The sequence below is a fragment of the Pyrgilauda ruficollis genome, unplaced genomic scaffold (assembly GCF_017590135.1).
Source record: "Pyrgilauda ruficollis isolate IOZ18807 unplaced genomic scaffold, ASM1759013v1 scaffold204, whole genome shotgun sequence".
NCBI classification, from domain to species: domain Eukaryota; kingdom Metazoa; phylum Chordata; class Aves; order Passeriformes; family Passeridae; genus Pyrgilauda; species Pyrgilauda ruficollis.
In genome coordinates this window covers 1,040,561-1,112,649 of record NW_024519652.1, presented here as the reverse complement: position 1 = coordinate 1,112,649, position 72,089 = coordinate 1,040,561, and the positions used below count along the sequence as shown (strand labels likewise).

Genomic DNA, 72,089 nt, shown 5'->3' with positions numbered 1-72,089 from the left:
AAGGATTGCAGTGCCCTGGGTGTGGTGGTAAGAGACTGGGGACTGCAGATAGCTTTTTCCTGGATGCTCCTGGTCAAAGGGAAGTATCGAAGGATGGGCGACCCCTGACAAAGGGGAGAGAGAATGATGCATCTGACTCCATCTTATCAGAAGGCTAATTAATTACTTTATTATGCTATACTATATACATTGCATCAAAACTGAATCTGCCATGCACACACCCTTGCTCACAACTGCACAGAACTGCACTCGTGACAGTCCGACAGGCCCTGATAGGCCAAGGGAACAAAACATCCTCACGCTGGGTAAACAATCTCCATATTGCATTCTACTTTGGCACAACACAGGCACAGCAAGAGAGATAAGAATTGTGTTCTTCTTCTTCTCTGCTTGTCTCACAGCTTTTCTCTGTTCAGAGGGCACATGAATACCACAGGGAAGGGGTTTGAAAAGTCCGGTTGAAACTGGGCAGTCCACAAATCCTTACAGGACTAGTGCCACAGGCTGGGATTCAGATATTTAGAATACAGGACTTGCTTTGAAAAATCTGCTCTGCTGGAGACTGATGGGGTCCTTCTGTCAGAAAAGGGGAAAAGCCATTTTGGTTATAAGCTGGCCGACTTGCCGAGGAGGGCTTTAAACTGAAGTTGCTGGGGAAGGTGAAACTCAATCCTTCCCACTCCTACCAGTTTGGTGCCAAGGCCAGCAACAGATGCCCAGAAGCTGGAGAGGGATCACAGGTCACCAGAAGAACACCTGAAGAGCAGTACAAAGCTGCTCCAGCCACTAAGTCAGCTTAAATGCCTCAGTGCAAATGCACACAGCATGGGGAATACAAGAGGACACATGCACACACATGCAGCATCGCAAACTTATCAGGACCACGGAGATGGGGTGGGATGGAGTGTCAGAATGGTGGGATGCAGGCTCTTTAGGAAGCACAGACACCAGTGGGTCTTGTCAATGGCCAGCTGGAGTGCATGGAGCTCTACCTGCGGATGGATGAACTCATGGATCAGGATCAAAGCAGAGAAAGGGACAGGTGACATTGCAGTGGGGCTCTGCTACAGGCCACCTGAGCAGGAAGAACAAGTGGGTAAGATCATCTATAGATAGGAGTAGCCACACATTCAAGCAGGGTATTGGAACTAGATGATCTTTAAGGCTTCTTGCAACCCAAATCATTCTATGACTCCATTATTTTGTATTTATTGAAGATGTAGGTTTTGAACTCCAGGCCATGCTTTTTCTCTATTGGACCAACAAATCAAAGAAACATAGCTAACTTACCAGTTCTTATTGAAATTCCATTAAAATTGTTCAACAGCCATTTATTTCTCCACAGTCATTCTCTTGTATGTTCAGTCAGGAAGGAGAAAAAAGATATATCTGATGTATAAATTTAATTATCTCATTTTAGGATAAGCTATAGAATTGAACTATTTTTGATAAAAATAAATAGGACTTCTATTGCAGGTGAGAGTTTTCAAAAGATACCTGCTGAGTTTCTGAGCATGTGTGTTATCTTCAGTATGATGACATGTTGTCTGAGGCTTAGATATTTTAAGTCAAATTAAGACATGATTTACAATTTACATCACTTTTTCCAAATAACCATGGAAAGTCCCCAGCTGTGAAAGTTTCACAAAAAAAAGCGATGAACTGATATTTGGCAAAAAACTCTACAGACCATTAAAAAAATTAAACTCAAAAGAAGAGTGGGGGCAAGAATGTGTGGTTTAAAATGATTAACCAGCTTACACTGTCCCCTCCCTGTAATTCCGCAGTCCTGCTGCACAATCAGCTACATCCTGAAAAGAAACCTTACTTGGTAACGGTGTCATGTATACAGTGGGACCACGCCACACACCACAACCACGATGACACATGCTGGCCCTCATCCAGAGTGGCCTGGACGTGATGGAAAGACCGTGCTTGCCACCTAGTCATCTTAAGATGCACAGCACATGGCAGAGCAGCCATCACTCACAAGGGCCTTGGAAGACAGCTCCCATCTCTGCTCTTCTCACCCACGTCACGCTGAGTCAAAACTGCTGGTCATCCTCTGCAAGGCATCTGGTGTCCTTTCCTGGTGTCCAAAAGCTCCCAGCCCCTCAGAGCTAACCCAAACAGAGCTCTTCAGTTGTGTATCAAGTGCAGACGTGTAGCATGATATGACGTGATTGAACCCATAACTGGGTAAGATTATGTGTCCTGACGCTCCCTCCCATCCCTTCCCCTCAAGAATGACCTGCCCCCAGGTATTATCCCAAAACACTCTTGACATCCCTTACCCATCACCATGAGATAAGAATATATGGTGTTGCTCCAGTAGGAAAACAGAGATGGGATCAAAGCAAGCATTGCATCAAGCCCTGCAGATTAAAGTGTCTTTACTCCAACAGCCATACAAACCTCATGTACCTCCAAGGAATTATAGAGGCATCAAAAATTCAAGCAACAAAGTGAGCTGTGACTAGCTGAACGTGAAATATGAAAAAAATTCCTTAAAAGAGAGAAAGCAGGCAAAAATATTGTGGCAAGCTATTGCAACAAATGTGTCTGGCCTTGCTTTGAGCAATTTTATTTGAGGTGAAATTGTCAATGGTTTTCTTAGGTAACTTGCTCTCTTCTGGCCTTGTGGTGGGAGCACACCCTGGGAAAATGTGGTAAGAAGGAACAATTTTATCTTCATTATTCCAAAGACTTGCACAAGATAATTTATCTTGACAGCAACAAATTCTCAGGAAGAAACTACCACTCACTGATGCATCCTACTGCAGACACATCCCAGATGTCCAGTCCCCTCACAGTTGGAATAGCAGAAGACCTCTCTTAGGCAGAAGAATTTAGCCTAGGACATCACAGTGTCCTTTGTTTAACCTTTTAATGCTCTCTAGGCTCCTACCTGTTAGGCTCTGCTTATTACTGATTATCAGACAACTTCTAGATAGAAATGGTGTTTCTTTATGTTCAGTTTCTGCCAAATTTGGAACAGCATCTTAAGAAACCTGACCTCTCTGCAAAACGATGTGAATCCATTCCATGCTCAAGGCTTCAAAATCCCCTACTGATTTTGAGAATGAACAGTTTAAGTGTTTGTTGCCTTCAGGCCTGTAAATCTGTGAGCTTCATAAGCAGTTAATTTTGTGTGATGCTGCAATATTGCACCTTATCCCCTTTTTTGTGAAGAAGACCCTGTTTCCACCAGACACAGGAATGAGAGGTTCTCACAACAGGTTTGCAAGCAAGTACTGATAAAAGTAATTAAAATGAAAGTGCTTCGAGGATGCAAAGGTCGCTAGGTAGGAGTGAGAGCAGGAGACAACATCAGGCTAAGTCAGAGGAAATGAAGAAATGGAAGCAGTCTGTGCAATGGAGGAAACATTGCATCATATCTCCAAGTGGCATCACTTGCGGTGGCAGGAGCAGCTTTGGGGGACTTTTTACCCTGCAGATCTGCTGGCAGGGGGATTGTGGTGACTGAGACCAGCTCAGACTCACACAAAACTCTACCCACGCACAAAGGTAGAAGTGGGTTTTCAAGTATGTCTTGCCCTTCTCAGAAATTACTATCACAAATTTACTATCATTACTATCTACTATCATTACTTCTTAGGGGAAGATAATTTGAAATAATTTGAAACCTTCTTAGGCCACAAGTCCTCAATAGCTAATTACAGCTGAGACAACTCCGGAAGCATCTGGGCTACCAAAACCTGTATCTGTCACAAAACACATATGGATTTGCCTCAGAACGTATAGCCAAACACTGGACTCAGACAACTGAGTTCAGGGGTAATTTGAGGAGCAAAGAACTTCTACCTTTTTTTTGCCTTTATTATGCAAAATTGAGCTTAGAAGCTGTCTCAAAGAAATCTACTAGAAAATCTTATCAGTAGGATCACGATTTCAGAATTGATGACTTTTGCTAATTTCAAGACCAGGCTCTGTCAAATCCTTGCTCTGCCACTTCATCCCTTCTCCCAGGCTTCAGAGCAGCTTTGCTCACCCACCACCCAATATCAAAACAGTCTACTGTGCAGTGCAGTGAGTGGTGCCAAGGGTATCATGAGCGTCATGGGTGAAGTGACACCTACGAACACATCCTGGCAACGCTGCTTGGCTCAGTTATGATCACACTCCTCCATCACTGCCCAGCTCCATTGACCTGCACAAGAAAAGAATGGGGTGGGACTGGACTCCAGATGTTGCTGCAAGGACAATTGCACAATCTCCAAACAGGAACTTCCCACATTTGAGTGATCACTCAAACACGTTGAATGATCTAAATGTCTGCAAGGTGGGGACATCCCCTGGGTGTGCCTTAGAGGTTGTTTTTGGGTACAGGCTCATTAAGAGCCTGGAAACCACTGCGAGAGATGATACTGATGCCTTAAAGAACCTAGAAATGGAACAACACAATTTTGAGATAATATTAGTCTGGGAGGCAATATAAAGACTGGTCTTTACTGGAGGCCTCCAAGGGCCAGATATGGAAAATGCCTAAATGCCCAAATGCCCACCCTGACACAGGGTGAATACAGCTTGATAAGTTTAGCAAATTAGCATAATTGACAAAAATCACCAATTAGGAGCACAAGTAGTGAGGCAATTCCTCCTCAGTTCAGCCCCTTTCTAAATCCTTCCTCCTCAGATGGGAACTAAGCTTTGTTTAAGAAAATGTGTCTCAAAGAGCTGATTTCAACCTTGGTTCCCAGAAATAGCCAAGATAGGATAGGGATCTTGTACACCCGGGGCTTGGAGATCTGGAATGTGTTTTGTCTTTCTGCCTAGGGAAAAGGTAGGGAGAAACTACCAACACAATAATAGGCTACAGAGTTACAAATATATGTCTAAAGAATATGGAGAATATATAAAAGCAAAATTAATTCTGGCAACATTACCACCATGGAGCTCAGCAACTCAGCAGCCAGCCAAGGCACTCAGCTGCAGTGCAGCACAAGGGCACCAGCAGCTGTGTGGGTAAAGCTACAAATTTATGTCACCCACCTGCCCCCCAGCAATGTTATTTTAATGTATTTTGAGGCAGTCAGATCTCTCTGGGCCCCCACTGATCCTCCTTCTTGTCCTTACAGGGAATTGAAGGAGAGCTTATATGATTAAATTATTCCCAGTGAGGGTGGTGAGGCCCTGGCACAAGTTGTCCAGTGAAGCTGTGGCTATTCCACTCCTGGAAGTGTTCAAGGCCAGGCTGAATGGGGCTTGGAGCAACCAGTGTCCCTGACCATGGCAGAGGGGTTGGACTAAATGGTCTTTAATGTCTTTTCCAGCACAAACCATTCCATGATTCTATGAAATTCAACATTTTGCATAAAGCCCTGGAGTCAAGAGTGACTTTGAGAAAGGACAAAGAAAAATGTGTTGACCAGCAACCCCTAGACATTATTCCCATGCACCAGATAAGATTTGTCTTTTAGATTAAAAGACTGTGACATTTACAAATCACCATGTAGACTTCCTGATAAATAATTTTTAAGTGGAAATTCCCCAGCTATTCCAGACCAAAACCAAACACTGCCAGAGAGAGAAAGAAGCTCATAAGACTCTACAAAGGTGGGATAAGACTAAAGGGTTGGAGAGAAGAAGTCTTCTAGGGTATGTAACGGTGCACACAGATACCTATGCTATTTGCTGTGAGACGCATGCAGCATTTATAAGGGAGAAAGCAAATGAAATGGTGCTAAGAAAAGAGATACATCAAGAGTAATCTTTTGTGCAAAAACAATCAGAAGCTTTGGTCTGTATTGTGGAGTGGGAGGCAGTTAGGCACAGAATTCAGTAAGTACTCAATGCCCAGCTCTTAATGACCACAAGAATGCTGTGTTGTTCACAGTTCCTACATAAAATGGAAAAGAAAACTCCAGGATAACCAAGATTTTGGTAAATGCCAATGAACCTTGTGTTGTGCTGGTTTCCTGGCGCAGCAGAGGAAGCAACCAATCTGCTTAGTCATTAGTAGTTATTTCTATCCACATATCCACATTGGATAACATGCAGGACAGTGCCATATTGATTGCATTTCTTGCAGACTGAGTCAGGAGGACTAATAACTCCACCAGTTTCCCTTGATGCTTTGCCACATTTACTTCAGGAAAAACTTTGAGTCCCATGGACTGTACTGGTGTGAATCTGGGAAAAAAAAGGGAAAGAGCAACTACACAGAGAAACAAAAACCTAAAGCACTGAGATTGGATATGAATTAGAAATATTCATCATAGAATAACAATGGTTTGGCTTGGAAGGGACCTAAAAGATCTTTGGTTCTAAACTCCCTGCCAAGGGCAGGGACACCTTCCACTAGACCAGGTTGCTCCAAGACCCACCCAACCTGCACTTGAACAATTCCAGGGATGGGGCAGCCACAGCTTCTCTGGACAACCTGTGCCAGCGCCTCACCACCCTCACAGCCAAAACATTTCTGCCCAATATCCCATCTAACCCTGCCGTCTGGCAGGGTGAAGCCACTCCCTCTTGTCCTGTCCCTCCATGCCATTGTCCATGTGGACAATTCCCACTCCAGCTCTCCTGCAGGCCCTTTAAGCACTGGCAAGGGCTCTGAGGTCTTCCTAAAGCCATCTCTTCTCCAGGCTGAACACCCTCAGCTCTCCCACCCTGTCTCCAGAGCAGAGGGGCTCCAGCCCTCCAGACACTCCACAAGGAGCATCCTTGTGGCCTCCTCTGGACTCTGCATGGTTACTTACCCATTGGGCAAATTACATTGGTGTGCAGGGATAAAGGTATGAAACATCACTGACTGTCTCCCTGTGCTGCTTAACAAGAACCTGAATCAATTTTTCCCCATTTATGTCATTGAAGCAGAGCCAGCATTTCCTGACTGACCCAATACACTGATTAATATAGTGAACAGTCACATCTTATCATTATTCCAGCCCACTTACTCCACTCAGTCTGAGCAGAAATTAATTTCTCCCCAGAAAAAAAAGGCCAATGATTTTTATTATTATTTAATTTCAGACTCTATACAGCCCTTCAATTTCTATATGTGAGTCAATCCCCTCCAGCTGTGAATCTCAGCTAGTTCCCTGGCAAAGCAGCTTTTTTCCTGCCCAGCATTCCTTTGAGAGCACTACACTAAGGGAAAAATCATCTTGCTATTATTCTTCAGCACCTTTGCCTTCACTCTGAATATTAATGCAGACTAGAAGAGCCAGCTGGGGTGTTTTGTAGACTGAAGCCCCTGAGCAGATTCTCTCCACTACTGTAAAACAGGAAAGAACATAAACTCGGTATCATCACATAGACATCATCACAGATATTGTGAGTCCTCTTTGGGACATCATGGGTTTTGGATAAAAAAACCCATTCCCTTAGTCTGGGTGGGATTCAAGGGTGGTGTTAGAGGTGAGAGTGGATTAGGCATAAAAGAAATTATGGAGTTTATAAGATTTAGCCTAGGAGACAGTTTTGTGTCCTATATTGAAATTAATCCTGTAAAATATAAATAATGGAAATTTTAAAAGGTCAGAGGGGTGGGTTGCACTTGGTAACATCTGAGCTGGACCAGGAAACAAAGTTTGGGTTTAAATAAACAACTTAAAACTATGGAGGGAGTCAGATACTGCAACTCTGAGGTCCTGACTGTGAGCTCAATGACACCCTCTTCTCCTACCAGACAGACTCAGTGGTGCCTTTAGACAGACATTAACTTAGACATATGGAGAGACATCTGCCAACCCTATTATGAAACCCAATAACTGGCTTCAAAGCCCCATATTCCTTGCCCCTCCCTACAAGTACAGTTTCTGTTAAATCACTGTGAAAACTATAGATGGGCTGAAGCCTTGGGAGGATTTTTAAAGGTTCATTACTTTATTAGTTCTGCTTATCTTTCTCTTCTATGGTGACAGCTGAAGTAATCCCAGACTTTACAAACAAACTCACCTGTGTGATCTTCACCTGTGTTTAGTTAAAGACAGTGAGGTACAATACTTTCCATAAACACAGCCTTGTCAGGGGAGTCATACACCATGCGTCGTGCTGGAAATAATATTTAGTGCCCATTTAGTGCCCAGTGAAGCTGGTGAAAACTTAAAAATGTTGCAGCAAATAAGGAAAACAGCTCTTTATTTTTAGTTCTGCCAAAATCTCAGCTGAAGGTTTGTCAAGAGTTCACCAGTCCACCTTTCATTACAAACTTGCTGACTCTGAATTTATGTTGTTTGTTTGTTTGTTTGATTTTCTTAAGTGTCTGATAATCCATATGAAAGACTGAAACAGTGTTACTGAACAAGTTTCAACTTTGCAAGGAGAAGCAATAGAAAAACAAAACAAACAAAACAATCAAAACCTCTCAATAAATCTCCAGTTAAAATGTTTCATCTGAGCAGAGTACTGGCATCAGTTTCTGCTCTGGGCTGAAACTTTTTCCATCCCCCAGTGAGCCTTTGACCCAAACTAGTTTTTGGCCAAGTACAGTTTCTTCAGGAAGGTCAAGCCCTTAACCTCCAGTCCTCCTTTTGCTGGCAGCCTGGAGCCTGAATATTTTGGGACAGATGTTCAGGTCTGTGGATCACTTAAAAAATAGGGGGACCTGTTTGCCTTTCTTGGAGTTAGTCTGAAAGATATTATTCAAAGCCCTTTTCTTCATGATGGATTTTTCATTTTAGTTTTACATCAAAAGATCTGTTACCTATTTTTTTTCTGCTAGTGAAAGAAACCACAAATAATTTTTCTCCTTAAAACAAATGAACGAATGAACAAACAAATAAAACCAAACCAAAGAAACAAAAAAAAAAAAAAAGCCCAAACAAAAAAACTTCCACCAGTGGTTCTGTATGGGACACCTAAGAAAAGAGCATGTCATGTAACAACCACAAAATATTCAAAGTATTCAAAGCAAGTGAAAAGTCTCATAACCTTCATCCAGGAGACACTGGCTAACAATTTGTGCTATACAACTTGGCCTTTCACCCAGCTGCTGTCCTGTGCAGGTTATGAGTGCACCAAGATAGTGCTTCTAATAATCTCCTTGGGGACAAAGAGCAGAAGAATTTACAACCTGAATGAAGCAGGGATCCAACAGAAGATTATACTTCTAAGTGTTAGTTGATGCCTGAATGCCCAAGCTTGCTCCTGAAATCCATGCCTGGAAAAGAGTGTGGAAGGAAATGGGATTTTTGGCAGAAGGTCACTTATTATGTGCATCCTGAAATGGTTGGAGCGTGAAATGGGCATCGGGAAACAGCAAAACTGTAGGAACAGGCAACATTTCTTGCTCCTAAATGCCTGTAGGAAGGAGACCGAGTTGCACCCCTTCCTCTACTCTTCCTGTGCTGGTTTCCTCAGCAAGAAAACCTGCATGCATGTGTGAGGAAGAAGCTAAAGTGCCTTCCAGCAGGGCTCTGGTTGAGGTGGTTGTCCCCAGGTTTAGATACTTTGGTAGACAATCAACTCAGATGAAGTAAGGGATCCTCTGCATTTAATGTAGCTTTAGTTTCCTATTAAGTTTCTGAAATAAATGTATACCCTCAGCTTTTCAAGAATATCAGATTAATTTGCAAGTGGTTTTTGTTTTCTTTCTTGAACTTGGGTACCCTCATTCCAGCTGGTCTGTACCCAACACATGCGTCTTACTCAGGTTTTGTGTCCTGTTTCTACTAAGACTAACAACCACTGTTCTACCAGAGGGTTGCTGGGGTGATACCAGAGATGTTGGGATTGCTTGGTCCTTGGGAAGACACTCTGGGAGGATCTTGGAATACCCAGCTGAGCACTCAAGCTATCCATGCATTGAAGCAGCAGTGCCTGAGAGGGCACACAGTGCTCCCATCTATGCCATGACACATGAGGCAGAAGCAGCAGCTTCCCAAGAGGTGAGTGTGCTTACAGAGCATTACAAGGCAGGTCTCAGGGCTTCTTGCCTGCACCTGCCTGCCTGCCCAAGCACAGCAGCACAGACCCCTCTCCCAGCCAGACCCAGCAGAGAACACTGACACATCCTAGAATTAACAAGGTCAAAAGGAGAGCTGAGGAAGGGTCTGACTCCAGTTCTGGCATAGAAGATTCACTTGGGAGGAAGGGAAGAGTTCCAGATTCCTGATCTCTTCACAAATGTTCTGCTATTTTCTCTCAGTGTTTTATCTGTATTCCCTTCAGCAATCACAACACAACACAGACTTTCCCACCCCAAAATAAGGTAAGAATTTCTGGTAATTTTTGCCTGGAAATGTGGCTGAAGTAGCTACGAACAATTGATAACAACATAGACACAAAACAGACCCACTGTCCTACTATTAGTTGGCAAGAACTGTCTAGCAACTCAATCTAAATTGCTGCAAGGAGGGTGAGATGGGAAGGAAGCCTGAACACGTGTCACAGAGGAATTTATACCACAGGCTACGCTTCACACGTGATGTTTTTCCCCCACCTACTCACACAGTAGCTTTGTGCCTTTAATCTGTTTATTTTTAGAAGGAAGTATAAGTAGGTAAACACTCTGAGCTGATAGTGCTCTGAGCTGATATTTTGGGCAGGGAGGCTTAATTGTATTCCTGTGCTAATTGTTGTTAAGTTTCTGGGTATTATTGATTTTGGGCTTGCTCCCACACACTCCCACACTCCAGGTCAATAGGTTGTTTGGCTACTATCACAAACACTCCCTGCTACTACTGTACAAACTGCTCAGGGTGGGGCTTTCCACACCTCCCACATCCTCCTCCTGCTCTCTGCTAAAAAAGCTGGAGCATTGGAAGCTGCCAAATAGGTCTTTGGAGAGAATTCTCTTGTTTGTCTGCAGGATGAGTGGAGGAGAGACTATAGCCATGCAGGTTGTGAGAAATGATAATCACTTCTAAAAAATTAAAAAGGTTTATTAATATCTTATCAAAAATACAACAGAAGACTGAATAGAGAAAATATTAGGGTGCCAGGAGCAAATGATTTTTTCCCACCATGTGCTCACCCACACAGTGGAGGTTTTGCCTTTTAACCCTTAGCCCCCCACAAAGATCTGTCCATCAACTCCTTTGCTGTCCAGTGGTGGAATTCACTTCCTTAAATCTGGATTGGAGGTCAGGTGCTGCCATAGTAACAAGCTGACCCTCCCAAATGTCCTGACTACTCAGGTCACCCCCTGATAAAAACAGAAGGGGATAAAACATAACTATATATAACCTTTTAATCATGAGAGTCAACCATCACATTACTCATCTATCACACAGGTTGCCCCTACACTACACTGGCAAAAGGCAGCCACGAAGAAGCTCAGATTGAGCTACAGGCTCTGCTGTTGCTCTGCTTTTGCTTCCTTTGCTGCAAGAAGTGATGAAATCAGCTATATCAGCATAGAAACTGGTTGCAAACTTTGCCCGTCTTGCTAAACTGCTTGATGACTTACATTTCGCAGCCTCCAGCATGTCAGTAAAGACAGGGCTCAGGTTGTTGCCATAAATAAGAAACCCAGCCTGGCTCCATAAATCAGCCCCTGAGCTAACTGACAGGGGTTTCATCCCATAACATCCTTCCTAAGGTACAAGCATTTCACTGGTTCAGGACCTGGGGGGTGTAAAGATCAGACCAATGAGCTGTCTAGACCTGTGAGTTTTGAACTGCCTATAAAAGTAAGCTCTGAACAATAAAACAGGCTGTTTGCTGACGACCAGCAGAGGTCTGTCGAGTGTGTCTGTCTCCAACGCTCGACCACTGTGGTAAGAAGCGATGAAATCAGCTACACCAGCATACAGCAAAAGACATGACTTCTCTGGATTTTTAGTCTAACTGATAAACTTGGATTTGAATTAAGTAATAGAGGTTATAGACAGATAATCAGAAAATCTCTCTCCATATAAATAACATATAATCTAATAGCAAAAGACAGCTAAATTGAGCACAGCTTCCTCTGAGAAGCAGATAGTGTGGGGAAGGCCCTGGAAGAGGATGTTAGTTGGGTCTTATTCTTCAGGCATCACCAGGAACATTGCAGGGAAGAGAGGAATTGTGCTAGAAGAGAGTGATTTACCAATTAGAAGCTGCTATCTGGGGAGAGAAGTTGCAGGGTCCTGTAGAGAACTGCTGAGTGAGGACACGAGATGAGCAGCAGCTTGGGATGTTGAACTGGCCCAAGGAAAGACACAGTGGTTGGTTAATTGCATGAGGAGGGTTGGAGACCAGAGGAAAGATTCTAGAAGATGCATTTTTCTATTTCTATACTATTAATTTTGCCCCAAGCGCCAACAGTATCCAAGCAACTCAATCACAAATGGATTTTATCTTTGCACTACCCTGTGGAGAATGTAGATGGCCAAAGGCTTGGAGAGCCAAGGCGAAGAGCAAAGCAACCGATTAGCCTGGGATCACAGAAATTCTGGTGATGTGAGCCCTTGTTAAGCCTCTTCACCAATAAAGCATTCTTTCCCCAAAGGAGGGAAATGATTAGCAACCTACTGGTGTTTATTTGAAAAAAGGCCTGAGGATGAGGAAAACACTAATCATAGAGTCATTAAGGTTGGGAAAAAACCTCTAAGTTTATCGAGTACTCATTAAACCAGCACCACTGTGTTCACCACTAAACCATCTCCCCAGCTGCCATATAATGGAGAAGTGTCACACACACAAAACCACAACCACATGGTTATGATAACATTTTTCCACTGGAAAAAGAAATGCATTATTATAAATGTGCCAAGCTGAGGCAGAGCTCACATTGCATCATACTGTTGGGTCTGCTCATGAGAGACAGGAGTCAGATGGGCCCTGATGAGAGACGAGATATTGGTCCACTACAGCCATTCATGTGGGTTTTTTTCCATAGGCTACATGAAAAGGACTCCTGCATACTTCTCAATTTGGAAGACACAGCTGGTCCACCTGTATTTCCCACCATCTGAACAGTTTGGTGAAGTTAACACATTTTCCCTGAAATAACAACACTTCCTTGTGGGTTTTAGGCTGGCAGTTCAGTACTGATATAAAACTGGTCATTGCTAGGTGATGTTCACATCATTCAGATACAGCATAGTCTTTCTTGCTTCAGCACAAGCCTTTTGTGCTTAGAAGTTCTATTACAAAAGCTCACCTGTAAAAGCAGGATATGGGAGATGCGTGAACAGCAGAATAAGAAATTAAATGCAGAAGCATAATTATTTTTATTCCATTTGACACATAGAATCATAGAATGATTTGGGTTGGAAGGCACATTAAAGATCATCTACTTGCACCCCATAGTGAAGAATTCATTCTCATAGTGAAAAACTCGTATTTATAGGTCATGGTACATGGCATAACCAAATTAAATAATTTGGGGGTTTTCTGGTATTAACTTGATTTTTTTGAGCTATTTATTTTGTCAAAAGATCAGGAAAACGACCAGCCTGCCACCACACTCAAATTGCAACATAAAAACTGATTAGGTATTGTTCTTCACAGGAAATCATTTATAGCACGATGCAGTTTGGGCTGTTCTGGCTCAGGTTTGCTGTGACACATCTGCATAGGATTGTTTACATTCCTGGAAAACAAGAGACAGGTTACAGCATGGCTGGAGAAGCCTGGCTGCATTACTAGAGAGCTTAATGCAGGTGACATCCAATAAATGCACCTGACCCTTTGATTTGTCTTCTACGTCAATAATTGTATGTATTTGAGGGGGACAGAGTGAAATTATATGTTGAATTTAAAATTCACGTACATTTTTCTGCCAGCAAAATCCTTCACCACTCATAAAAGAAAAACAGAAACGTACAACCTCATGAGCTCATGTTTCAAAAATGAAGCATCCAATTAAAAGAATCAGTCTTTTCCAAACAGCAGTCTTTCTTCACTTCCATTATAATCAAGCTCTATTATTTTGGCAAAACTATATACTTTTTTCATATGAAACAATGAATTCTGAGTAGCTGTACCTGAAAGCAAGCAGAAATTGAAGCTGTGGCAGAGAAACCCATGGAAATCCAGGGAAGATCAGGGACAATGGTTTTAAAAGAGGAGAATTTTAGATTAGAAACTCATTTCCCAGAGAGTGGTGAGGCCCTGACACAAGTTGTCCAGAGAAGCTGTGGCTGTCCCATCTGTGGAAGTGTTCAAGGCCAGGCTGGATGGGGCTTGGAGCAACCTGGTCTAGTGGAATGTGTTCCCATGGCAGGGAGATTGGAATGAGATGCTTTCAAAGGTCCCTGCCAACCCAAGCCTTTCTATGGTTCTATGAAATCCAGAGTATAATTTGCCTTTAGTTTTGTTGTTTAACCTATCCACACTACTCATGGCCCTGAGCTACTCTTCGTCCTCAGTGCATTAGAAACTGCAGAGACTCCTTGCTTTTCTGCTACACAAAGAAGCAGTATCCCACATAGTTCAGAAGGCACTGGTGTTACCTGAATAGTAATAAGACAGTAAATAATAGTAAGAAAAAACTACATCTGTGTGCTAATATGAGACTAATATGTAAGGAAAAGGAAGTAGGAGGTTGAGCAGTCCCCCTGGTGACTCCTCTCTGGTGAGGAGAAGATGGACCAACACAAGGCACTAGCATTAAGAAGAAATGTTTCAAAATGTTTTTGAAAGAACAGAACAAATTTGAACACCCCACAATAGCAAAATGGAGACATTACAGCCACAAACTAAGAGAAGCAAGGCTGTAGCCAAGACACTGTGCACAGCATGAAACGTGTTATGGACCTCTGTAGGCTGGGTTCCTGCCAAGCCAAACCAGAAGATAGCTACACTAAGCTCTCCTGAACTGGAAAATGTATTTTGGTATCAATAAATTAAATGCAGAAATTAAGTACCAAAAAACTTTTTTGGTCATACTCCAACAACAGCAATAGTGAGTATTATTTTAAGTTGCCATTACAAAACACATCTGGCCAAGGGAAGCACAAATCAGATAGACAAGTCACACCAGAAAGACACACGCCAGAATTTCAGAAGTGAGACTATTCTGTTTCATTGGGCTTCTTGCACTGGTTTGGTGGAAACTTGTGACTCTACAAGAAATATTATGATCAGTAGGATGGGTGGAATATTACAAAAAGAGGGCTCAAATCACAAGACTTTGAATTTTCATAAAACATCAAGCCAAAAAGTTGAAACATAAGTTAGAAACAGATTCTTAAGTCTGTAAGAGAAACAATCACCATTTTCCATAGGAATAAAATCCAAGCTGTCCAAGTGCATCCTGGTGTTTCCATTGCCTATTATACTCCAGGTTCATGAGGGAGCTCAAAAAATAATGCAGGAGCTGTCATTGCTTTAAGTTGTCATAGGATGCAGCAGCAAATGGTATGTCTGGCAATGGGGAATGTTTTTGTGGACTCATTTATTTGTGGAGGACTGTGTAGCACCCTACCAAAAAAAAAAGGTGAAGGATGAAAACGTGTTAGCTTCTTCACAGGAGACTCCACAGGTCCTTGGGGGTCATTATAATGTCTGTCTTTGCTTCAGTACTGCTTAATTTCATCACATCCAGGACTCTTCACAAATCCCATGGGATTTGTTTGTAATGATTGCAGGATTGATGTCACAACATCTCTCAGGGGTGTGATTGACAACCTGAAGTTTGCAAGTTCATGTGTCATTTCACCTGCTGTGCTCACCAGGCTACAGAGGGCATTCTCTTTCTTCCTTCCTGCTTTTCAATCGCCCCGTGAACTCCATTGACTTGTGCAGTAGCTCATGTGTCTCTCCAAAGAATTAGTGCCTGTGTAACACAACATCAGCACCTTGATCTGTGCCATGTATTCAGAGTGCCACATACGCTCCTCCAAATCAAAAACTGCACAATTGTTTAGGTTGGAAAAGATTATTGAGTCACGTTGTTACCCCAGCACTGCCGTATTCACCACCAAGCCATATTCACATCATTCAGACACTACCAGGGATAGTGATTCCATCATTTCTGTAGGTAGCCTGTTCCAGTGTCCCATCCCACAGCAATCCTCAGTTCTGTGAGGCAGTCTCCATGGCATGGAAATCCAGATCTTCTTAGGCCTATGTTGAGGAAGCTGTCTCATGCTTTTCTACAGTCATCCTAACTAACTAAAGAATTTATTGGCAATTTCCAAGGGGAACTTAATTTAGATTTGACCTAAGAACCTCCATTCCTTACATTACTACTGTCCTGCTAATCTCTAGGCTGTAGATTACTGCAATATGACCACAAAGTCCAGAAAGGAAAGGACAGAGAAAAAACAAAAGGGAAATCATGAAGTCCTTTAGAAATCACACAAAGGACACCCTTTCTGCCTGAACCAAGATCAAGAATGTGATTTGTAATGAAAACGAACCTCACTCTCCTAAAAGAGTTGTTGGACAGGAAAAGTGATTTTCAGTAGCTTTAAGAATGAAGTTGGGTAATTTAAACTTTTTTCTCTAGGCATGGAAGGTAAGGAGAAAAGAGGTAATGGGGGGCATAGCCCACCGCAGTCAGGAACTTGGCAACTTTTTGAGTTCTTGTACGTTTTGCAAACAAGGGTACCACTACTAAATCAACAATCTAGGTGCAAACTGTGGCTGTCCCACCATAACAGGAGCTGCAGCTCTCTGGAGGGGATTTTGGTAGTTCCCCTCCAGTTCTCCTGCTGGCATCTGTACACCATCGTTTCCCACATTCCATCTGTACATACCAAGTACACCCAAATAAAAAAGCTTACCAGATCAACTCTTCTACCCAGCTTTTGCAATGGGACTAAAGCTCTGGGGCCAGAGTTGTTCTTGTGCCATCTGTACCTTGATTGAAAGAATTTAAAGGATCCAGGTTACATTTACCCTCAAGTTTAAAGTTTGCAACCCCTGTTCCTCAACTCGTTTATTTCAGCTTGAGGTTCCTATTTTATTTCCATACAATAACTTTCCATAAGGCATCTGTGCTAACCCTAACTAAAAGTAACCCCAAGCCCTGCACTACTTTCACAGTGGCTGATCAGACGAGGCAGTTGCTCACTGAGTCCACGTCCCACTATCAGTTAAACTTCATAGCAATTATTTATAATACAGCCATTTGATAACAATTACTTGTAGTAAAGCCTTATCCTGTGTTCTCTGTACTTAGCAAGCTCTGCTTTGCAGCATCTTCCTGGGTTAAGATGCTTTGGCAGATTTTTATTAGGATTTCGGTCTCCTCATTTGTATTTATTACAGGAGAGCTCATGCATGCCTCAGGACAAACTCAGAGGGGAACACAATCTGCAACCAAATGAGTATGTGCATCTTCATAGAATGGCTCTATCAAGGCTCCACCATGACCAAAATCCCTGCTTCACAGGGAAGGCAGCCATCCAGTTCTCAAATCAGTAATTCTGGGCTTGGATGTGTCACATTTACATGGTGTATTTGAAAAAAAGGTGTAAATCAAGAGCTAAAACTGCGCTGTGGTCACCTATAGATCTATATTATATATTTTCATGCAAAAACTAAGGCTGCACAATGCTCAGTAACAGCTATTGCATCCACCTGCAGATTGATGCAGTTGGAAAACATTTCCAAGCATTCCAATCTTCCTCTGGACACCTTTTTAATATTAAGAAGTACTAGAAAATTACATCTGGTGACAGTGTTTTGTTAGTAGCCTGTGTCTCTGCAGTCCTGAAGTGGCTGCAGGGAGAACTGAACAAGCTGTAGTCTGGAGAGGAAAACAAATATCCCTATTTCTGGAAACACTGCAGCTACAACACTTTGTTCTCACTAAATTTGTGCTTCTTCCCTGTAGTTTGTTCTCATGTTGTTGTGAACCTCTTCTCAATATAGTATTTTTATTTCACATCCAAAACAAACCAAGAGAAAAACCAGAAAACACAGCACATACTAGGAAAGAAGAAAAAAATAATGCACAGGTGGTCACTGGAAAAGTTTGTTGAGTTTCTATCACTCTAGGTTTCCAAAAACCCCACAGGACATGGTCCCGAGCAGTGTGACCCTGCTTTGAGCAAGAGGGTTGGACTAGATAATCTCCAGAGCTTCCTGCCAACCTGTGACGTGTGGGCACTAAGAACTGTTAAGAACTCTTTGCTGTATGCAGATCTCGGGCAGCATCCTTAACAGTAAAAAAACCTGTGCAAAGAAACCTCCAGAGCCTTTAGCTGGCTTCTGGTAGAGCCTGACATGAAGGAAGTCACAAAGTACTGGAGATCTGTAATTCTCTGGGACAGTTCTGGCTAAGAGCTGTGACAAGCTGATTTTTTTTTTATTTTTTTTTTACCATAAAAGACAATTTCTGAACAATGTTTGCTCTAATAAGTAATACATTAGGCTCTTACAAGTAAGAATTATCGAAGTTTTAGTAAAAGTATCATCAAAAAGGATTCATGCTAGGTAGTTTGGGCATTCAAGTGACAAAATTAGATAATCTTGGTTCCTTCCTTCCAAGCCAAACCATTCTATGGAGTCTAAAACACATATGTAGTCCATAAGAGACTGGCTGATATGCCTGCCACTCTCTGAAGGGTTCATTAATAGCCCAAAAAGCTCCTGGTCCTGATCACCCACTCCCAGCTGGGTGACAAGAGTAGGTTTTCTAAATTCATTTCATAATGGCTACAGAAAACAGGATCACCAGGATCACAGAAAACTTCAAAACTGCTAAAAACCTTACTGAGTGGGAAAGCTAATGAAAACACCAAGAAACCTAAAAAAAAACCAAAAAACCAACCAACCAACCAACCAACCAAAAAAACAACAAAAACCACAAACAAACAAAACCAAACCAAAACAACTAAAATCATAGGAAGTTTTAAGTAGGACCAGGTCTGGAGTATTGGACATTTCTAACAGTTATCACAGAATCACAGATTGGTTTGAGCTGGAAAGGACCTTATAAATCATCCTGTTTCATCATGCCTGTGGGGGCAGTCCTGGGCTTCAAAAATGGTGTAAGACCATTTGATTACTCTTCAGTCCACAGTGCTTGAAAACTTATTATCTTTTCTGTACCAAATAATTCAAAGGCCCTTTTTCTCTAGAATTAATTAGCAGGTTCACAGGTACTGATTTTCCTATTTTAACACTTCAGCAACATTTCACCAAAGTTCAGTGAAAACACCAAACCAATCCAAGATGATTAACTACCTCTGCATGCCAGTCATAGCTCTACATGCCTCAAGGTACCACCAAGTTCTCTTTTTTTTTTTTTCACAGTTTAAATCCTTAGCATAGTAATCCTACTCTCAGTTGCCAGTATTGGAGATACAAGGCCACTAGATTTCAAACTGCAGCATCTGTGCAAAGACTGAAAATGATAAAAAATACTATACCCCTTGTCAATCTCAGTTCTTACAACTGATTTTTTTTTTTTTTCCAAAGCTTTTTTTCCTGTCAGAGTGTCAAGGTCCTGACACAGGTTGCCCAGAGAAGCAGTGGCTGCTCCATCCCTGGAAGCGTTCAAGGCCAGGCTGGACAGGACTTGAAGCAACCTAGTGGAAGGTGTCCCTGCCCATGACTGGAGGGTTGAACTGGATGAGTTTTAAGATCCATTCCAATCCAAATAATTTGATGATGATACTCTGCCTCTATACCAGACTGAAATGCCCCAACAACAATTTCTTCTTGCAAAGGAACCCACAAATACCTAAGAGGTACTAAAGGTACCTCTCCCCTAACTTTCTCTTTGATAAGCCATATTAAGCTCTAAATTTATCGTAAGGTAAGTGTTTCTTTTCTGCTGGAAGAAAAGAAGATTGAAAGATTCTCAGGACAGACTCTGAGTAGGGGAAAAAACTCAGTCCCACAGTTTGGATGGAAACCATGCACAGGCTGTTAGTAAACATTCTTCATGGTTTACTTCAAAACTTAGGAAAAGAGCCAACCATAGACACACAGGTGCTAAAGATACTTTTTGCCCAATACATACAAACCCCAAAGCAGTATTTTTCTAGTTAATTATCCTAAATTATGATCAGTTTTCTCTGGATTCAATGTTGCCAAGCTGAAATCATTGGCCTTTGTGGGGATGCACAACCACCTTCACCTGTGAAATCGTAAGACTTCAGAAACTATTTCTGCATTAGAAACAAAAGCATAGTCTTAATTCAAAATTTTTGATTTTTAGGTTTTAGATAGGTAGTTTTGTTTGTTTGTTGGTTTGTTTTGTTTTGGTTTTTTAAATCCCATTAACTGAGTAATTTATTCTATTCAAAGGGCCCTAAGGGCCCTTCTTCTATTTTGCTCTGAAATTTCAAAAGCTCAGGGCTTTGTTTTGTAAGTCAGAGAAATACTGAGACTGAAAATACACTCAGCACAATGGTCTAACCTTTCCAGAAAACATGCAGTCTGCTGTGATTCCCTGCATTTTTAAAGGACACATAAATTCCCCCTAGTTTCAGTACTTCCTCTAACTTCAGTTCACTTTCTTAGCATCCTTTTTTGAAAATTCATGTGTGTTGCTGCAGCACCAGAGCACGTTCATTAAACTGCTCAATTCAAAGCAACTCATTAATGCCATTTCACTTGCTCTACAATTTATCCAGTTTTCTGATAAGAGAGATACAAGCCTGCTAATTCCCAGTACCAAAAATTATCACCACCATACCTACTCCTTCCTCCATTCCAAGAAAGGGCATCAAATTAACTTCAGGAATGAAGATGCAGCTTATGAGGGACAGGGGATACGCAAGTATTGTTTTACATACCGATGCTTTATTTTTAGCAGTTTGATGATATTTATAGGGCTGTGAGACGTGGATACATGGCTGCAGGGGGATGAAGTATCCCAAGGGCAGGTAGGAAAAAACCTGCACATCTGCCAGGCAGGACAAAATAACAGGCAGTGATGCCTGGAGTTCATGCAAAGGAGAGAAGTACAAATGCTCCAAGCACCTTATCTTAGTGTCATTATAAAAAAATCATGTTTAAAAAACTCCAACTGTATCTACCCTACATTTTAGGTCACCTTGTCTATTTCTTATTTGTAAAGGTATTCATATGATGAAGTGCTGGAACACACAAATTCAATAAAAGAATCTGAAGAACAAGTTGAAATTTGGGAAAGCCGCAAGAGAAGAATGTCAAGAATGAACACACTGATTACCAAAGTTCCTTCTTCTAAATTTCTCACATCACCTCAAGACATCCCCACCACATGCTTCAACTTGCCAATCTTAAATCAATCCCTTCTCACAGAAACATGAAAAGCTTTCAGATGTTAAACAATTTGCTATCTTCAAAGAATTGTCAAATAGTCCACTGTAGTTGTCCATACCTTTGCTCCAATCACTAAAGAGGCAAACAGAAGTCTTACATAAAACATCAAAATAAACTGGACCAGAACTCAACAATATAGTGAATATATTAGGTGCTGAATTCACCTTACACTATTTCTTGGTATCTATTTTTGGCTGGGGAGAGCATATACCTTCACCTAAAACCGAAACTGTAATTTAGGGCAATGTTCGTAGTCATAAGTGCTTAAGAAAAGTCTTCTCTCTCTCTTATATTCTCATGGCCTTCCAGTCCTACATATACCAGGGACACTCAAAGCACTGCAAAAGCCCAGGTGACAATGAAAATTTGATACAAGCCAGAAGAACTGTGTGTGTCACCTGCTTTGGACCCTTAACAACTGGGTATGGAAATACAGACCATTCCTTATGCTGACTTATGCAAAGACTGTCCACTGCCAATAACATCACCATTAAGCCACTTTTTGTCATCCTGTAGCAATGTGGAACTTTCACAACTTAAAGCATAACTTCTTCACTTTTGTCGATTGCTGTGGTTTCATTAAAACAAGAGTAAAATCTCCCAAATAGCTATCAAAACCTTAACTACCTAAAATGACATACTGGCAGGGTAATTATTTAACTAAATAAAGAAATGTGGAATGTTTCATTTATAACATCTTATTCTCCTCAATCCTGAGCACTAAGGACATCAGAATCCAAACCAATACTGATTTCAATACAAAGGTAATACAAAAATAATTAGTTTCATAACCCCCTATTCCAGTATTCGCACGTCAAATTTACCAGGCCATTTCTCCACAATTATACTCTATGCTATTTTAGAACTAATGTTGATGGAAAAAGAAGACAGAAGGAAAAAAGAAGTACATGAAGATCCTCGTGACTTAGTTTATAAGACAACTGACATTAGAAAAAACCAAGAGCCCCCTCTAGGGGTTACTGCAAGTTCTAACATAGGTGGATTCAGAACAGGTTAATGGTTTTTAGGGTTTGTATTTTTCAGTTTGAGTTACTCCAATTGAAATTTAACCTTAACTACAATATCAACAGTAAAATGACAGTTTAAAAAGAAAAGACTGACTCAAAAAACTGTATTAGATTTTGGATGAAACCTACTTACAGTACTTCAGCACCAAAATGTGGGCAGTTAGGCTTATACATTTATATACAATTAAATGATGTCAAAGTCATAAAATGCTTAGTTATTTATAATGAAATCTATACAAAACAGTTAAAAACATGGTTTTATATACATTTTGAAAAAAAAAGTATTGTCTCAATTACCAGAATGTATTAAAACTGGTTCTCTTGTCCCATCTGAACCCAAACCGCTCTCTGTGACTTGTAACTACCACAAAACCCCAATGTATTGCTTCAACAAGCCAAGGCATAAGGCTATATTTGGAAACCCACCATTGTATACCCATTTAAGCTTTTAAACTCCCCAAATGGTCAATTTTAAAAACAGCATGTAAGAGTAAAATACAGATTTTCAGAACTCTTAGCTCACTTCTAAATTCTCAAGTTCAACTTGGAAAGATGTTGAACTATTTATCCAAAATTTTGAAAAACTGATTAGTAGCAAAATGTACTTCCTTCTCCCTGGTTTGTACTAGAATTAATACAACTGCCTGTTTCACAGGAACTTTTTCCAACAACTTGCCTCACTTTAAATTTCGTATTTAAATAAATAATCAGAGGTTAACTAGAGTAGATGAGCATTTTGTATGCTTATGGCAGAAAGAAATGCCTCATCTACTATGACCCTACTTCTTGCAAAGCATGAAAACAAAACTCCACTAGCAAATCCACTTTGCTACCAGTTAGCGGTTTTGCTTATTTCCAAACATTCACCAGTAAGAATTAAAAAAAAAAAAATATTTTAAGCTTCTGAAAAAAATTTTTAAGTGAGCAGGAATGCAAGAAAGCCAACCCATTCCAAAATTCCTGGGGCTTTTCCAGCACTGTCAGACACATTTTTTCTCTCACATGCTATTTGAAAAGAAAAATATTTATTAAATGTTTTCTTTTTTAATGGTGTTTTGCTCAACAGCTAAAAAGACACAGGAAAATAATGATCTCTTTTCACTTAAAGATGTTTCAGTATCTGGGCAAGGGCTTCAACAGCACAAGCTGTAGAATTCATTACAGATTTGTTTTTGAACAGGAGTACATTCCACTGTCACAGGTTTACTAAATATTGGTACCTGCATCTTCTTTTTTTCCAAAACAATTTTTAAGATTCAGCTTTTGCAATACTGTCTTGTTAAAACCTACTGAGGCTTCAAGAGTCCAATGAACAATTCTAATAGGCAAAGTGCTCTAAGACATCACAATAGAAGGGCATCTTGGATGCTCAAAATCCCAAGGTATTTTAAAGTACACTCCAGTGTCTCTATTCCTTAGGATTGTTCAACAGAACTTTGAGAGGGGCTGGGCTCAGTGCCATCCTCAGTGCTACTGTCCACATCTTGCTCCATTGCTGTCTCCTCATCATCGAGGCGCTGACTGGTGAAGTTGTTGAGCTCCAGGAGTCCGCTGGGTTCCACCACCACATTGGAGCTGGAGTGACAAGGGATGGGATAGTGAGGGATAGTCTGAAAGAAAGAAAATATTTAAGTTCAATGAACAATATTGAAGGTAAAGGCATCTGTGCGAGCACAGATTTGTGGAAAAGGGATTATTTGGTTTCCAAGGGCAATTTTCCCTAACTGAGGCTTCAAAGCAGCCTTTCACTGGATTGGGTTTTGAAAGGTAAAATTTGAATAATCTTGCTCTGCAGGTCTTTGATATTCCCTAAAGGTCTGTGACAGCATAACAAATGCCCATCATCCACCATTCTGCAAACCCAAACAGAGATAATATTTTCTTCAGCCTGATCTTTTTTAGACAAGACGTGGTGACGTGGTGATAAAAGAATAACCTGAGTTAAAATGACTCACAAGGACCACAGAGTCCAACTCCTAGCCTTGCACAGGACAACACCAAGAATCCCACCAGGCAGTGCATTGTCCAAGCACTCCAGGAGGATTGTTTTTTGTATACAGCAGAGTTCAAGCTCTGGCCCTGCTCAGAGCTGCAGCTCAGAGGCTGAGGAAACACAATTGCTATTTATTTCTAAGATTATTATTATTATGGCTATTATGTTAGTTATTTTTAGTTGTACTTTCATAGGTTAAAAAGCTAAATCTCTGATTTTATACAACTGAAATTCTGGGCATTATTTGACTTTTGAAACAGCTCATAGCATGCCACAATGATAAATAGCATCAATTCTCAAAAGATACAGGTTTGAAGTAAAACAGAAATCTTTGTCTATATAAAGAAGACTAAAAGTGAATACAGAACTGGTAATTTCTACGAAAGAGAAGTTAGCCCCAGTAAAGACTTCACAAAGTATCACAAAAATTTGAAATCTCTATACACAAACTGTTTCCCACATCAGAAGTATTTTCACTGTAACACAATCATTATACATACTAAAACAATTTCAATTGTCAACAAAGATTCACATTATACCAGTTGGAAGACTTCTATACCTCCTCAGTTGACATTCTGACAACTTATTACAAAATAAACCATCATATTTAAGGCAGCAGAATCAATGAAAATATCAAGCATAGCAGTTAGGAAATGATTCAAAGCATTTACGCTAAAGATCAATAGCAATTTTATCTCAGAAGTGGTCTTACCCTAAGTGAAGTTAAAAAGTTTTCTTCTGATTTCAGACCTTATTTGCTGAACCCTTCCAGTAAGCAAACCCTACAATGTCATTAATTTTACACTCAGAAGCAACTTTAATAGATAATATAAAAGATTCTAGCACATAACTCTATACTAAGCGCTGAAGCAGTTTTAAGCATTGCAAATGAAACTACTTCGTAAAATGAGTTTGGTTGTTTTCTTAACAGAAGGAAGACACTGGAGACAGAGTAAATGATACACAGTACTAGAGAAACCTGAGCCCAATTAAGAAGAATTACACTTCAATGTAGCAATTGATTACAAGCTAAGAGTAGAAACAGAACCAAAACCTGGGGAATAAACCCCCAAGTACTCAATCATTTAGTAACTATCATCATATCAGACGTGTTTGCTGTGCTCAATCTTTGCCTTATTTGCTCAGTCTTCTCTTACCTGGACAACAATTTCTGATGAGCTCTCTTCAGCTTTCTTTTGTGATATATTCTGAATGTGTATGAACTGGTTTGTTGTAGGTATTCCTTGTGCATCGAGTTTCCTCTCTGTTAAAGTAGGACCAACAGCAGGAGGACTTGAGCTGGATTCTGTGTGTGTCTGTTGCTGGGGGATGGAAGGTGCCGTCATCCCTACTGCAGCCACCCTCGGGCCCTGGGTACAAGGTGACGACTCTGCTTCACTAGCAGCTTTACTAGTGGACGTGGCCTTGTTTGGGGGATCCACTATCGTGTGCTCTATGTTTGCATCAATCTGAGCTTCCACCATAGACACTCTCAACATATCTGCTACTGATGTCTCCGTGGGTGCCTGCATGGGAAATAGGCTGGTAACCAGCAATGCCAGTTTGGGCACAGAACTGCCACCTGCTACCTTTGAAACAAAAGGAGGCTCATGCCCCTCAAAAGTTATCTCTGTAACAGTGGATCCTTGCATTACAGTTAGATGTTGCACCTGAAAATCAAATTTTTATTGTGCATATTACAGTTAATATATTTTTTATTGAAATCCTCATCAATATTTCCAAGGACAGAATGGCACAAACATACTTGCTATTAGGAAGACAATTGAAACTCAGTGTTTTAACAAAGGAATTAGCAATGATAGGGCAACAGTTAATTGAAGCCTGGGGAAAAGCAGCTTTTTAGGCTGCTAGATAAGGATTGTAGCAGTATAATACCACAGCAGCGTAATTTTCCTTTGGGATTTACAGCCCTCTGGTATGTTTGCTAGTTTTCACATCTATTCCTGAAAGGACCAAAAAAATTGTACTTTTCTGGAGTTAGTTAAAATACATTTTTTTCCCATGTTCCTCAGTCTCTGCCTTTTTCCCTCCCAAGGAAAATCAAAATATTCCTGTGTATGAAAGCCAGATAACTTCAGGAAGATGTAAACTACAAAGGAAGAGGAACAATGGAGAGCCTTAGGAGACTGCAGTGTATTCATATTTATTTCTATAGAAATAAAAAGTGCTACGGGAATGGAAATTACACGTGTCATTGTCTAAAAATTAAAAGAAAATAACTAGGGACAAATTCCATGCATCAATGGTGGCTGAAATTATAAAAACTGTCCAACAAAACATGTTTGTGAGCTCTATGGATTTTCTCCTATAACATGTGCTTCTCTCTCCTAGTGTCAACCTTCTGCTGCGGTAATTACTACCAGCAGAAGGAGGGATTCTCTCTTGCCAGGACAAAACACTGCTACAGCGACAGGGTCGGTGTTTTATTTTTTTTCCTTGAACAGCGACGTGTATTTTGCATGCTATCAATATTCCGTTACCTGGCTTGCTGGCTGTTTCTCTGAAGAGGCAGGTAGCTGCATTTGACTCTGGGGGGGCTGGGGTTGCACGTAGATTTTTTGTGCCGTTGGTGCCTGTTGCAGTTTGGGCAGCTGCTGCGTGGTTTTTACTGCAAGCACCTGTACTACAGTTTGCTGTGGCTGTGCCACTAAGGTAGGGAGTTGCCTTTCTTTGGCCATCATATGATGTGGGGGGTGCTGTGCATCTGGTTTGGTCTGTGCTTGCTCTTGCTGCAGGGGGGTTAGCTTTTGATGCCTTATGGAAAGTTGGGGCATTTGTGGGAGTTTGTGCTGGATTTGATCAGCCTGCAGGTGGATTGTCTGCTTCTGCTTAGTCTGGAAACACTGCAGAGTTTTCACTTGCAGTTGAGTCTGTTCCAGCTGCGGCTGACTCAGTTTCTGCTGCTTTTGTGCCTGCGATTGCGTCAGGGCAGATCTGTAAAACAGGCCAGTCTGAGGATCTAAGGTGTCCATCTCTTCCACTTCTCCCTCCTCAGTTCCAAGTTGTTCACTGTGTTTGGTAAATGCAGTGTGACTGCTTAAGGCCTTAAGAAGAAGAAGAATTTAGAGCAAGTTAGTAAAGAGAAATATAAGAATACACAATCTAGAAACATTTTTTTAATGTTTCAAATGGACTACTTTAACTTTTTTTACCATTCCAGACACCCAATGCATGTACAAAAAAATACTCTTGCATTTCACAATATATAAGCAATCAAGATCTATTATTATCATGTTAAACTGTAGTACATCTCTGTGTGAGAACATGAGCTTCACAACTAACCCTCCGAGGGATTATGTAGATCTCACTTGTGTCAGACTGAGGCTCAAAGCTCCCTCAGGTTGCCTGGCAGTTGGATATGAAGCAGTAGAGAGTAGCAGGTGGCTGAGCCAGGAGCTCCTCATTCAAGCCAGAGTCTCTCTGCACAATATTTTTTTTATTCTGCCTCTAGAAAGCCTAATCATCTTCTCTAGGGTTCCTTCTATAGGGCCCCATTTAACTACAGGCACTATTTTAGCACAGATCCTCTCTTCTTCTTCCTTTCCCAAAATTGCATTGCAATTTTTCTTGGGCATTACACAAACATTTGACTTCTTGAGGGAACGAGCAACCTATGCTTTGTAAACCAAAATGTATAAATGCACTGAAAAATGGTGTTAGCAAGATCAAACAGCCTAATACCTGTAAAAATATACTGCCTGACATGAGTTTGTAACTCTAATGCAGTACTGTTCTGGACTGCAGCTGAAGTTCCCACAAGTTAAAGCACTGCAGAGTTGAGCAGGTCCTGATCAAAGTCATTCAAGTGGCTTCAGCAAGACTTCACCACAAGCTGCACTTCTTGTTTGAATAGTCTGGAATCCCCACAGTCCTGATCTAAATATGATCTGAGTTTTTGATTCAGAGAAGGTTTCCTACTCACAAACTAAAGACATCAAATGAAAAAGATACCGTGCGCTCTGTGTACTGACCAGATTCCATTTCACACCTCTTCCCCCTACACTACCACCAATATAACCTAATGAGGTCAGGACACTGCAATACTACAACCACCCTCACCATCAAAACACAATCACAGAATGGTTTGGCTTGGAAAAGACCTTAATGACCATCTAGTCCAACCCCCCTGCCATGGGCAGGGACACGTTCCACTAGACCAGGTTGCTCCAAGTCCTGTCCAACTTGGCCCTGAACACTTCCAGGGATGTGGCATCCACAACTTCCCTAAGCAGTCCATACCAGTGCCTCACTACCCCTACAGTAAAGAATTTATTTCTAATATTTAATCTAAACCTCCTCTCCTTTGGCTATTGAAGTGATATTAAAATCATTTATTTGCCTGTATGCTGAACATTTTTGGTGGCAGCACCATGATACATACATTCAGAATAAGCCCTGCTCCTATGTAATTTATATGACCTACTGCTGTTTATAGACTTCTGGGAAAAGAAAGGATCCAACCTGCTGCATGATATGGGTAATGGCGCCAGTGGAGGATGCAGGAATAGATTTCACCACAACAGAAGTCTGCGTTGCTGTCTGTGACTGAGCCACGTGCTGCACCAGAGTCCTCTGGGGCTGAGATGACTGGTGGGGCTGGGACCGATGACTGACTGAAAGTAAAGAGGTCAGTGGCACTTCTCCAGAACTAACTGCAGGAACTTCAACTGTTTGTTTTGCAGTTAAGCTTCAACTGAAAGCATACATGAGTGAAAAAGATCTAAGCATGGAAAATGTCTTTCACTGTGTGCTAGTGTCAACCTTAATGATGTATTCTGAAAAACCCCTTAAAGAAGCAACTCTGAGGTTTTGCTTTTGTCTGTTTCCTAAGTAACCACACTTGGTCCAAACCTCCTCTGGTCACCCTTTCCCAATACAACAATTTTGCAAGCAGAGTTTATGCTTGATGTTCACCTGGGTTCTTCATACAGCACTAGAATATTGCTGTAGAATACAAGTTATTATGTGGTTTTTACACTGTTAAAAGCATGTCCACAATTGACTGCAATTAAGAACAGTAAACCTTGGTCACCAGGTTTCTACCACTGATAAACTGCACATAATACTCCTCAGAGCATAAGCTAAATTTGAAAGATTAGCAAGATTAGATTAGCAAAATAAGACAAATTAGAAAATGTTTGGGTATTATTAAAGCAAGTGAGGCTGATCAGAAATTATAGATCAAAAAATGTAGACCTTGTTATGGGTCTATGTCACTTTTGAGAACAGATCTAGCTTGAGTTACAGAGTTATAGTGATAGTCCTGTAATTAAACAGTGGATTGATAGAAAAATAATGTGCTACTGAGAAAAAAAAAAATTCTATATTCCAGTCACTGATAAGATATGAATCCAAATCTCTTTATGTCTGTCTATACAAACATGCAAATATTTGTGTAACCTAATTTCTTAGTTACTAAGTATTTAATCACCAAAGGAGAACAAGCAAAGTTTAAATTCAGTTGTAACATAACTTAAAATTAAAGTTTCTAGTGACCTTCCTGAGAGGTCTCTTTTCTTTTTTAAAGAAAGGTCAGATATTTAATTGATATGGTAATTTTACTTTCTCACTCCAAGAAAGTTAGTTTACATCACTACTGGCCTGCATGCTGTGCCAGATTTATCCTGGATATCTCCCAACAATTCCTATACAATTGAAAACTTAATTTAAAAATGAAGTTTCTAACCTATATGGTTGTGTAGATATTCTTCCGAATGTGACCCAATACAGTGTTGTCTTCCTGAGTCTGCAGACAGACAAAAAACGGTGACACTAAGATGTGTGAATTGCTCCCTTCATCTCGTGAGGAAGCACACTCTGAATCCCAGCTCCCAAGTATCTAATCCTTTGGTCCAGGCGCATGCAGGACATTTCACAACAGACTATAGATTCTTTACTATCTTACTGCTGAATTTTTAGCAGAAAATATAGCTATGTGGGTTGCTGATAAATTCAGAGAAGCACGAATCAAACCAAAAAGAAACTCAGTTACTTCCATTCCTTGGCAATGTTCAGAGAAACTGGGAGAAGGGACAAAAATCTAAGCGCAAAATAACCAGTTTAGTGCTGCAGCAGAACCTGCTGCTGCCAACCCACAGGAGTCTGCACTTTTCTGGAAGATTCCCACATTTCAAATCAATGTTTACAGAAATCCTAATATTTAAAATAGTATCTCCATATCTCCAGGAAATTTTTAGCCATTGTACTTTGAATGGTTTCTAAGCTACAGAAAAGAACTGAAGTCTACAAAGACACTGACTGTAATTTTCCATTCTCCCTGCAAAAGGCCTTCTTGTACATCAACTTGCACAGCAAGACCCATCAAAAACTAGAACCTTGAAGAGAAGCTCAATGCACAATATCTCGTGTCAGTGAAGATATTTGACTGCTAATTCAAAAGCACTTTAACACCATTTATTGTACTTTGGAGTTTGTTCTAAAAGAGATCCAAGGGAGCACGATTCAAATATTTGAAATTGAAGCCAGATACAGTAAGTGCTATTTAAAAGAAAAATAATAACACCCCCCCAGCCCAAATTTTACACAACTTAAATTCAGGCCATTCAAGGAATGGGAGCAAGGGGAGAAGGTACAGAACAAAATGAAAATATCAGATTAGACATTTAGCACTAAAATCATGGAGCTACAGATATGTGGTAATACAGTTTAATACAATTAAGTTTTATTTCTCTTTTCCAATGTAGACTTTCAACATGTTTTTGCTTTCATTTTCCAAACAATATAGAGACCAACAATATGGGTTTAAGAAATTAAAATGGAAAACAGGTAATGTGATCCTTTCATGTCTCTGTGGGAAGTGGCCCATACCTAGTGTTCTGGGGTAGTAGGGAACATCAGAGAGACAAGAGAAAGGAGTTACACAAAATGGATGTCCAAATAGGAGTAAAGAATTTAAAGAGATGAATTTGAGTAACTTATACATTTTAGAAAGGCATATTTATTAGTTCAAGGCTTTCTAGAAAATGAAGAAACTGGGGCTACATTACCGTGCTAAATGCACACCTGGCTTTACTCAGGACTAAATGGATTTTAACAAAATTCCATGTCTGACTTCTTTCAGTATGTACAAAAACTAGGCTACAGTTCCTCCAGCTTCGTTTTCTACTTTGTTTTACTAGACATTTTCCTTTAAGGGTGGTGGGACAGTCTGTCTTCGACATCCAGGGAATGGAACATCTATTCAATCTACTATCCTGAAGCAACCACTCTGTTTCAGTTAGAAACATTTTCACTTATAGCCCAGCAAGGCAGATGCAATCTCTGTCCCCTGCATAGGGTCTCAGAAGTGGAAGAAAAACCTCATTTCCTCCACAGAAAATTACAGCAAAAACACAAAAGTAAAACCTATTGTAAGAAAACTGCAAAATTAAGTCCTCAGACTTCAACTGCAAAGCCACCCTCACACTAACCTTAGACACTTACCAGTTGTGATATATTCAGCCACTAGTTCTGACTCTACAACAGCAATTGAAGGACTTTCTGGAGAATGCCTCTTTTCTTGAGTCATCTGGATTGGAACAGCCATTTGGCTCAAGTCAATGGTAGGCTGCCTTGGCTTTGATTCCAACTTTTCCTTCACTACTTTAGAAGAAAGACAAAGCATAAAATTAACCTCTGATATATAAACCTTCATAATGAAATAAATCTACAATATAGATGTACCAGTTTAATTAAATATAGTGAACATTGTAGATGCAAACAAACTGATATAGGATAAAATAGACGAATCAAGTTGATTCAAGGTAAGTGCTTTTCAACTACAAAACTTATTACAAAAGCCTGCTTAAGCAAAAAATAACCTCTGAAGTTATCCTAAACAATCTCATGGGTTTTCAGACCTGTTGTCTGCTGAAGTTCCAGCAAAGCTTTTATTGTGGAAGTAGCTGACTGAGATTCGCTGGATACGTCCTGGTAAATTATTGTAGGGTTTGTGTCCACAGGAATTTCATGTTCTGACCAATCTTGACTTCTTGAAGCAATCACATGGACTACAGGCTGAGAATCTGTTTGCAAAAAACCAAAGGCACATTATAAAATCATGTAATGGTTTGGGTTGGAAGACACTTGAAAGCTCATCTCATTCCAACCCCCTGCCAAGGGCAGGGACACCTTTCACTAGACCAGGTTACTCCAAGCTGTGTCGGACCTGGCCTTGGACACTTCCAGGGATGAGGCAGCCACAGCTTCTCTGGGCAACCTATGCCAGTTCAAGTCATCATACAACCATTTCGGTTGGAGGGCTCTCATCAAACTTCTTGCTTTAAACCAGAGTGATAATTCAAAATTACACCAAATTACTCATTACTTTTTAGTTTTGAACATTGCTAAGGCTGCGTATCTCATTCTGCAACACTTTAGTTTCTATTTCAATTGATTCTTGAAGTAAAACACTGTTGATGTTATGAACAGTTTCCAGCAAAAAAACAGAAGTTCTGTATCTTAGTTTTTTGTAAAAGATTTTGTTTGAAAAATCAAGCAGATTTCTTTGTATGTTGAATTTGCCTTGGATTGAACTTTTTTTCCAGAAGGTTTTAGCAGTTCAGGTGGTCAGCATGTATTCAGCATTCTGAACTAACAGCACCTAAATTTTGGTAAGTTGGTTGAATATTCAGAACTTTTTAAAAACTTACTTAGATGGCCATATAGACCAATAGTTACAGAATTATATAGAAAAGTACAAAGGTTTCACTGAGGAACTTGCTTTAATTTGCTGTACTGATACGTATCATGGTCACTCCTGAATAGAGGTTGGATTTTGTTTATGTCCTATTATTTATTGCTCCTCTTACACACAAAGACCTGGATCTATATCATGGCTTGAAGCCAGGGCAGGATTCCCATCAGGACTGCATGTCTGATATATGTCCTGATTCATGTACACATCTACAAAAGGACCAAGATTTGTGCTGGTCCCATGGCAGCATTCAGACATGCAGCAGAGAAATGCTTTGATGCAATCTGGAAAGACAGTGGCAGAGCATGGACTCCCAAAATAACCTCCATAACTTGTTACCCTGCCTACATCTGGCAGACTCTCCAGGAAGAGGGAACAGGTTGCACTGTAACAGCAAATTGGAGCCCACCAAAACACATTTATCATCACTTTTCAGGATTAATGAAAGCATACAGTAAGTAGCTCAAAAGAAAGAAAAATATAAAAGTACGGGAACAACAGTGCTTCACTGCAAACAGATGGGGTGAAACCTGTGCAAAAAGGAGACACGGAGCTCTCTGGAGCAAGCTGGCATGCTTGGAAGACAGTCCACTCATACATTATGTGACACCAACACAGACCTTGAGAGCTCTGGGAAGACTCTGTAGAAGAAGAACTACTGTCAGTGTAGGTTTGTGGTTCTTCTTTCACTTCTGGGAGAGATGAGTTTCCTGTCTCTGCTACCCTTGAAGCCTGCTGTAACGTTTCAGTGACCAGCTGTCTGGTTTGTTCACTCACAACTGTTGCTTGAAATGTCACTGGCTTTGGTTTTATGAGGACCTAATTAGAAAGGTAAATTTTGTTTATAATAAAAACACTCAAGAAAACAGATATGAGCAATCAGAGTACAGGGTGCCACTCAGATCTATGTACAAATAGATCTACATACATAATATGTATATAATAATATACCTACATAATATTAATATTTTACTTAGAAAGTCTACCTCTAAATTCAGCAACTTTGATTATTAAACCGTAAAGTCCAAGTAAATGGCAATGCACAAGAATGTACTTTTCACTCAGTAATTTGAAGTGTTTAACACACTAAACCACTAAACAGTTATTTTTCAGGACTAGATAAAACTAGTGTGATAAGAGAAAGCTATGCAAGTGAGCTGGAACATGCACTGCACTGATAAGGACAAGCACTTCCACAATAAATACAGTCTTGAACAACCAAAACACACAAAATGTTACATCTCATAAAAGCTTAGTTCTTTCAAATACTAAGTGCAGCCAGAGAAAAAGCTGAAACTGAAAGCATCCAGAAATAAGCCAGATTCTCTGTATATAGCCCCACCAACTACACAAGGTTGCAGGGATAGCCAGAACAGGTATTAAGCAGAAAATAAACTTCTATAACACCTCAGATTTGATGAATGACCTATGTCCAGATTCTGCATCTTTATTTCTAATGGTCTAACCATCAGCTGTAAAATGTAAACAAGTATCTGGAGCCAGGGCCAGACAGTTTCAGCTCCAGAAAAGGCTTAGTAAATCCTTTTGGCTTGCTGTAGGCCTTCAGAAAAAGCTAACAAATGCAGATACTGTGCTTGAGAAATCAGGATTGAGGCCACCTCATTACGCCACTTAAGTCTCATTCCCCACAGATATATATTAAACCTGGAACAAATGAGGAAATACATTGAAAAATTATTTACTTCCCATTAAAATTTAGGGGTACATTCCAAGACAGAAAGGGGTCCTCACTGTACCTGTGTTTTCCCTTGTTGACCATAAACAATTTTAGTTGGGATGATTTTGGTGGCTGGCTGGACCGTGGACCCTATTCCTTTTGGCTGTGTAACAATCATTTTTGTGATGGGTCTTGTGGCAGTGATGATAGCAGGTTTTGCTCCTGCTGGCACTGCCTGAATAGTTTTCTCCCCCTGTAGAGAAGTCAAAGTTTACAGATTAACTTAATGGAATTGTTCAGTGAGACCCAATTTTCCAAAAAAAAAAAATACAGTTATATGTGAGTGTGTGTACCATGAAATAAATCTGCTGCTACAACTACATTTATTTGATGGAAAATACATTAGATGACCAAGAACAAAAAAACCTATAGTTTTGAATGGAAAAAGCTACCAAAATCCACTTTTCCATTACCTTATCTTTCAAGCAGCTCAGAAGGGGTGAATAAAAAGAAGTAACTAAAAGACATGAAGTTTTTAAAATTGGAACTTTCTTCAAATCCTTCACAAATGTTTTTTAAGACCACCAATTTCTGTTAACACTAACTTTTGGCAAGACACCTACAAAACCCGACCTGAGATTCTAAAAAAATAATTTAAATATAGATTTTTGCCTTGTCTTCAGGACCAAGACATTAATTATGTACTTTTTTCAATTAAAAGTTCACTTCATCAAAAAATCCAGATTTACAGCAGTTTCACAGGAATCATTCAACTACAGAATAGTGTTTACATATGACTAGACTCCTGATAGCTTAAGAAGAGCAAATACATTGAGCATGCTTTTTTTTAAGCTCTGCACAGTAACAAACCAATAGTAACACAGTAATAGCCACTTCCTACCAATATCCATGAAATAGCTGGAAATCCCCCAAACCATACTTGTTTCAAAAATACCATCCCATTTTGGTAGCTACTAGTGTGTAACATCATAATATTTCCACTTGTCTGCAAATACTTTAATTCTAAAACTAGGGAAGTTCAAAACTTAAAAAAAAAAATCATAAAAGATTTAAAAAAAAAAACTTTCAGTAGTTCTGCTACTCAAGCAGCCTTTTAAATTTTATGGGAATAAGGCATTAAATCTCACAGTTTTATCTAGGAACACTGATAATTTTTATTTACTAGTACTTACAGATAAGCTCAGTTGATGCCAGAAACTTGATTTTATTCTTAGGTATACGTCAGGTTATCCAAAAAATAATTCACCACTGTGCAGTACCCAGGGCACAGGATGCCACAATGTTACACACCACTTTAATTGAAAGTGGTTTCCCTACTGTGAAGACAGTTTATTTCTGCCCTTTATACCAAAACAAAAAATGGCTGGAGATGCACAATTATCAATATGTTATCAATACAGGACCCCAGTTCTCACTGAGCAAACAGGCTAACTTCTAGTAATTTTCATCTACTTTACTGCTTCAGGAATACAAAATCATTATCCATTTAAAAAAAGTTCTAAAGTTTATATTTTCCTTTATCTTTGAAAACATCCCCAGTTTGCTTTCAGCATATTCTGCAAACCATAGTCAGTTTTTAAAGATCCCTGACATCAAGGCATGCTGGATTTGTTAAGGAGCTCATGCACAGTTTGCTTTTAATTGAGCCTTTAGCAGAATGGAGGACAAGAAGCAGCCACCACACAGCTTGTCACCAGGCTCTTAATTTGAGACTTGAAACAATTACTTACCCCAGCATTCAACAGTGTCGTGACAACATTTTTGCCAGGAAGCCCTTGAATTGTCGTTCCTTTTCCAGTAGTTTTTTGCACAACAATCACATTGGGTTTTGATGTCATTGGAATTGTAGTGATTTTGGTCGTAGTTCCTAAATTTTTGTGGGGGGAAAAAAAAAGTGCAGTTTACCACATTTTGTATATTTCCTTTCACCACAGAACTTGGTGAGCTATAGAGGAATCATATTTAAATCTGACACAAGCACATCAAGAAACCAGCAGCATCTGGAATGCGAATTCATGTCACCCAACTCAACAAGGAAAGATTACATGCCAACTCAACAAATCTTTCACCTACAGTGAAAACAGCTGTGCCCAGGGGAACATAATGTATTCTACATTAGGGCAGGCAACCCCTTCTCACAAGTTACAGAGTAGACTAACACAGCTTTTTCAGGCAAACATGTAGAACTTTTCAAAGGCTGGACTTAGGGTGGGATAAGGACATCATTAATACTGACTCAAGGTCCTATTTGCACAGACAAATACTCTTCTACAAATGACCTCTGCAGAAGAATCGATGTACCAAGGATGTATCTCCAGTCAAGAGAAACACCACCTCTTCCTGTTGTAATGTAAGTGATCAGTAGTGGATTGAAAGGAAAAAAGAAAAATACGCTATTGTTTCACAACAAGTCCATAAAAGCTAAGTTTAGAAGTGTGTTGGTTTTGTGTTTTTTGTTGGTTTGTGTTTCTTTTTTCTTTTGTGATTTTTTGGGGGGGCTTTTTTTCTTTTTTGGTTAATTGTTTTGGAGGTTTTTTTGTCTTGTTTTGGTTTTTGTGTGTTTTTGTTTGTTTGTTTGATTTTTGAAGAGCTGACCTGGCTATTTCTGTTCCTATGTTAGTATTTAATTAGTTCCATTCCCTTTATCAGGTTTTTAGTTACCTGCACTGACAGGTAATTCTGGTTAGCCTTCCACAGTCTACAAAAGTACATACACTGGAATCAGCCATCAGTGCTATCAAACTGCCATTGCAGTAGCTACTCAGACAGCTTTTTATATACAATTTCTCCTTTCTCCAGAGGAAAGCACCGTTCAGTCACAACAGAGCTGCAAACCCAAGGATTCCCTTTACTACCTTCTACTCATTAGTCATGCCTGTAGATTCTTCACAACCTATTTCAGATTAACAATTCTACCAATTCTGGAAAAGGGAAGACATGCTGAGACAAGATTATGATTTATTTAATCCTACTGACTTCAGAGGCATCTAAAGACTGCTCCCTTAGCAAAAACAATTAAGCAAACAAAAAGAAAAAAGCAGGCATGATTTCCAAATTTGTGTTCTTCCAGGACAACCATTATTATCCTCATCAAGATCACTCACAGGTTTCCCCACATAAGCTGCTGCTCAGGAGAATACTTCCACTTGTGTATAATTCATTACAAGACTTAGAGATTGTCTTAGCAATTCACAACACCCACAACAGGCTAAAAAAAGTTCCTTGTTGCCAAAGAAGATGCTGTATCATCACTAAGTATAATTCTGTGGAAATCAAAACCTGTAAAACTGTTCTACCAGATTACAGCCCAAGAGTGTGTTTACTGGATAGCTTGTGCAGCACCTTGCAGTGACTGGAGCTGGCTGGTGCCATGTCGAGTCCTTGCTAAACAAAGCTGAAGTCCTAAAGATACACAAGAAATTGTCACTACTATCAGTGTGCTTGGTCCTGGTCCCAAAGAAACCCTACCTTCAGAGATGATAGAACCACCCAATGTTTTGGGTTGGAATGTGCCTAGAAGGTCATCCACTTCCACTCCTGTCAAGGACAGGGACATCTTCCACTACACCAGTGCTCCAGGCCCCACCCAACCTGGCCTTGAACACTTCCAGGGTTGGGGCAGCCACAACTTCCATGGGTAACATGTAGCAGCACATAACCAGCAAGGAGACCAATGGCTGATCAGCAGACTAACAAAGATAACCAGCACGATCTGCATAAAGCTGGGAGGGAAAGCTTAAGGCAGAACATGGTCTAAAGGAAAGACAGGCTGCCACTGGTAAAATATCAAAATAAGGTGGAGACTGCATAGCTGAATTTAACATACACAGTCCATTTTTATTCTGGTTCTTCAGATATGCAGTGGAACAGAGAAGGGCAGCACTGAGATTATAAAATGTTTTGAATTTGGGCCAGTAGTGTTTTCTGATCTTTCTGTCCTCTGTACAACATACTAGTCCCCACCCCACATTTCTCTTTCCTCCCAGTTTTCCTTTACATTTGCTGTTTCCTTCTGAAACACAAGAACTACCACAATCCTTAAGAACACTCTACCTTCAAACTTCTACCTATAACCTTCTTCTTCATGCTCAGCTATTTTCCTTCTGAATTCTCCAATAAAGGTTCTAATAACTATTCAAGCATGTAACCCACAGAAAAGCCATGCACAATTAAAGCAAGCCCAAAGTTACTTTTGAAATAAAAGTCTTACCAGTAACAACAGTACTGATATACCTACCAGAAACAATATTACTGCTGATGATCTTTCCTCCTAGAGTAGCCAGTGATTTTGGTACTACGGTAATGATGCTACCACTTGTAGTTTTCACGTAAGTAGCAGCCCCTGGAGTTCCAGCCATCCGAGCTCCCAGAGATGGGCTCACCGTTGGCCGTGTATATGTTGCTTGAGTTCCTGTTTTAAAGAGAGAGAGAAAAAAGTTCACTGTTACAACACAATCCTCTACCAATATTTGTGGAAAAATATGTTAGTTTAGGAGAAAAGTGTCAGATTTATTCAAGGATATCCCATCCTGCAATCTATTACCACCCTTTAAAATTCTTCTAGTAATTTTTGAATTCACAGAGCAACATTCAAGTATATACTAAATTTAAATTGAATATAACAGTCTTCTGAGTATTTTAACAAATGTTCCATGACTGCCTTATTTTAATTCATGTCCTTGCATGTAAGACTGTAATTTTCAGTAGATGTGCAAATTCTCCCTGTAGTTTTGCCTCTTGCTCCCTTAGATGCCCAGGAGTCAGGCATCTGATGACACTACCAGAACTCATCCCTTCCTCTCAAGAATGACACTTGTCCTATATGACAGATTGCTTATAAAGAGAACCACCAATGATTAGTTTAAGTAACACCCTTAGAAAAAAATATGATTTACAACGATAATGCTATTTTATGGACTCAGCATACAGCAGCACAAAAGAAACCTCTCAACATAGTATAAAAGCTGGTTTTCAGAACTAGTCCTTTTCTGAATGCAAAGAGAACTGAGTCCACAAAAGCAAAAATAGCAACAGCTACACAAACACTGAAATTCCATTTTGCTTGTAATGCTGCAGATAGTGCCCTTGATTGCTAAATATCAGAGGAATGCAGTTTGTTTCATCAAGAAAGATGTGTTCACATCCAAGAGAGCACAGTACAGACTTCACCAACTAAATGAACTGCAAAACATTTCTTTTTTTTTAATGCACTCAAAAATGTATGTGTGGAGTACTTTAAAAGTTATAAACAGAGTTTTAACCATTAGTTTATGCTAAGGACATGAGGAGATGGCCTCAAGTTGCACCAGGAGAGATTCAAGTAGGATATTATGGAAAGAATTGCTCATGGGAAGGGTGGTCAGACATTGGAACAAGTTGCCCAGGGAAGTGGTGGAATCAACATCCCTGGAAGCATTCAAAAGCCATGTAGATGTGGCACCTGGGACAAGGTTTTTACTGGTGAACATAGTGGTGCTGGGTTAATGGTCAGACTAGATGATCTTAGAGGGTTTTTCCAATCATAAATATTTTATGGTTCCAATATTCCCAGCCCATGCTAAAAAAAAAAAAAAGGAAATAAAGAGTTTTCTGAAAACCAGGATAAAGCTACCTTTTAAGTTTTCCTCATGCAATTTTACAATCAGAACAGGCTGCATTATTATCTATTAGAAACACAAATACAACCAGATGCTCAGAAAAACACTGGGAGCTTAAATTTTAATTTACTGGTCTTTTTATAAATTCACTGCAGGACTATGAGCAAGTCACATGTCTTTTAAAGTCCATCTATGCAAAACAGGAATGGTGCTGACCTGTCTGCTTGAGTTAAACCAGTATAAATCATGTAATATAAGGTACTACAGAAGTGCAAAGTATTTGTATAGATTGCATAAAAACTTCCTTTAAAATAAACCCGGTGGGGAAGGAACAATGGTATTTTTGTGTACCAATTCAAACAGTGGAATAAAAGAGCACTCAGTAGAAAAATCCTGATCTGGAATAAATAACAACAGGACTGTGAACGTGGCATTGTGCCCACTGTTCAGAAGAGGTAAGTGCCTTTTTTTAACCCTAGGAAACCATGCTTGATCACCTGTATGTCTGGATTTACCCTCCCTTCCCTTCTCAGAGCCATAACTTACCAGTGGGAGTAGTGACCAGTTTAGTTGTCATGATAGTCCCATTACTGCTAACCACCATAATGGGTGAATTGCTACTGCTGGGCAAGGTCGCTGTAACTGGTTTGGGAAGGATTTTACTGGGCTGCACCTGTTGAGTGATTATTTTAACACCTAGGAAAGGAGAAAGGTCACTGTTAAAATACAGGCACGATAAGTTACTTTCTGAAATGCTTTCTCAGACCAAGGCCTAGTGGGAAAGTAGCCCCAGAAGGCTTCAATTCTGAGCCCATACATCTTGATAATGAAAAAAATTATTTAATTTTTTAGGGTTTCTTTTTTTCTTAGTTTTGGTTGGGTTTTGTTTGTTTTGCAATACCAAGAAGTCATGTACTTTGCCTTTCATGTGCCTGTTTCAGTTCCTACTTCCACTGTCCATTCCATCACTGATTTGTTGACGTTATTTTTTTATTTTTCCTGGTCTATGATACAAAAAAACAGAACTTTCCCAGGAGCCAACAGGTTAAAACCAAGACTGAATAGGTTCATATACAATGAACCATCTACAAGCAGTAATTTTTCATCAATTCAGTCTATAAATCCTAATGTGTCATAAGCCTAGACAAACTTTACCATCCTGAATAAATTAAAAAACATTTCTGCACAAGGAGCATTAGTGACTATAAGGAAGCAACTGTGACACTGGCTAGGGAAGGTTACTTTAAGTAAACTGCTCTCTTTCCCCTTGATTTACTGGTTATCTTAAAGCCACAAAGAAATTTGGCTTAAGCTATGACTAGATCAGTAAGAATGAACGATGAGGGCACCTTAGTACCTCCAGGATTCTCCTCCCTCTCTCTTAATTTTATGTTGGGGCATGGTACCTCTGTGAGATTCACTTCTCAGTTGCAAACCAGTGCATTCACATCTGTTCAAAAGTACATCCAGGAGATGTGCATCTTATGATCTGTTCCATGATGAGGTAAATGCATTGCATTGTGGTGGCCAAATGCCATGGAACATACAGCCTGAATGAATCTCATCTAGATGAAGCACTTATGTTTATACACAAGTATTCCTAGGTGAAAAGTCTTGTCCACTTGAGATATGGAACATCCTTCGGAGATGGCTTCTTTCTCTACACTGACTGTAAAAGCAGTACAGAGCAAGTAAGCTCCAAACTGAAAGAGAAATTGAAGTCTCTGCATCATCCAAACACAAAACTGAATAAAAAGTAAAGTTTCCATAAAAACTGGTTCACATCTTCCAGAAAGAATTGGTATCAGATGGTATTTCCAAAGAAACTTTTAACTAAGAAGTACACTGAGCCCACATTCATTGTAGAAGTCGAGAAAATGAAGCTCACATTGACATTGTTCAGTGGCTGGAAGCCTTTTTTATGTCTTAATTAGTAGCTATTCTTTTTCTTAAGCAGCGGTCGTATAATCCAAAAGGTAGTTTTATCAAAGGACAGGAGTAGGCAATTTTATCAAAGGACAGGAGTAGGGCCGTTTTTTTTTTCATTCCATGGTCTATTTTAATTCTTTGATCTAAATAGTATGATATAAAATAAGAATTTTACTGACAGGATTAAAATAAAATACTGATTTTATATTAATATACATAAAAATACTTTGCACTTTTATAGCACTTATTTGAGAACTGGTTAAATTTGCAAATTTTATTTCTTACTACTTGCTCAGATAAAAACTATGTGCTACAGCAGAGAAAAACCAAGAAAGAAAGATAACATGACTTGCCCAAAGTCAGCTGAATGAATCAATATCACAAAAAGAATCCAGTCTAACTTCCAGATCTAACTGTATTTGTTTTGACAAGTACCTCAAAAGTACGTCTTGATTTCTGGACCAAAGAAAATAATTAAAACATGGAGTAACTTCTTTTTCCAGGTGATATAGTTGAACAACTCTTGGATCTTCAGAAAACTGGTGTGTTTCAGGTTGCCAATCACATTACTTTTGAAGTTATTTACATACCTGTCAACCTCTAAGATAAAAACACATATACCTAAAGCATGGTCTGTAATACCTGAACCAAACAAGAAGAGTGAAAGAACCAAATTCTTTAATTACTCTTACTTGAAAACATTAAAACATCCTTCACTATCTACTTATATTCATGTTTGAAGCCAAATCCTGTACTCAAGAAATCATGCCTTCATGACTACTCGCCCATAAACGTTTTGGGGCAGAATTCTGCCCTACTTTCCTGAGTTGCAGCAAGACCTCATCAATGTGACCCAAGATCAACTCCAACTACCTGATTCCTGCTTGATCTGAATGGTGGGCTTGATGCCAGCTGGCAGCTGAGATTGCTGTGGCTGCTGCTGGGCTACAGAACACGGCACCAGCTGCTGCTGCTGCGGTTGCTGCTGCTGTTGGGCCTGTTGGACTTGGTGCAGCTGCTGTTTGGGAGACTGCTGATGCTGTTTGGGAAACTGTGCTAAGATCTGAGTTGGATTCCCAACCAAACCTTTTGGGGAAGGTAGTCTGGTAGAGGCAACTTTAACTGCTGATGTAGATACACCTGTGAAAGAGTAAAGGGTTTAAGATTCACCAGTGCAATGAGAAAGAAAAATATTAAAATTTCTAAAATAATCTTGCATTTCAATTATCTTTACTACTGAAAAATACATTGATATATGTGAGGAAATAAAGCTCCCATGTAGCAGAAGTGCTCTGTTAGGAGGAAATTGAGCTTTATACAGATTTTCAATGTGGCAGCAGAACAGCAGCTAATGGAAAGACCACAAACCCAGTCTACTTCTGCACCTTTTGTAATATAAATAATTCAATAATATTTTCAAAGTCTCATCTTTAAGCTTCAAGACAGCAAAATACCTACAGTGAAACCATTTAAAATATAGATATAGATATATCTGTATTTATAAATATTTATAACAACCTAGTTTAGTGGAAGGTGTTTTCGCCCCTGGCAGGGGGGTTGGAACTACATCTTTAAGGTCAGGTCCTTTTCAACCCAAAACATTCTGTGGTTCAATGATTCTAAAATCACAATTGCAAGAAGCTGGCGTTGGGATGATGTCAAATATCAAACCCATCAACATTGGAAGAGAGTATTTGCTAGCAAAAGGTTTGTTTGGCATTTTAAAAAAATCAAGTAATTGTATGTAAATTATAAAACTGTGGGCCACCTGTTTTATGCTGTTAGGTTAGGTGATCTTATAAGCAAAAGTGATTAAAAGAAGTTTGCAGTAAGATGGAAAGACAAAGTTCCCAAATAAATCTTATTACTTATTTCTGTCATTCCCCTACATAGCTGTCACAACATTTACAGCAAAATCTGACTTTGTATATAGTTCTAAACTACACATCCATAAACACCAAAACAAAGTCCATAACTTATGAAGTATTTTTTTAAGTAAATCCCAGTTGCAGTGGAAAACAGAACCAGATAGAAAGTGATAATTACAGAAATCATAGTAAAGGTACAATTCTGGCAATCTAAATAAGCAACCCTTTTCTCACTGCATCATTTAAGGTGACTACACCACTCCCTTGGGCAGCTCTTTTCATTAATGAATTTAACTTTACATTTGAAGATATTACCAGCTCACATCACAAAACTTTTCACCAGCATCTTCTGCAATGCCACTGACAGTCTTGGGAAAACAACCCGTTGGAGAGATACTCCACCTAATGTACTTTAGAATTAAAGCCTCTCCATGATCAAAGTCAACCAAGAATCAACAATTCAAACAACGTGAAAGCCTGCTGTGAGCCCTTCTGCTCCACAGGTTAATATCTGATTATATTAATACAAGCAATAAGGAAGGAAAATACCTCCTCAGCCGTGAAATGGCAACCCAATGTTTTGTGGAATGGAACAAGAATGGAAAATACAGACCAGGAAAAATTGTGATGTGACACTTGTAATTGTCAGGCAGTTTTTCTTTCAAGTGCTGCTCACTAAGGCCCATTCATTCATTCATTCACAGATTCCCTTTTAAATGCTAGCTGGTGGCTGTGAAGCTGAAACAGTCAAGCTAGCATACACAGTTAGAATTTGAAATCAGAAACCTAAGAATTTTAATCAGACCCACTCAGGTCTTAATTATAAAGGACTTTAAAACTGGCATGCTGGTAAAAGACACCGATAAAAAGGTGTAAACACTTCTCTACCTTTCAGAATTGTCATCTGGGCATGTTAGTAAGTTTTTGTTACTTGTTAACTTTGCATGTTTTTGTAAATTGAGCTTTTAAAGATGCAATCACCTCCAAATATTGGAAATATACATTTTTCTATGCATCAGACAAAGTTCTTGAAGCCAGACATTTTGAGGTTGTATTGTTTTAGAGCTAGGTCACACCACCGCACCGCATCCTCTTTAAAAAGTGGATCTGAATATTAACTGTTGAAGTACAGAGGAAAACAGTTCAACAAGAACTTTTGTGGAGCCTCTTGGATTAGTTTCATCATCAGGTTTCTTTCACATGTCCTGTGCTTTACTCATATGTAAACAAAAAAGTGCATCTCCCCAATGCTATTCTCAATGCAAAATACAATTCCTCAATGAAAGAGCCTTCAGAAGAGAATTGCCATACCTTGTGCTACTGTTGACATAACCACTGACGGTGTGGATGACACTACAGCAGTCACAGCAATAGTATTTGCAGTGCAGGAGGGAGTGGAGCAGCTGCTGCTGCTGCCCACAGAGGACTGGGAAGCAGTGATAACCACAGGCTGCTTTTGAGTAGTTGAGGCAATGACTGATGTTGGGACAAGTTTTGTAACTGCTGCATAGTTGTGGGACTTGGAAAGGATGTTGGGTACAAAAGTTGAGCTTGGAGAGGTGGTTACTATTATGACCTAAAAAAAGAAAAAAAGAACAAGAAGAAATTCATTTGTTCCTTGCATCTATATTTCAGTAACATGTCTGTCTATTTAGTTTTAGGGATACATCTTTATTAAGAGCTTTTAAGACTGTCAATCATGTTTGCTCACAAGAAAAAGTTACAACTACTTTGAAGAAATGGTGACAAAAATTTCCTTAAAATTAGGATTTTTAAGGAAAACAATTAATATCGAATAAAGTAAAATTATCTCCTGTCTGAAGGCAAACAGACAGGAATGAATTTGAATTCATTAAACTGGGCAGGAAACTTGAAACCCATTTTAAGAGAAACTGAATGGATTTCCAGCAAGTTTTAAGTGTCACTCTTCCAAACCTTACAAAAATTTCAAGAAACATCAATGAGAGAAAATAGATTTTTTTTTTTCTTTAACAATCAACAAGCACTTGTTCAGTCAGTAATGGGAAATGCTTTTGATCTACAAGGCTGTAAATAATATTTCATCAGTGAAAGAAAAATGCTGGAGGTTTAAAAATTTCTGCTTTATTTAGTGCTCTCAATAGCAAGAAATTCTTTCAGATTCGTCTGAAGAGAATAAACACCACCCCAGTGCAAGTTACAACTACAACTCCATGAATCTGATCTGACACAGAAAAACACAGAATTCATGACAGCACTGGAAGAGGTCTGTCTTTGTGCATGTCACCTAGGAAACTAAACACTTATTAAGTATTGAATATGGGGACTGTTTACATTAAAAGATTCCTTTTATTCAACTTATATGTCCCTTCTTGTACTTGCATAATTAAAATAAAAAAGAAGCACAAAAATACATTTTCAATTTGTCATGCAAGAATATTGAGAAATTAATAATGCTGTTGTCCCCACAAAAATTTTGTTTATTAAAACTCTGAAAATTTAAGCTTAATAATAATTCAATGTAACAAAAGCCAGTAGAAAAAGACACAAAAGGAGCAAAGAAAACCTGTGTCAGCTCACACAAAGTCTTACATTGCTAGCCAAGCACGACTGAAACCTTGCCTGATAAAGAAATAATATGATAATGGCACCAGAAATAGACTTAAGCAACAGATCAAGCATCAAGAGATTAGAAGTTCATAATTTGCTTAAAGAAAAATAAGAAAAGAAAAGAAAAAATAAATAAAAGGGAAATAGCCACAGGGATGGAATAAAAGCAGCAAATTTCACCAACATGGCTGGTTCGGCCTCTCCTTTTGTCCCAGCTCTTAGTTTGATGGTCTCTGCTGCTCAGATAAACCTTTAATATCTTGATCTGAAGAAAATCAAAACCTTCCTAGCCTACAAGCTATAGCAGGTTGACCACAACTAACCCATGTCTGAAGGACAAGGTTTCCACATTCTGCTGCTTTTCTACTTGATTGCATTCTCCAGAGAAAACATTTTCTCTGCATCAGTCTTATTTTTGCATTCTGCCTAATTTTGATTTAATCAAAACACCTTTCTCAAATTGTTCTTAGGCTACAAACATGCAGATGAGCTGAACATGACACAGCATGTTCTAGTGTGAGAATTGGAAGTGAAAGGATTCTATGATATGCCTCTGGAGTTTTATCCTGTTTCTTAAACTGTCAGTTTACACTAGGAATACTTCCAACTGTCTGAAGTTGAGGGTCAGCTCCATTCCACCCAGAGAAACTAGTTAGGAACACAGTCAAAGGACAACTTGCAGTTTAAAAAAGCAGATTATAGGTTAGAGTGAATACGAACTATACTACAGCAGGGCAAGTTCAGCATCAAAACTACTACAAATATGCAGAATGAAACTGGGCATAACCACAACTCCTGCAGACAACTGCACTTCCTTAAGTCCATGATTATCACTTAAAAATACTTTATTTAATCAAGGAAGGAATAAAGTGTGTAAAGCACTACAGTTCAACAGTGACTGCTATACTGTGACTAAGCAGGTTTGTGTCTATTCTATCTCATCTTTCAAAATTAACAGACCAGAGCAAATTTCAGTATCTTCTGTGTTGGGGTGTTTGCTGTCTGTCTTGAGGGCTTAGTGAAGGTTATTTTCACATGCATGAAGTATATAAAGAAAACATAAAATTCAGGTAAAAATTTAAGTACGAAAGTTCAAATCACAACCACTGTATTTCTGAAATACTATTCTGTCATATATGTTGAAATGATCCAAATGATCTCATCATGAGTACCAAAACTGCATCCCATGTTTTACAGCAGAGAAACTGGCTGACTTTAAACATACACACACATAAATCAAGGTGGTAATTTTGTTATTGATGACAGTAAAATCTAATTCCCAACATGTATTGAATTTAGTCCTGTCAGCTCTATCTTGAGAGATGTCAAAACTTAGTCTCTGAAAAAATAAGGCTATTATAACTGCCAGAAACTTCACTAGCTAGATTCCTTCCATGTCCTACAAAGCTGACTTTATTACAAGAGAATCTAGAAACGGGAGCAGTGACATTATTAGTTGTTATGAGAGATCATCCTCCAATCTACTAAAATGTCAAAACAATTCAAAGAGATGGCATACAGAAACAGAATTTCATTCATATCCAACAACTGACACTCAAATTGGAAATGTCCTGTTGGATATGAATGAACAAGACTGACTTTTAATTTAAAACTACTAAAGTGGATTTCTCCCACCAAAATCATCCAGTTATATATTTTGGCATATCTAAATCCAACAAAAGAGGACACTGTGACAAGTTCAGATACAAATGCTACTCTGGCTGCCTAACAAAACAAGCACCAATTTTCCTGTCACTGCAGATTAGTAAGACAGCCAAATAATAGAATGCAAAGTGAACTCTAAAATTCCCATGTCAGAACAAGTGGAGAGGCATAACTGCAGGAAAGGTCCTATCAACAGTCCACTCTTCTCCAGACTTGGTACACTCCATCTTTAACTTCCATGATATATAACACCCATACTTAATACAACCCTACAGATGTTTAAGGCAAAAAAATTATTCCTGCACTAATTATAACCCTAATGTGCATCAGGATGGATAGGTTAAGCCCTGTAGTAGCTGTGGACTTGCTGCACTGAATTTAATTTGATGGTTTATGCTCACACATGGATTTCTCTAATACACTCATGTATTCAGAGATGAAATTTGATTAAGGACTCTGTTAAAGAACAGTGAATCAAAATGAAAGCATCTTCCCTGGAGTGGGAAGAGGTCAGAAAGCCAGTATCTTTATTGCACATGACTTCAGTTAATTTAGTTGGTTTTAAAATTTCCAGAAATCAAGACACAGGAACTCTGCTGATCTGAAAAGTCATAAAGCAATTAAGAAGACCCATAGGACAAATACCATGCAAAGGTTTGAGCTCAATAGTCAAACCCTCACCGTTGGAAAAAAATGCTTGTTAGTGGCCAGCCTAGCATAAATCTGTTGGTATCAAGACGAAATTAATCCCACAGAGACCCTATGTCTCCCTGAAGTCTGCTGTACTAAATAACTGTACCAAGAATGAACTTGGTCTGAACCATTCACGTTTTTTAAATCTTAAAAACAGAACAATAGACACAACTGAAATGCCTCCTAAAGAATAGTAATATAGTCATGCCATAGATTAGGCACTTAAAAATCTAAGTCCAGTACAAAATTTAAACAAGGAAAACCTTTTCTGCACTTTGCATTGTGGTGAAAGCTAGGCACACTCAGCTGAAATAATGCAACTGATTTTGACCACTGTAACACTGTTAATGTAGAATAAGAAATGGCACACTTGTACTGAAAGGAAAATAAAGCCCCTGGACTTTGACCAGCTCCAAGAATAAGCATTATAGATCCCAAAAAACTAGTCTCTAGATAAAAGGCTTGGCAAGGGAAAGCCCATGCCACCTCTCCTGGAATTGTACTACTGCAAAGAGTAAATTATAAATAAGGAAAATAGAAATAAGAAAGATTACCTTTGACCAACAGTTGTTACCATCTGAAGGCTGTTCAGTGGCCTATGTGATCCAGTTCTCAGTGGACTAGTGTCCATATCACAAAACCCAACACCACAAATGGTACTAACTGGTAACCTTGTTGGCAGTCTCACCAGACAGGCCAAGAATTGAATGAGCATGGAGACTGAATCCCCTCTCATCCCTAGAAGTGGTCCCTTCAGGTCAGGGTTGAGGCACATTGGTGGGGCAGTCTGGGGGAAGCTTGCACTCCCGCTGCCTGTGCTGTACCTGTTCTGTGGATAAAAAGAGGGCTTCAGTCTCCACGGCTGTCAATCCAGGTCCTTTCACACACAGGTGAACTAAATTCACACAAGAGTTCGGTTTTCCCTTTGCTCGTTTTAAAGAGGGATTACCTTATCCCAAGCGCAATCCTATAAAAACAGCTAGTCAGATCACAGAAAGGAAGAGTCAAACATCACGTCTTATTCATTGATAAAACCAGAATAAAGTAACATTTGGCAGCTTCCCCCACATACCTTCTGTGTTGTGGTGTTTGTTGTCTGTGTTGAGGGCTTAGTGAAGGTGATTTTCACAGGCGACATGTGCGGTGGTAAGGAGTTGGCAATGCTCTGCATTATATTACTCATTTTGGGGCTCCCACTTACAGGCACTGTGATAGTTTTAGTGACAGGAGTCACTGCCTTCGGGACTTCTTTCAGGAGAACAGGGGAAGAACTAGAAGAATTTGTTCGCCGTCTTTTGCGGGGCTTTTCATCGTCATCTGAGCAGCTGACACCTGGAAAAGAAATGCTTTCTCTAAATTATGTTTCCCCTGTCTGCAGATCTCAGTGGTTTCTGAAACACTACATCCTCTTTGAGTCTTACGCCCTCTTTCAAGTAAGATAAAAAGAAATAAAGGATAAATTACATCTTATAGTCACAACCAAGCTGTATCACACCTCAGATGCTCTTAGTCCTTGATATGGGCCACACTCAGTGCCATGAACCAGGGACAAATCACCCAAAACCACAAGCTACTCAGTTACTGGGTTACTCCATTCAGTTTGAGAGATTAAAAGAACCTGAGAGCCAGTACAGGGTTTTCATTCTGTCTACAGAAGTTTGACTAGTGAAGCACACAAGGGGATTGGGATCATGCCACACACATTGTAGTTTAAACTTTTACACTACTTCGGGGTTTTTTTGGTGGTGGTTTTGTTTACAGCAATTGGACTATCGAAGTTTATTCCCCTATAGTTTCCTCAGACTTAGCCTTTGCACCTACTTTCATGTCATGTTTACCCTTACAGTACCCTTCTGCCTTTCACCTTAATACAGCATCTTGAGATAAAATATATATAATAAAAAAAAAAAATTATAACTGTGAAGGTCAATCCTCACTTCATCAGCTTCTTCCTCACAATCATATATTGCACACATAGAAAAAAAAAAGTGCTGCAATATTCAGCTCAGGAAAGGATAACAGCATGATTAATGGATTGTAAATCCAAATGGAACTTGCCAAAGCAGGTAACAGATTCATAAATTACGGAAAGGCACAGGTTAATAACTTTGCAAACCTCTCACAGCTACTCGGTAGCATTGAAGGCAGGAAGGCCCTGCAGAAGGATCTGAACAAGCTGGATCCATGGGCTGAGGTTCAACAAGGCCAAGTGCCAGGTCCTGCCCTTGGATCACAACCATCTCATGCAGAGCCACAGGCTGGGGGCAGAGTGGCTTAAGGGTGGCCAGGCAGGAAGGGATGTGGGGATGCTGGCCAATAGCTGTCGGGATATGAGCCAGGTGTGCCAAGGTGGGCAAGGACAGCAGCACCTGGCCTGTATCAGCACTGGTGTGGCAGCAGGACCAGGGCAGTGACCATTCCCTGTGCTGGGAACTGCTGAGGTACCTCCAGTCCTGGGGTCACTTCTGGGCACCTCATGACAAGAGACACTGAAGTGCTGGAGCATTTTCAGAGAAGGGAACAGAGCTGTGGAAGGGTCTGGAGCAGCAGGAGCAGCTGAGGAAGCTGGGGGGAAGCTGGGAGAAAATAGGGTTATGGGGGGACATTCTTGCTCTCAACAACTCCCTTACAGGAGGGTGTAGGCAGATGGGGATTGGGCTCTCCTCCCAGGTAACAAGTGAGAGGACAAGAGGAAATAGCATCAAACTGTGCCAGGGAGGTTCAGACTAGGCATTAGGAAAGAAAACCTCACTGGAAGAGTAGTCAGGCATTGGAATAAGTTGCCTAAGGAGACAACAGTCTGGAAGTGTTCAGGAGGAATCTGGATGAGACACTTGGGGATGTAGTTTAGAGGTGACTATGATGGTGCTGCATTGATGGTTGAACTAGATGATCTTGAAGGTCTCTTCCAACCTTGACAAATCTGCAGTCCTGTTATTTATGTTACTATGCTAACCTGTGTCAAACCATTTAAAAAGAAAAACAATCAGACAGAAGCTGAACAGATACCATCCTGCCTATGCAAAAGATGATTGAAAATCTTGTTCCATGTGGCTGGAGCTTAAAGACAAAGAACACCATCACAGCAAAAAGCAGTCTTGCTGGTAATCAAAGCAAACTTGGTTGGTAGTCAATCTCTAATTAGGGCCAAGATCTAATTATTGCCAATGTCTAATTAAAATTAATATTCTGACATTCAAAAAGTGAAGATGCAAGAACTAACACGGACAAGAAACTGCCCAGCACCACAACAGGCAATTGCAGAAAAATGGTATTCTCTCTCAGCAGGAGTAGCAGCTCATTTGCAGGTATGCGTTGAAAGGCTGACAACTGTATCTACACAGATAGGAAACTGAACTAGGGAAAAGAAGCAAACTTCAAAAATGTAGCTTTAGTTGGCTGTAGCAGTACAAGTGAAGCATGGATCTATAAAACCAGATTTCAAATCAATATATTCTATCCAATTCTCTATCAATCAAAATATTCTAATCAATAATTTACTCTATGCCCCTGAATAAGCCTAGTTGTGACATCCCTCTATAAAGCAGAGGTTTGATTACATAACTTTAAGGTTTATTATGTACAGGCTTCTAAGTATTACTGTGAGTGCACCACAGAAACTTGTAACTATGAGCGCACTAATCATATTGAATGTGTGCAGCCATTTAAAAACCTCAGAATCCATTTGAATCTAAAATCCACATGCAGCTAGCATGTTAGGACACAGTTGTTATTTTGGTGGGGCACCAAGAAATAGAGAAAACTTTGTTTATGGTCCTCATCCACAAAAACCCCATCAACCAATCCATCAAGACATAAGAAAGTAACATTAAACTAACAGAACATTATTTTATGTTAAGTACAGCTCGTTTCACCTCCTGCTTTCACTGCTGGGGTTTTGCAAGAACATTATTCTTATCGTTTCATGTTAGAAATTGCTGTACAAAGTTTTCCACAGACATTTACTTAAAAGGTAATACAGCTTTGACTGTAACTCACACTTGATAAGTAAGGAAGCAGAGTCATGGAAAGGTTAACGGCTCAATCAGACTGTGACTTGGAAGAGGTTACACCACAGACCAGTGGCAAAGTCCTGACTGTAACTCAGATCTCCCAAATCTGCTCCTAAGCAAGTTGTTAAAATCAATGTGACTGATGTAACACACTCTGAAAGACACACAATTCCTTAAAAAAAAAATCAATAGAAACAATAACAACAAAACTAAGCACATGAAGTAGGGAAAAAAAATTAAATGTAGGGATAGATAATGAAGATTATCATCCCTGTATCGCATGTCTAGACTTATTTGATACTCATTATCATGCAGTAATTCAATAAAGTCTACATTAAAATTTTAAGATGTTAAGAATGTTTTCTCCTGAATCTTCAAACTAAACCCAAGTGATTAGTGCACAGATTAGAAAAATGAAAAACCTCAGTGTAATGGGTTTCATGGGTTGACAGGCATTAACAATGGTTTTTTGCAAGTAACATTATATTTATGTACTAAGTGGCACTTCTGATTAGCTAGAAGCTTACACAGATGTATACATATAGCATAAAGATAATTTTTAATAATTAAATAATTAAGTAATTTTTAAAATATGAAAGGTACACAGTGCAAGCATAAAAAGAGCATTTATCTACTTCTAAACAGCATTTATCTACTATTAATATTTACTTGTTGTTTTGATAGAATCAAATAAGAACTGAAGGAAACATTTTAACAGTAAAATAGAACTACCCATGATGAGGGCATATACATGAGAACATAATCTGCTTTTAGAACTAGCTGACTTACTAGTCAAACAAAGATGGGGACACATACACCCTCTGAAGAAAAAAGACTGTTTCTAGATTCTATGTCCTGGATTTCCAGATTTAATTACATGAAGATGGGTCTCTGGTAGGAATTTGTATGAAGTTTTTGCAGCTACCAAGGAACACAAGCTTCACTAAGACTGACTTCCAGGTAAATCACAAAATGGCCAGACATAGTATGTAAGCATAAACCCCTGACAAACTGTATCCAAAAACAAAAAAGTTATGTGTCACCTGTGAAAGTGGAAAAGAGGAACCTTTTTTAATTCAACTAAGTGACTACTATGCATTAGTTCTCAACAAGATGGATCAGAAATTCACTGATGTACAGAAATGTCCATATTTAGTTTTCAACATATTTTTCACTTGTTGTCCTTGTAGCTTTAGTGCTCCTTGCAGCATTTTGCAGCGAGTGGATTTATCCTGAACACTATTTATCTGAAAAAGGGAAGCAATAAATTCATTCTCTAGACTAAACAAAGGCACAAAGGTCTTCAATGACTTGCCCGATGTTGGAGTGTTTAATTCGGTCTGTGCTTCAGAACCATGTTCTCCCTTTCTTTCCCTTTTGTTAATCAATTGCTAGTATCACTTACTTTTGACGTAAACAGTACTTCCACTTGGCAAGACGACTACATTGGAGGCTGGACTGGCAGGTCTGGGGGACTTCACTGTTGCTACACTGCCACTTGGAACAGGGGTAGATGTTGGGGTTGAAGTGGTACTTGTGTAGGAATAGCAAACCACCACTGAAGAGGAGAAAAGACACCTTCCATATAACTGAAGTGCAGAATCCCATTATTCTATCACTATTTTTACAACTGAAATGGAAGCCAAAGACTTATTGGGTTTACTATCTGTGGTTTTGCCTTTGCATTCCTGTTACTGTGGAATACTCCCCAGTTCGAGCTAAGCATGGCCATGAGATTAATGGTCTTCAAAGACAACACAAAAATCTAAACTCCTGTCCTCCCATCCCCAAAAATCTGGGCTGCCAATGTGAATTTTTTTTTGTATTGATCTTTGTTTTACTTTATAATTTGTTATTTTTAATTTTAGCATTAATTCAATATGTTGATCTTTTTGCTTTTCTGTAAGTGATCACATCCAGACTAGTAACTGATAGAAAAGTGTTACTGCCTCAACAGTACATCAGTTGAAAAACCAAAAATATTCATTCAGTAGTGAAGAACTGATTGTGCTAATCAGCTTTTTTAAACCCCTGCTTTTAAGTAATAACACAATGATACAGTACTTCTCACAAAACCAGGATAAAACAGCCTGTTTCAAGAAGTGTTACACCTTCTCCAGTTGTATGAAGCCTAATTCAAGCCTGCTGAGCCAGGCTAGTTGGAACGTGTACTACCATTATTTAAAAAGCATAGAGAAAGCAGAAAGCAACCTTTTTACTTGTTTTCATAGTACAGTTAATCTGAAGGAAAAACCCAAAGTGGTATTTTCTTGATTTTCACCAAAACCTACTTGCATTCTTAAAATAAAACATTCTGAAACAGCTTTCATCACTTAGAGAACTTTACAAAACCTAGCCATTAGTCCAAGTTTTTCAAGTTTACAGAGCTGAAGCAGTTAATCAATCAATGTCATTTCCTGACAAACTGGGTTCTTTTTATATTTCAGTTGCTAGAGTGTCAATAACACAAGGCAGTCAGATTAATGCTGCAGATACCACAAAGGTATCTTTAAAAAAAAGGGGTATTTTATATTTCTGTGAATAATGTTTGGTAAGAAAGATTTAGATTTTTTTAATAGGTTCATAGAATGGTTTGGGTTGGAAGGAACTTTAAAGCTCACCTGGTTCCAGCCCCCTGCCATCAGCAGGGACACCTTCCACTAGACCAAGTTGCTCCAAGTCCCATCCAGCCTGGCCTCAAAAATATATCTTTAATATTTAACACTTAAAATCTAAGACACCAGTTTCTATTGTGATGTTGTTTTTACATTCCCATAGACTGCAGGAGAATTCCATCTTTCTCTCACCTTCTTTGTTTCCAGTTTCTGCAGGAACTGGAAGAGATGCATTGTGCTGAATGGCTGCGTTGGCAACAGCGTTGGCAGTAACAGTAAAAGCTGTTTGTGGAACCAGTCGTGGCATCAGTGGCACCAGTCGACGACCTTCTATGGACCACTCAGAAGAGCTGTTTGGTCCAGACATACTAAACAGAAATACATGTTCTGTAAGTATTTTTATGAGTTTCCAAATACTCAGTATCCTATTTGAGTACATTTTTTTTTAATAGTGCAAGTCTAAAAGATAGTTTAAGACATACTAGTGCACTAATACTCAACTTTCTTTATTTCATGAAAGCCCTTGTATTTTTGTCACCTGATATAAAAACCCTCCCATTTTAAATTGAAGAGTTGACTCTGCTTTTGTTGTTTTGTTTTATAGAGCTGTTCAAGGTCCAGAGGTGTGTGAAGGCATACTCAAACCCCCCACATTAGGTTAGCTACCATTCAGGTACAGTTGCTGTGCTCTCTACTTCTGGATTATGAAAATACCAAGAAACCAAACAGAAATCATAAAAGACTGTTGAAATGGATTATGTTACAGAGAAAAACTCTCCACTTCTAAGGTAAATTTTGTTTTACCTGAACAGAAGAGTTTCTGATGCTTATTAAAGTAGTCTCAAACCAAGGTGACAGAACATGAGATTATTTAAATGCACCCTAAGCATCTTTCTAAACAGAAAGCTGTCTTCTGCTCTGGTTTGCTCTTAACCTTAGTACTTACACCCACACTAGAATGTTTCATAAAAACACTGTTCTTATCTAGATGCAGAATTATTTTTTACTGTTTTACATGAGTCATCTGTCAAATCAGCAAAACCAAAGTGGCAAATTATTTTTCAATGCTGTAATGTTTTTAGGCAAATCAACCCATTTAATGCATTAATATATTCTAAAAAATAACTTCTCACATGAAATATTTCAAACAAGTTGCAGCAAGAGCTACTACAAAGTAGTTTGTAAAATGCAGAGTATCTGCTCTGTTATTAAATCTTTATACGCTTCAGCATTCCTCATACCTATGCATATTGTATAAAGAGAGCTACATAAGGTAAAGATACATTTTAAAAACAAAAAATGAAGGGTACAAAAGCTAGCTAAGTAGGCTTTCCTAATGAGTTAAGAGAATTATGTAAGTCAAATACTGTATTACCAACCATCACTCATAAGGAATCACCATAGGAAAAATAAAGAAAATCAGCACTTCAAAACTGCACCTTGTCTGGATTACAATATTTCATTGAAGTGCAACACCTCAGGACAAACTATCCATGTTCTGCAAAATGCTAAGACTAGAAGTACTACTTAAAAGGAAAACTTGATTCAGGAAAATAATCCTGATTTGACAATTACATGCTTTTCATTATCCCCCCCATTTATTTAAAGGGGTGCAAGGACGTTGGTGGGTTTTGTTTGGTGAACAGCATACTTCTAAATCTTTAAACTTGAAAATTAAAACTTAAAGTCTTTCTACAGCACTAAACCAGTATGCTGATTTTGACTAGACTTGGATCAAACAATTGCTAACTCCAAGTGTCCTGCTATTCACATTATCTCCTTTCTTTCCTCTTCACAACACCAAAACTACAACAGTCAAACATAAAAAAGTGAACAGCTGTAACACAGAATAAGAAAAAAATATAGACACAATGCAGCTCTGTTTAAAGACAGTCCTTAACAGTAAGACTATTAAGTAATTACCAAAAATACATAACCACTTGGTCTACTACTCCTCCACTTCTCAAAATCATGTGGAACTTGCGAAAGCAAATGCAAGGAGGAACCAGCCCAGCTGATGCCAGCACAGCAGCTGCATTGCTGAGAGTGGTGGACACTGATGTCATCAGCTTGCTGCAGCTTTTTCTACTTTGACCATTTCTTCCCTTCTATGCTGATACACTCTTTTCCACTAATCTGCCACCTCTTTTCCTCTCTTTGTCTTTCCTACATAGTTTTCTCTTTCCTCTTAATACAGCCTTTCCAAACTGATTAAAATAAAACTAAAGGCAAAACAAAGAAACAAAAGCAAACATGTTCATCCTACTTAGGAGCATCTCTATTTTCTCCATTCTCTGTTTATTCTAGTCTATCTTACAGAATGGTCTCCATGCCAAAAAACTGTTTCTGTACAGTGAATAGGATAGCCTTGGATCTAAAATGTAATGGTATGAATAATTGTTTCTAGGTCTGTGTATATCTAATACAATAATTCCTTCATCCATACAATGTTTTAATTACTGGTTCTTTAAACCACCATCAATCCTCAAAATTCTATCATTCAGTTAAGGCATAATGGATTTCCCAAAAGGTACTTTTGGAAATCAGTGACAAAATTACTTGGAACTTACTTGTGTGCAATTGTTGTTAGTCGTTCATCATTTACTGCTCTCCGAACTTCAGCACGATGTCGCTCTGTTGAAATACTATTAAAAAAACAACAAAGCAAAATATTTTAATCAGAGGAAGACATGAACATTCATCTGAAAATTCCAGCTAAAATTAAACTTATGAATAATTTATCTAAGAGAAGAAAAGGAATGGGACTTTACTTTTAAGACATTGTCACTTAACCCTTGCTGTCACAGAGAGAATAAATTATATCACTGCTCAAAAATATCACTGAAGGACGAAAAGAACATTACTGTTCACAAGGTATCCTTGAAAAACAGCTAGAATCCAACTTCCTAAAGAAATCAATACATTTAAAGGATATGGCAGAAAAGTTCACACAGGACACACAGCATTCTTTCTTGAGGTACCTTGGGTTCAATGACCTTGGAGTTCTACCTTGACAAAATCCCAAGCCACTGTACATTCATGACCCCGCTGTAACCCTTTTAATACTCAGTATCCCAAAAAGTACCAATAAACCCGTAAGGCTTCTACTACTGAAGGATGGTTTTTTTCCTCATTAAAAACGCCAAGGAGAACAGGAATGAAACCTCGGCAACATGGAGAACTACTTCTCCAAATTCAGACTTTTGTTGTGATCCCAGTGAAAGAAAAAGCATGTAACACCATAAAAGAAAACAAGTCATAGTTCTTAGTTTCAAAAGATCAAGGTTACCTAAGCACTTTAGAGAGTTCTCCAAGAAGATCCTTCTTCTCTTTTGTAAGGTCTCCCTGTGCACGTAAGGCACTGATGACACCTGCATAGGCCTCCAGTTCTGAAGAATTAGAGTGAATAATATTTCTATTTAATGCTCACAGAAAGAGGAAAAAAAGTTGTTTTCCATATTACTGATGGCATTCTAATAATTTTCAAAATCATTAAAAGTAACATGTCTTTCAATTATTTAGAGCTATTTCAAAAGAGATTGATGAGTTGGAACTCTCTCAGTCAATTACTCTGCAGCATAAAACATTTCTATGAAACAACTGTCTCAGCACAGAGGATTATCTCGTTTACAAACCCAAATGAATGCGTCAAGCTCTCTCTGACCTGACAATTCAGGCAAAAAGCTTGAAGAAACTGTTTGGAAAGTAGTTCAGAACTCCCTTCACACGTATCATTATTATGAGTTCTATGGAAAAGCTTGGCTTGGGAAAGAAATACACTATCAAAAGAGCAACTGTTTTTCTTGGAATGCCTTTCCCTAATCAGCATGGAGAACATCAGCTCTAGTTTGTTTAATATGATCATCATAATCTTTTATGCCTATTTACTTGATATGGTACAACTGCTTGAGTCTGAAAGAAATGCAGCACAATGAATTAAACCTGCTCAACACAAAATAAACAATCCAGCTATTCTTAAACACAGAACTACCACAAAGACTAACTCACAAAAATACAACTCTGATTTACCAGAAATGTGTAATTCCAGGTGACTGAGCTGTCATGCCATCAGCACTTTAAAAAAATCAAAACATAAAAGGCTACTGGTATTTTTGAATGTTGTCCTACTGGACAGGATGAAGATACACCTAATGCAAATAATGAAGCCTGCTAATTTGGCAAAGAATGACTTGCTATTCTCAGCTTCTCACTGCTTGGGGAAACCCAAAACAAAAATTCTCTTGATCCTTACATAGGTGCCTTTCATTTGACACTTCCACTTCAGCAGCTAACCCAAACAACCCCAAGTTACCCAAAACCAAGAATAAAAGGTGTAGGCCAAAACCGAACATTGCTGAAATTTGCTGCAAAAGAAAAGACTGATGATGCTTTTCTGAAAAGCTTTCCATTTAGGATTCCAAAGATCTAATTTACAAATGAAATCAAGGAATTGTTCTGAAAAGAAGTTCTGCTCTCCTGTCCCAATTAAGCAGATAAAACAAAAAGCAGAGTAATTTTGGTTAGCTATGCAGTCCGCATGGAGATGCTGAGTGACCTACAGAAGCATTTACAGCTTCAGTTATAAAACATTCACTAATTAATGCAATGGTTATTACTAATATTAACATTTATTTAGACAATCATGTTACAATACTCATGGTACTATTTTCCTCTGTTAACAACTTAAAGTAATTCTCAGATGCAACCATAATTATTTATCAAGGGCACACTTTTTTTTTCCTTTTGCATTATAAATAAAGAGCCTCTACACTCTAGCTGTAAAAATGCACATTCTGGTCTTTTGGAAGCTAGTAAGGATTACAGAACAGCTGTAACTTCCTCCCCTTTGTGTTTATGCAGCAACACAAAACACATGAAATAGCTAAAATGGGTTTGGCAAGTAAATATTATTGCTAGTGTTAGGTGCCACGATCATCACCTCTTTCAGTAATAAACCACAATCAACACCAGGTCCTGCACACCTCAAGATGTCTTTCAGCCTCACCTACATCCCTGCTTCACTCCTTACAGAGTACTCCCACTACTGCTGCACCATTAGCCAAATTAGATGTTGGTCTGTGAGCTGGAAAAGCAGGACCCTCTAAAGCAGATGGCTATTGCTGCATGTGACTGTCACAGAGCTATTGCTCCCACTGCCTGTGCTCCTTCACCCCCTAGTCCCGTGGTATGCTTCCTCTCAGCTCACAGAGGCAGTGCCTCAGCCTTACCCTGCTGGCAGGGCCCCCTTGTGGGGACACAGCTCATGCCAGCAAAGCAAAAATTATTATTTTTGATTTTTTTTTCCTTCCTGTCAGCATAGGTTATGTCATTGAAGGAGGTACAGCTGCACTTCTCTTTGGCTCAGCTGCACCCGCAAGGTTCTGCCAGAACACCGCTGTTAGCCCGGGTGAAAGGTTTTTTTCCAGGCTTCCAGCCAGCACAGCTACATTAATGAAACTTAGTAGCACATACCTAGTCCAAAGTTTTTGGCACTCTGCACTTTTTCCTAGTTTCTGTGCTTCTTGAGCCTTGCTTAAGGCTTAGGGTTGTCACCTTAACAGACAGTACGGCTTGTTGCAACATTGTGTGCAACACCTGCATAACTGTTCCAACAGCATACAAATCCCATATTCCCAACAAATGAAATAAAAAGGGCAAAGGGAGGGAAAATAAATTCTCAACTCTCAAAAAATTAAGTGGATGGCTCTGCAATGTATGAGAACCTTGGCATAGTTAAGAAATACAGCACACCATCTCTCAGCAGTCAAACAAAATGAGAACAAGAAAAGCTGTCACTTGACAGTCACAGGAAGTTAGAGGGAGCCTCAACTTTCTTCTTGACATCATCTCCCAGATTATGGTCCTCAGAAGAAACTGAAAAATATAAGGCTTTTTTATTTTCCCATCTAGTATCATTTAACTGGCAAAACCCCAAACCCTTCATTACACAAATTCAGCCATAAGAACTCAAAACCAACTATGCCAGATCAGATCAAAGGTCTAACAAAGGATTCTCTCCCCTGCAGTAGCCAAAAGCAGGTAAGTGAGGAAAGAGCAAACGTTTTTATTACTTTCCAAAACACAGAAGCATCTCTCCTCATACACTTAGATCTACAAGGACAGAGCACAAAAACATCTTCCAGTGTCTATCTCTTGGGCAGGGGTCTCAAATACTGAGCTACATTTGAAACAATGAAAAAGACTTCTGTGATTATGGCAGTTGAGTGAGGACATAATTTTCCCACTTCCCTGACAACCTGAGTAACTGCAAATCACAAACAGCATTTTTTTAAATTCTGATTTATGTCTTCACAATAATAACTTCAATACTTGAATCATCCCTACAGTGACAGTTAACCCAGGATTCCACTATTTTTTGGGGGGTACAAAAAGGTGCCTAATACAGAACTGGGGTGGAAAAAAACAACCAAAAACCACAACAAAACAGAAAAAAAAAAAAACCAAAAAAAAACCAAAAAAAAAAAAACCAACCCCCCAAAAAACTACCCCAAAGGTTTTCGTTTCACAGAAAAGTGTGCTGCATGTTAATAGTGACAGAAAAACCCAGCCCTGCAATACAGCAACTAGGACATCCAAGAGAGATTTGACCAAATCAAAACAATTCTTCTCTACTCATTTTGCTAGGGCTGAGAGTGTCGGCCAAACATAACTTTAAGCCAGGGCTGTCAAACCAATGACACACGGAAAACACAGGAAATTACTTGCAAGTTGCCTGCAGACATATTAAAATATTTCATGCAAGCAGCATGAAGGCAAATCTTCAAAGGGCAAAATGCAGACCCACAAATTGTATCATCTTACTGTACCCAGTTTGCGAAGGATCCTCTTGCACTCATCCCTACTGAGGTCCAGAAGAGTAGGCCACACCACAGGCATCCTTCCCTTGTGTCTGTGCTCCCACAGAGCTCAGCCTCGCTGGAAAAGGAATATAAATGCTCAAGCCCACAATTTATTGATTTCCCAAGCCGATTAATGTAAACTCCTCAGTCTGCTCACAACTCCACATTCGCTCCCATCCCCGCCCCAATCTCTGTAGTGGCATGAAGGAATTCGGCAGTTTCACAAGGGCATAGACTTCCTATGCTCTCTAGCTCAAATGCATCACCCAAACCTTTTTACAGCGTCCTAGCTCCTTCTGAAGCCCATTTTTTTCAGGCTGAAACGCTCTCCGAAATGATGTTTAAGTCTCCTCCCTCTCTTTATGCAGAGTACCTATTAAAAGAATTCTTCCAGCGAACCGCGCGCTCCCCTTCCCCCCGGAGAACGCGTTTTGCGCCAGCCTATTATATTATATGACAGGATGGCAAAAACATCGTGTGTGAAAATTTGCTCTCCACATACCAACACCTGCCCCCTCCCCCAAGAAATAAGCCAAACACGGGAACACCTCAATCCCGACGCAGCGAGATTCCGTGGGTGGCGGGGAGAGAAGGCGCATCTTCCCGATGCGACGAGGATAATAAAGGAAAAAGAGCAGCCGGAGGCGAGTTGGGCAAGCGGGACTTGGGCCGGGCAAGGAACGGCACGACAGTGGGGGTGGGGAGGGGTGGGCACCGGGAACAAAAGCCCTGACGCCGTCGCAGCTTCCAGCGTGGGGCTGGAAGGGGGAAGGGTCTCCTACAAGGACGCCCGAAGACAGCCGCCACCCGGGCACTCCCCGCCCGCCCTTCCCGGGCCCTGGGCGCGGGGCACTGTCCGGAGCCAGCGGCGCTGGGTCCCCGCCGGGGTCGGGGAAAGAGAGAGAGGGAGCGGGCGGCGGCTAGCGCTGCTTCCCCGCATCGGCCGGAGCGGCAGCGCCGGCGGGCGGGGGCCGGGGCGCTGCCCCGGGCCCCTAAGGGGGCGGCGGGTCCCCGCCGTCCCTGAAACGGAGCTGCCCCTCTCCCTGAGGCGGACCGCCCCGGGTAGGGCGGGGAGCAGGACCCACCTGCCCGGCCGTGCCCAGTACATCGAAGGCTCCGCGGCAGCCGCACCCCTCCCCCCACCGTTCGCCAGTGCCGGGCTCGGGTTTGTTTAGTGGCGGCGGCGGCGACGGCGTTTACTCGGGCCAAGATGGCGGACGAGGGCGCTGCGCAAGCGCAGACGCAGCGAGGTACGCTAGGAATTGTAGTCTCCGCCGCCCCTCTGCCGTAAGGAGCTGGAGGAAACGCGTGCCAAGATGGCCGCTCGAATGAACACTACGCATGCGCGCTGGCAAGGAGCATGCTGGGAACGATAGTTCTCGGTGTTTCTTGACGCGTGGGAAGCGGCGCCCACCGTCCCGCCGTGGCTCGGCGGGCGGGTACGGGCAACCGGAGGGGACAAAATACATTGCGCGTTCTCTACCCGGGCTGGGGCGCGCTAGCGCGGTTGGAACGCAACCGCTTAGCCCAGAACTCTAGGAAATAACAGCTGGCCATCACTCCTGGAACGAAACATGACAGGGGAGAACATCACCCCCACGCCATTTGGCTACCTGCAGTTTTCTACCTTAAAACAGACGCAGGTGGCGCGCGGGGTGCAGCGAGCCGCCTGTGGGGAACAATAAGGGAACAAATTGCGCACCTAGAGCCCCCTCCCTCACAGCGCTCCGCCGTGTCTGCTCCCCGACACCGCGAGAGCATTGTCACAGCCCCGGGCCTGGCCGCTCTTCTGGATTTTACAGCGATTATAATTTGTTTTCCTGAAGATTTCCATGAAAAGCAGTACATTTTATCTGTTTGAAAATCCTCGAATCAAATTAGAAAGAGAAAATAAAATGTCTCGGGTGCAGCTGAAAAGTACGCATCCTGTTGTGGCTGCACGTTGCAGCGAGAAAGTATAAAATAATCTGTGGAAAATGCATATTTTATTATTGGCTTTTCGCAAATATTAAAATGAATATTATATGTGTTAAGGTAGAAAGTTATGCTGTATTAATTTTCTTAAGTAGTGTGTTAATTATAGTTTTAGGTTATTACATAATGTTAAAATAGAAACTATGCTATGTAAGATACTTTTTTTTAAAAAATAAAGGACTCGCACTGAGATAGCAGCCACAAGACGCCTAAATCTTTCAGAGAAAGAGAATTTATTGCTCCATTATCAGGAGAAACTAACTTCTTCCTGCCATGAAGGCACCGTTAGGATTCAGAGGAAGAAGTTGACACTGACCAGACAGAATCCTGTGTTTAAATGGAATTTATGCATAATGTATGAGATGTATGAATATATAACAGGCTATCGTTTTTAAGGGTTAATCCTCTGTTAACGTGTGTCCTTTTGCGGGCTTATTTTACCCAGAAAAAGGTACCCGGACCATCCGTAACTCTTTGTTCTTATTGTCTCATATTGTCCTAATACAAATTGTCCAAATTTTTATTACTATAATTATATTACTATTTTTATAACCATTTTATTACTATTAAACTTTTAAAATCTTAAAAACAAGTGATTGGCATTTTTTCACACTTGCTGTTTCCTATTATTCTTCACAGCAATATAAATCTCAAGTACTTGAAAACAATTATGCTGAACAGTACAAGACAGCTAGAAATTTTCTTTTTCTCCTTTTAATGCCTTCCTAAACAAGAATGAGCTGAAGGCAAGTAGCATCATATTGCATAATATTGCCTAATAAATGTCCTAAGATTTGTACAAATGGGAAGATGCAGGTTTGTGCCAGAAGTTGGAGTTTTCCTTTCCATGTCAGAGACTCCACTGGAAAGGAAATCACAAATTCCAAACCTGGAAATCACAGAATCCTAGCATGGTTTGGGCTGGAAAGGACCTTAAAGCTCATCCAGTTCCAAACTCCTACCATGAGCAGCAACACTTTCTACTAGACCAGGTGGCTCAAGATGTGTCTTTTAGTCAGACTACTCTGGTCAACAGGAAAACGCAAGGACAGCCTCACCACTTACCAGAATATAAACTATCTGAGATTTATTCAGAATTTGTAATTATGATGCTCTAGCAGGGTATGAATTTTATTGCACCCAAGATGTTTAACAGCCAGCCCTGATATTTGTAGAATAAATTATTCCATGAGCAGAAATGCCAAACCTGCCTTCTTAAAGAAAACTTATCTACTAAGATCTAGGTTTTAGCTGGATGTTATGTTTCAGTTTGTGTGCTTATGAAAGTGCTTTGTTCTCAGAGTGGAATTGCTGCTAATCATGCAGCTCATAAGGATCAGAAATACCTTTTTCAGACTTGCTTAAATGTAATTAGATTTATTTTGTATTTGTTTTCGATCTTTAATTTTTTTTTCCAACATGGATGAAAGTAGCCAAGAGAATCAAAAGTTATTGTGGGTAAGGTGGACAGACACATATGTTTGTATGGATGTATTCAAGAAAATGGGATTTGCTTCATTTCCTTTGGTACACAGAGCAGAAAAGCAATATAAAAAATGAGTCAGTTATGTATGTATGAAATGTCTGAAGCTGTGGTTGCTGCATTTCTACAGATGTCCTAAGATGACTTTCAAGAATATTTATTAAGGATGAAGACGCAGACTTGGAGATGTATGAGCGGTTCAGAAAGTCCAAAAGCCAAATTTTCCTTGTAGTTAAAGCCATGATGTTACCATTTACTTCAGACTAGCCTACAATCAATTCTTCATTACCCAGAAAAATGGGAGGACTGAGATAGCATGGACAAAGTAAAAAAATGCCCAAAGCACATAAATAATGAGTCCTGAAAAGCATAAAAAGGCCAGAGCTCTGCAGCTATTAATCAGCTTGGATCAATAACCAAGATTGTCCAAGCAGATGCACCAGAACTACCCCCAAACCCAGCAAGGTCTGGTCAGGAGGGCCTTCTCTAGTCAAATCCCACATCACATAACCAGTCCAAGAACATCACAGATCTTTCTGTAAAACTGTGCCAGGGTTGTCTGAGTTCAGAATGACTGCACGCAGGCAGCTCAGATCTCCTAGCCTAATTCAAGAGACTGAGACTTGACAGCATTTCCTTATGTCTGATGACCAAAATACCAAGTGTTCCAGTTATAGACTAAAAAAATGAGAAGAAAAAAAGACAACGTGGTTTAGGCTTACTTCATTAATACAGAAACATGGCTAAATGTCCCACATTTGGTCAGTAAACTCATATAAAATAAATAAAGTCATTGTAGGTAAAGGAAAAAAAAATCAGTGTGAAAATGCCAGCATTTTTTCTAGCCTTTGATGCCTCACAGATACTAATATTTTTTTCATTTCTCATTACCTACATCCTTGCTGTCTGAGTCATCATTTAAGGAAGCCCAAAATTACAGAGCACTTTCTGAGTGTCCAGAAAGTAAAACAAGATACAGAATTGTTGTCAGCAGCATTTTGTCATCTTTCCTAAGGAAGCAAAGCTCAACAATGTAAAAAAGTCACAAGGTGAAATTAATTTGTCAGTCAAAGGGAGCTAAGAACTCAAATGATCAAATCCGATGGTGACCTGATAAGCAACACTCTTCAAGTTGTTGTGATCTCTCTTGTGCCTTCATTTCCCACTTTTATAATGCATTTTAAAAACTAAAAACAGACAGTGATATATAACAACTAGGCATTATGTGTAGGGTTGTGAGGCCCTGGCACAGGTTGCCCATAGCAGCTGTGGCTGCCCCATCCCTAGCAGTGTTCAAGGCCAGGCTGGACGGGGCTTGTAGCAACCTGGTCTAGTGGAAGGTGTCCCTGCCCACGGTAAGGAGCTGTACCCAGGACATCTTTTAGGTCCCTTCCAACCAAAACCACTCCAGGATTTCATGATTAATTTTATAAAAGCATGCTGCTGAGTATTCTTTTTAAGAATTTGCTCAATTGTATATATTCAAACAAAATCTGTTCCTCCTTTCAGAAAGGGAAAGAAAAATGCCATCAATCTCTACTACTTTTTGTTGTTTTCTACAACCCAACAATTTCAGATTCCCCATTGGCTTAAGTAATATGAATCTCATAAATAACAGACACTGGTCTAATTAATCACACTTTCTGTTTTTGGGTGCTAACAGAATATTCTGCCTCACCACACTTATTTTTGTCCTCAAAGAAAATGGAAGAGAGAAGGAAGTAAGCTTGGAAGCCTCAGCTGTGAGATAGCCCAAGGAAGAGCTATGATTTTCCCAGAGAGGTGATTTGTATGCAGCTCAGGTCACCAGGACAAAGCTGTGCTTCTTAGCTCTTTAGGAGCTCATAGGAAATGAGTGGAGCAGCCTTGCTGTAGTTCTCACTGGGTTATTAACTGCATCTCCCCTTGCACCACTACAACCCGATTGATACAGGCTCTGCAATAATCCATTTTCTTTGGTAGAAGAGAGGTGCTTCAGCTTGATACTATATAGGAACCAGGTACAGCTACTGAAGCTGCTGCTTTTATGAGGTAAACAGGGAATTTCCAGCTTTCAAGAGACGTACACTAGTAATTTTAAATGTATCATTGGAAAATCAAGGGGAAAAATGTATTTGTTTCAGTCTGCCAGCAATTGAGAAAGAAGTAGAAAAAATCCACTACGCTTTTGATACTAAGATGAATGTAACATGGTAGATAATTTCAAATTTTAGGGAATTTAAGGATAGTTTAAAGTATCTTCCATGTCTTGCATAAGATTCTAATATAAGTTAAATTATTTCTTGGCCTTTTTTTGTTTCCCAGTGGCTTAATCAGTGGAGTTTCCACTTATTCTAATGGGTTATTCAGTGACTCGATAAATTTTCCTGACATGAGCATCTCTATTTTAATGTCATTCTTCTTCTCTCAGACCACTCCTAATCTCTCTTCCTCCTCAAACACTTTCCCATCACATTTTTCCTCCTGACTAAGAGAAAAGCAGAAGCCTCAACAATGCCTAGGTGCTGGCAGGTTGCAGAGGAGCTTTTTATACACAGCCTCGTCAGATAGATTGTCAGGTAGGACTGTTTGTAAATTCACAAAGATATTTCAGCTACTTTTACTAAAGACAGCTTTGTGTTGCCAATCAATAGATATTTCCCCCCCTATTGTAAGTAATACATATTCTATTCATCAAATGCTTTTGTTTTACAAATCCTAACAGCTTCTGAGCTGAAAGTATCTTAATTCAGCAAGCATTAAAATGCATCAAAATGCCACTGTGTATCAAGTTAAGCATCTATTTAAACACTTTGCTACACTGAGGCAAAAACTCAACAACATAACCTCAGTTAACGAAGAAAATCACTTGTGATATTTTGCGACAAATCAAAGAAGGAATTAAACCTGGTACCCTTTGCAATCTTGGGAGGCAGATGAAAACCTCCGTCCTCTTTTTGGCTTGCTGTATTGGCAAAGAACATATAAACTTCCTTGCTCAGAACAGGAAGCTAAGGAATGAAGCAAAGTATTGAAGTTATTGCTCCACTGAGCCACTTGAGTCCTTATCTACGGCCATATACGTTTGTATATGTGTTATACAAATACTGGGTATCTCTAACAAGCTTCTGCCATTCAAGAACATATATCTCAGATCACCAATTAGCAGAATTCAGTCACACTGGGAGCAAATTTGCACTGTATTTTAGGGAAGCTTGCATTTTCTCTTTCAAGTTGCCCTTTTAACTCATCAACAGACCATCTATTGCTTTAAAGCTCAAATCAACTCACCAACAAATTACTTGCTCATGATTTTGACCAATTATTTTTACAAGGCTGAGTATGCTATAAATACTGAGGAAGGAAGTGAATATTAAAGATTATATAATCCTAATATAAGTATTAGAAATTATATTGATCCTGGAACACCTTGCAAATGAAAGTTTAAACTTACAGTATTGTCGCAGGGTGACAACAGCAACAGAAAACAAGATGGTGCTGCATTTACAAACCAGAAACTAGCATTATTATCACTGTGCAGTTTTCAGTGAAACTTTGGGCAAAGCCCATGCACTTTAAGAGGTTGATGTGAGCACTGGGGATTAGCAAGGCTTGTACAGAAAAATAAAGACAACCCTGCGCAGGGGCAAGCAAATAGGGAAAAGAGGAGTCAGACTCTCACTCCTAGCTCCTTAATTTTGGTGTAACCATACACCTGCAGCACAGCACGGGGTGGGGAGTCTGTGATCCTGCGCTGGCTGGAACTTCAGAAGCTGCAGCAGCTCAGGTGGAAGCCTCAATTAAGAGCAGCTGCTTGGAATTTAGATGGCCTCTTCCCTCTGCAGCAGGGAAGTAGCTGTAGGCCAGAATACACAGCTGAGTAAAGAGAGTAAGAAGTAGAACAAGCAAGAATACAGACAGCCTGTGCACTAAACCATGTTTTTTGGGCAGATCTTCACATCAAAGTCCAGTTCTGCAAAGACAATGGCTGTCTGGGTTTCCTCATATTGAAGATCTGATAGAACACCTATGAAAATCACCATTCTTTGAATCAGAACCATAAAAAGAAAAAATATCCCAGTGAAATAGGGAAAATGCAATGGAAATTTGGTCTGACAACCTTTTAATATCATCACAGAGATTGTTAACTTTAATTTGCAAAAAGCTAACCTCAAGGGAGGAGCTGGGATGCTGCATTACTGTAACTGAGGGTGGGAGTTAAGTTGCATGTTTGTCACTAGTACTGCTTACTCAGCCTGGATTCACCTGTCCCTAGAGGTCAGACACATACTGCTTGCAAGACTTGCTTATTCCCTACCTTTGCCTCCCAGTTCTTCAGAATAGCAGGAATAAAAAGAGGATGTATCATCTTTGGAAGGAGGGTCAGGTCTCTCAGGAAGTATTTAAGGGGGTTGCTACGGCATGTAGGAAAAAAAAAATTAGGGAGGCCAAAGCTCAGTTTGAACTTAATTTGACAACTTTTGTAAAGAATAATGAAAAATGTTTTTACAAATATATTAATGGCAAAAGGGTAAGACCAACCTCTGTTCTCTACTGGATGCAGGAGGAAACTCGGTAACTGCAGATGAGGAGAAGGAAGAAGTGCTTAACATCTTCTTTACCTCAGTCTTTAGTGGGAAGACAGCTTGTCCTCAGGACAGCTGTCCTCCTGGGCTGGCAGATGGTGTCAGGGAGCAGAATGGTCCCCCTGTTATCCAGAAGGAGGCAATCAGACAGCTGAGCCACTTGGATGTTCATAAATCCATGGGCCCAGATGTGATCCCTCCCAGGGTGATGAGGGAGCTGGCAGATGAGCCTGCAAAGCCGCTCTCCATCATTTACCAACAGTCCTGGCTCACTGGTGAGGTTCCAGATGACTGGAAGCTGGCCAATGTGACACCCATCCACAGAAGAGCTGGAAGGAGGATCCTGGAGTGTTTAGCCTGGAGAAAAGGAGACTCAGAGGTGACCTTATTGCTTTCTACATTTTCCTGAAAGGTGGTTGCAGTCAGGTGGGGGTTGGTCTCTCTCTCCAAGCAACAACTGACAGAACGAGAGGACACAGTCTTAAACTGCGCCAAGGGAAATATAGGTAGGATATTAGGAAAAAGTTTTTTACAGAGTGATAAAGTACTGGAATGGTCTGCCCAGGGAGGTGGAGTTACCACCCCTGGATGTGTTTAAAAAAGACTGGATGTGGCACTTGATGCCATGGTTTAGTTGAGGTGTTAGGGCTGGGTTGGACTCCATCTTGAAGGTCTCTTCCAACCTAGTGGTTCTGTGATTCTGTGAACCCTCTGGATAGAAGTATCTTGGGGTTCATAGAGTTATTGTGAATAGATACTTCTGGATACAAATCTACAAAACTAGCTCTGTGGGATTAACCTGATGTCCATTTAGGTCTCACACTCAGGTTAGCCCAACAACAGGGCTGTAAGGCTTGGAAGACAAATGTAGCAGTAAAAAGAATCATGGAAGCATTTCAGACTTTAGATATTCTCTTGCAAATAAATTTTTCATAGTACGAAACCTGCAGGAGTACACTGTCACACTAACAGTACTCTCAGAAAATTAAAGCATATCAACTGCCACCTGGGGAATGAGACATACAGTCCATTTCCAGAAGCAAACAGAAAAAATTATTTTATACCCACTATTATGTGAAAGAAAATCCTGTATTTAAGATACAACTTTGAAGACAGAGAAAAGCAACACTAACACACAAAATTCCTTTAAGAATAATTTATCAGAATACAGATTGTATGTTCAACACTAATACAGTATATAATCCCTGTTAAATGTTCTATAGACACACTTGGAAACATACTGTGAATAAGACTTGAATAATCAAGAGGATTATTTAAAATATATATGTACACTTCAAAGGCTACTGTGCAGGAAGAACAGTTTCAGGGATTTCTGCATTCTACAGTAGAAGATAATTTTTGAAATTTCCAAGTAGTAATGTAAACTAATTTTTATTTTTAAAGAAAGTGCTTCTAGTATTACTACTGGGTTTTGAAAAATATTAAGTCTATTTTCTTTCCATTACATATAAAGCACTGAAGAATGAGTCTCCACATAAAAACCACCATCCAGCAGACCTCAGTAAGTCCACTTTATAAACAAGTCCTTGCTTTAATTTCATTTCATTTGGATAGTTCCTATGCAAATATACACATATCTAGAAGGTAACAGCCATAACATACTTGTATAGTGCTTCAAATGATACAACCAATATCAACAGAGACTTTGGTCAGAAGTGGCAGCTCATAAATAT

General features: G+C 39.8%; 1 protein-coding gene and 1 long non-coding RNA gene across 19 annotated transcripts in view; both read right to left on the bottom strand.

The window, feature by feature from the left end:
* Positions 1-22,223: 22,223 nt before the first annotated feature.
* On the bottom strand, positions 22,224-63,615 carry EMSY (EMSY transcriptional repressor, BRCA2 interacting). Of its 18 annotated transcripts, none has more exons than XM_041467247.1 (21): positions 63,459-63,612; positions 62,341-62,449; positions 58,803-58,902; positions 58,084-58,158; positions 55,706-55,881; positions 54,304-54,456; positions 49,958-50,217; positions 45,250-45,514; positions 42,944-43,210; positions 40,688-40,837; positions 38,782-38,955; positions 36,275-36,411; positions 34,603-34,776; positions 33,376-33,664; positions 32,010-32,174; positions 31,594-31,752; positions 29,837-29,896; positions 28,612-28,763; positions 26,631-27,194; positions 25,287-25,655; positions 22,224-23,746 (listed from the first exon to the last, which is right to left on the bottom strand). In XM_041467247.1, the coding sequence occupies exons 2-21, from the start codon at positions 62,408-62,410 to the stop codon at positions 23,552-23,554; spliced, it is 3,954 nt and encodes a 1,317-aa protein (XP_041323181.1). In that variant the 5' UTR covers positions 62,411-62,449; positions 63,459-63,612; the 3' UTR covers positions 22,224-23,551. The 18 variants fall into 18 exon arrangements, with proteins under 18 accessions (XP_041323181.1, XP_041323183.1, XP_041323185.1 ...); XM_041467249.1 differs by having other exon boundaries at positions 31,594-31,749; XM_041467251.1 differs by having other exon boundaries at positions 33,466-33,664.
* Positions 63,616-71,536: 7,921 nt separating this feature from the next.
* LOC121353428 overlaps positions 71,537-72,089 on the bottom strand; it is a 3,783-nt gene continuing 3,230 nt past the window's right edge. Inside the window, exon 2 of the long non-coding RNA XR_005955116.1 lies at positions 71,537-72,089. This exon is cut by the window's right edge and continues 1,374 nt beyond it. This is a non-coding gene — a long non-coding RNA (uncharacterized LOC121353428).

Coding starts and splice junctions, on each gene's coding strand:
- EMSY (XM_041467265.1), bottom strand. CDS start 62,410: ATGCCTGTGGTGTGGCCTACTCTTCTGGACCTCAGTAGGGATGAGTGC. Junction 38,956..40,687: donor ACTGGTCACTACTCCCACTG/GTAAGTTATGGC, acceptor TCTTTAAAACAG/GAACTCAAGCAACATATACA. Junction 28,764..29,836: donor ATATCTACACAACCATATAG/GTTAGAAACTTC, acceptor CTTTACTTTCAG/TCAGTCATCGGTCCCAGCCC.